Source organism: Bubalus bubalis, chromosome 14 (genome assembly GCF_019923935.1).
Source record: "Bubalus bubalis isolate 160015118507 breed Murrah chromosome 14, NDDB_SH_1, whole genome shotgun sequence".
Taxonomy (NCBI): domain Eukaryota; kingdom Metazoa; phylum Chordata; class Mammalia; order Artiodactyla; family Bovidae; genus Bubalus; species Bubalus bubalis.
Genome location: NC_059170.1, coordinates 2316611 through 2388183, shown reverse-complemented (window position 1 = coordinate 2388183; position 71573 = coordinate 2316611). Strand labels below are relative to the sequence as shown.

General features: G+C 47.8%; 1 protein-coding gene and 2 non-coding genes across 6 annotated transcripts; 2 read left to right on the top strand and 1 right to left on the bottom strand.

Annotated features, from left to right (window-relative positions):
* The first annotated feature begins 19349 nt into the window (after positions 1-19349).
* On the top strand, positions 19350-19429 carry LOC112578955. The gene has a single exon (XR_003103395.1). It is a non-coding gene; the product is annotated as a small nucleolar RNA U2-19 (small nucleolar RNA).
* Positions 19430-19571: 142 nt separating this feature from the next.
* On the top strand, positions 19572-19643 carry LOC112578953. The gene has a single exon (XR_003103393.1). It is a non-coding gene; the product is annotated as a small nucleolar RNA U2-30 (small nucleolar RNA).
* Positions 19644-30455: 10812 nt separating this feature from the next.
* ZNF217 (zinc finger protein 217) lies at positions 30456-69574 on the bottom strand. 4 transcript variants are annotated; one of them, XM_044927505.2, is made up of 6 exons: positions 69550-69574; positions 42107-43873; positions 38337-38453; positions 36101-37453; positions 34493-34624; positions 30456-32631 (listed from the first exon to the last, which is right to left on the bottom strand). In XM_044927505.2, the coding sequence occupies exons 2-5, from the start codon at positions 43500-43502 to the stop codon at positions 34515-34517; spliced, it is 2976 nt and encodes a 991-aa protein (XP_044783440.2). In that variant the 5' UTR covers positions 43503-43873; positions 69550-69574; the 3' UTR covers positions 30456-32631; positions 34493-34514. The 4 variants fall into 4 exon arrangements, with proteins under 4 accessions (XP_044783440.2, XP_044783438.2, XP_025119055.3 ...); XM_044927503.2 differs by lacking the exon at positions 69550-69574 and adding an exon at positions 57618-57748; XM_025263270.3 differs by lacking the exon at positions 69550-69574 and adding an exon at positions 54224-54441.
* Positions 69575-71573: the final 1999 nt, after the last annotated feature.

Genomic DNA, 71573 nt, shown 5'->3' with positions numbered 1-71573 from the left:
ACAGTGGGCCCGAGATTCAAACCTGAGCTGTGACATGGGAAAGCCACACGCCTGCTTCCGGCATGAGGCTTGGCAAATAGCAGGCCCTTTAGAGTGAACGGTTTATACCCTTGTTGATGGGGCTTTGTGTGAAAACGTGCCGTAACTGGCTTCCCCCCTCGCCTAAGGTCTTTCTTTCATTTTTGGCTGAAGACGGTACTTAAGGTGATGGCTTGGGCATTACTTTGACAATGAAGGTCCATCTAGACGAGGCTATGGTTTTTCCAGTAGTCATCTATGGATATGAGAGATGGACTATAAAGAAAGCTGAGCCCTGAAGAATTGATGCCTTTGAACTATGGTGTGGAGAAGACTCTTGAGAGTCCCTTGGACTGCAAGGAGATCCAACCAGTCCATCCTAAAGGAGATCAGTCCTTGGTGTTCATTGGAAGGACTGATGTTGAAGCTGAAACTCCAATACTTTGGCCACCTGATGCGAAGAGCTGACTCATTTGAAAAGACCCTGATGCCGGGAAAGATTGAGGGCAGGGGGAGAAGGGGATGCAGAGGATGAGATGGTTGGATGGCATCACTGACTCTATGGACACGAGTTTGAGTAAACTCCAGAAGTTGGTGATGGACAGGGAGGCCTGGCATGCTGCAGTCCATGGGTCGCAAAGAGTTGGACACGACTGAGCGACTGAACTGAACTGGGCCATTTCAGGGAATGACTCAGTTTTCCTGGTTAGGTCCCAGATATTCAGGAGGAATGGTAGGGGTGGTTTAGTCACTAAGTCATGTCTGAATCTTGCAACAGCCCCATGGATTGTAGCCGGCCAGGCTCCTCTGTCCATGGAATTTTCCAGGCAAGAATACTAGAGTGGGTTCATTTCCTTTTTCATCAGGCAGTAAGCATGCTATTAAACTTCTGTTTGTTAAAAAAAAAAAAGAAGCTGATGGTTTGGTCACCACAGTGGTCACTGGGCCCAGGTTCTGAGTCCGAGCAGGATGCGCCTCTGGGCTTCCTGGACCAGCCAGAGGCCTAGGCGCTGCAGGCTGAGAAACAGAAGCGACACTTTACCACCAACGCAAACGTGCCAGCAGAGATAGTTGAAAGACGAGCTGGTGCCTCACTAGCTCCCTAGGTTATCCGAGCCCCTGGGTCTGTTTCCCAGACTCCAGAACTAAGCTCCTCCCATGCTAAGGGAAGTGGGAGGAGTCTGGGAACACACAAAGAATCCGGAGCGTAAAAGCAAGCGGCGCCCCGGCCCCTCCGCCGGCCACGTCTCCTGACTGATTCTTGTCCTTGGTCCCTGCGGCCCTGTGGACCGCTCCCCGCCTCGGCCCCCGGAAACCAGGCCTGGCCCAGCCGCTAGGCCGGGGCTCCTGCGCCCTCCAGCGCTTTCCGCCCTCCGGCCAAGCCCCCCGCGTCGGCCTCTGCACGGCGGTAACCGCCTTCCCCTCCGGGCCCTCCGGGAGGGAGGAGCCCACCTGCCCTGCAGTCACCGCTGGACAGCCCTTCTGCCCTCGAGGGGACCGACGCTGCCCGCCCGGCCGCCTGACCCCGCCGCCCGCTCAGCCCCGGGCCCTCACCCTGTGAGAGCCCGGAGGCCGAATCCACACAGCCAACCACATGGTGGGCCTCTCGGTGCCCCCGCACTGATCCGTCCCTGCGTCCGGGGGGGAGAGGGTCGTGTCCAGGGAGGGATGAAGAAGCAGGGACCCAGGCGCTAAGCAGCGCCTCGGGGATCAGCAGGCCCGTGAGGGAGACCCAGGCCTGGGCTCAGGTCCCGGAAGGCTGTGATGTTTTGCAGAAACCTCAGCTCCCTTCTGCTTCTCCGCATTCTTCTACCTTGACCTTTCATTTCTACCCGATCTGCAGGTACTAGACTGAGGCATAATACACCCTGGTGGCTCCGTGGTAAAGAATCAGACTGCCAATGCAGGAGACTTTTCCTGGGTCAGGAAGATTCCCTGGAGATGGAAATGGAAACCCACTCCACTTTCTTGCCTGGGAAATGCCACGACAGAGGAGCCTGGTGGGCTACAGTCTATGGGGGTCTCAAAAGAGTTGGACACGACTGAGTAACTAAGCAACAGCAATAACATACCAGTAATATAACATAGCAACATATAGTGAACAGCTGACCCTTGAACAGCCCAGGGCTTCCGGGCACTGGCTGTCTGTGTTCGAGGTTCTAGACATTTGTGGCTTCAAGCGACCAAGGACCACGGCATCCTGTCATATTCACTGTCGAAAAAGAATCTGTGTGTAAGTGGACCCACGCAGCTCAAATCTGTGTTGTTCAAGGGTCAACAGTATATTGTATTAATGATAGTATATGATCTCTAACATAGTTTATATAATGTACACAAATACGTAACCATTATTGAGCACTTACTTTGTATAGGGGTGCTTGACAGAAATTACCTTCCCTTAGCCTTTACTATTGCCCTAAAATAAGCATTCTCAACAGGGTGACATCACTCCCAACTGGGGAAACCATCAGCTCTTGAGGGGTGAGCAATCGTAGGCTGTTACAGTGCTTTGTGGTCCTCCGCAAAGTACAAAAACAGATGTGCCCTGGGTCTGCGGCATTAAAGTTTCAACACTTTAATGGAGAGGGGATGGGGAGGGGCGCGTCTAAAAACGTTGCTCAAAGAGGCAGCTCTTTTTTCACGGTTGAGTCACACTGCCCTAAAAGGGAAGGTCCTCCTGAACGTGGTGCCGGCTCAGAGAGGTGAGTTAACCTGCCCATAGGCACATGGCTTCTGCTCTGTGCAGCAGGAATGCAAGCCCAAGTCTACTCACAGAAGCCAGGGCCTAAGTGACGTCTGAACGCTGTCTCCAAACACTAAGTTCCAGGTGGCACCAGGAAGGTGCTGCGAATCCTGCTACTCAGTGAAGTGTGGTCCTTGAACCGGCTGTAGTAGGGGGCTTGTTTAAAATGCAGGAACGCAGATTCCCAGGCCCTGCCCCAGACCTGCCTGCTGAGCTCACCCAGAGGACAGCCTGCACGTCCAAAAGCCAAGGGAGACGGGGTTCCCGCACGCCAGGTGAGCGGCCCCCACGCATCTCGAACAGCAGAGAGAGGAAGACATCCACGTGTTGTTCCCACAGGCTCGGTCCCCAGCCCCGATCGGGAGCTCCCTTGTCAGACTAATTATATTTAAGGGTGTTCTCCGACTTGCTGTATTCCCCAGAAAAGAAAGAAAAATGAAGTTCTCTTTCAGGTTTGCAGGGTGGATAATGTCAAATATTTACAGAGAAAACATCATTCTAGAGGCACACCATTCTCTTCCCTTTGATTAGGGGGCTGTCAATCACGCCCCGGGGAGAGGGCCTGTCTGCTCGTCTCGGGAGAAGCCACCTGTCATCGCGGCTGAATTCTTCGTGCCTGTTGAGTGGGGGGGCGCGGGGAGAGGGTTCTGAACACGGGTCGTGGAGGCTGGGGGCTCTAGCGCTGTAAAGACCCATCTTTGTGGGATGGGGTGGCTTGAGCCTGGCGGTCCAGTGAAGCGGCTGACGGCAGGCGGGAGACAGGCCTTCATCACACAGGAAACCGGCACGCTCACAGACCAGGCATTTTCAAACCCAAGCATACATCTGACCACCTGCAGAGCTCGATAAAACATAGACGGCTGCCTGCCTGGGCTCAGAAATCTGGGGAGGGGGCCTGAGAAGGTACATGTCTTCCAAACTCCCACGTGATGCTTCTGTCCTAAGGACCACACTTGGAGAAGCACAGCCAAAAAAAAAAAAACCATACATAAAACAAATAAAGGGCTTCCCTGGTGGCTCCGTGGTAACAAATTCACCTGCCAGCACAGGAGACACGGGTTCAATCCCTGGTCCTGGAAGACCCCACGCGCCGCAGGGCAACTAAGCCCTGAGCTGCAACCACGGAGCCCGTGCTCTGGACCCCGGGAGCCACCAGGAACGCCGCTGCCTGAGAAGCCTGCACACCGCGGCCGGAGAGCAGCCTAGGTCACCGCAATGTGGCGAAGACGCAGCACGGCCACAGGCAAATAATAATTTTTTTTAAGGCATGTTATTTTTTTTTAAACAAGTTCAAGTGTAGCAGGGTCCACTTCCAGGTAAAATCTGTGGCTGAGGCTCCTCTTGGGCAGTGGGGCTCCTCGTGGGCCCACTGCAGCTCCTCGTGGGCAGTGGGGCTGAGGACTTCAGTGCTTCGCCGGTTGTTGGCTAGAGGCCTCAGTCAGTTCATTGCCACGGGGGACTCTCTTTACCTGGTCCACATGCGGTAGCTACTCCATCACGGGAAGCAAGCAAAGAGGACATGGCAAGGAGACAGAAGCCAGACTGCTTGTGTCCTAATCACCAATGTCGTACCCCCTCATTCTTGCCTCACTCTATCCTTCAGAAGCAAGCCATCCGTTCCAGCCAAGCTCACAGGGAAGGGATCACACAAGGTCATGAACACCACGGGTGGCTATCAGTGGGGTCATCTCAGAGGCTGCCTGCCGCCCTCTCCCAGGCCGAGGGGTGGGCAGGTGTGCAGGCCTTCGGCTTTTTCTCTCATCCAGGAGAGACAACTCACTTCTGACCCCTGGGGCCCCAGGCCCCTTCAAGCCCAGTCCTTCAGCTGGAGGCTAGTCAGCTCTCCTGTACCATTTCAGAAGAGTCATTTTTGTTTCCTGCATCATCAAATTATAAAGGACAGGGCTTCCCCGGTGGCTCAGTGGCTAAGAACCTGTCTGCCGATGCAAGAGACACAGGTTCAATCCCTGGGCCAGGAAGATCCGACTTGCCTTGGAGCAACTAAGCCCGTGTGCCACTACTGAGCCGGTGAACCACGACTCCTGAACGTGAGCGCCCCAGAGCCCGCGCTCCACAGCAGGAGATGCCCCGCGATGAGAAGCCTCGCATCACACAGCACGAGCAAGACCCAGCACAAAGATAAAATACATTCATATAAATGAGTTTTTAAAAAGGCAGACCCAACCTTTACAAAGTGATCAAACATATTTTTTTTTAATTCTAATGGATAAAGAGTAGGAAATGATTTTTCCATCATTTGGAAAAAAATAATGAATTCTAAACCTAGAGCCCAACTATGTTTTAAAGATTTTTTTTGGTGTGGGCCATTTTTAAAGTCTTTACTGAATTTGTTACAATATAGCTTCTGCTTTATGTTTTGGTTGGCCATTTTGTTTTGTTTTTTTTTATTTGGCTGAGCGACATGTGAGATCTTACTCCCTGACCAGGGATGGAACCTGCGCCCCTTACATTGGAAGGCGAAGTCTTGACCACTGGACCAGCAAGGAGGTCCCTGAACCCAACTAAATCATCAACCCAACAATCGTAAAACAAATGCCTACCTTCCAAATGGATGGATGATGGATGCGTACATGGATTTGGATCTTTAAGGGACGTGCCCATCGGTCTTAACCCCCTTCATCTGCCTAACAACTTTAATAGCAAGGTCATGATAACATGAAGTTTCCTATTTCGGTTACATTTCTGGGCTTTTATCTACTTGAAGCAGGGGGCCACAGCGGATGTGTGTGTACACATCCTAGTTTGTCCACATTTATTGACTTTCTGAGGTATTCTGAAATTAACCAGGGCTGCTAAGGGACGTTAGTAAATATTTGGTCATAAAGTATCTTCAGAGAACCGTTTTCTGAGCTAACCACACCCAATAAAGTCCTCTGGCATCAAAGACAGCTCTGTCTGGCTGTCAGACAATGAGATCGTTTTATTGAAAAGACTCATGATGTAGTGAACAAAAGCTTAGGAAATAAACTCTAATCCCCAAAGGAACACTCGATACAGCTCTACTCACACTAAAATATTCAATTTATGGCTTATATTGAATCCTAGGCCTATAATTTACTGCCCTAACTACAAAGGAGTTTTTTTTTAATACAAACCAATTTCAATATATTTTACTATTTTCCTTGCCTCTGTTAAAGCAGAAATAACAAATTTTGCTGAAAGATTAGGAGACAAATGCAACAGACATTTCCAGGGATGCATCGTCCAATCACCTGGTTTTCATCGGATTCTGAGTACCCAGGATTGCGTTGGATCCCTGGAGACTCAATGGGCATTTTTATTTTTCACTGGCTTCCCAGGTAGTTCTGATAAACACACCAAGGTCAATAGTTCTTAGGAAAACAACAATGTGTTGAAATATTTTAGGAAATATTTTAGGGCACCTACTGTGTGCAAGAATCATTCCAGATGCTGGGGACACAACAGTTACCAAACTAGACAAAAAAGGACTCTTTTAGGAGCTGTCTTTTGAGATCAGAGAGAGAAAGCAAATAGACATTTAAATATAAACACTATAGAGACTGCTCAGAAGTCAGGAAATTCCTCATTAAGTAAGAAGGTGCTTTTTTGGCAAAGATCTAAATAAAGTGGTGGGAGGGAGCTATTCACAGGTCTGCTAAGTCACTTCAGTCGTATCCGACTCTGTGCGACTCCATAGACGGCAGCCCACCAGGCTCCCCCGTCCCTGGGATTGTCCAGGCAAGAACACTGGAGTGGGTTGCCATTTCCTTCTCCTTCACAGGTCTAGAGGGAGAGTAATCATGATGGGTCCGGAGCAGAGGACTTGTCCAGCTTACATTTTTTAAAGCATCCTTCTGGCTGCTGTAGACCGAACTGACTCTAGGAAAGTGAGGGATAAGGAGCATTTAGGCAGATCCAACTGCAGCCAAGCTAGTGAGAGAGGGTGGGGGACCGAGGCTCCGAGAAGACCTGGGGGTTTGGGTTACAGGTCACAGTTAGAACAACGGGAATTGCTCTCAGATTAGATTTGGGATGTGATGTGGAGACGGGTTCTGAGGGTGTTTTGAGGAGGACGTGTCTGAGGAGAGCCTTAGTAACAAGGATCATGACATGGCCATTTTCTGAACCGAGAAGACAGAGGGAAAATTATGTTTGCAGGATGAAGAGGAGGAGTTCCGCTTCTCACACGCCGCATCTGGGAGGCCGTATTGATTATCAATTGTTGCATAACGAGTTTTCCCCAAACTTAGCATCTTAAAATGACAAGTATTTATTACCCCACAGTTTCTGTGAGTCGGGAATTCAGGAGCAGCTCGGTGGGGGAGTTCTGGCTCAGGGTCTCTCACGAGGTGGCCGTCGGGATGTCAGTCAGGGCTGCTGTTGTTTGAAAGCTTGACGAGGGCTGAGTGAGCCAGTTTCAAGATGGCGCACTCAACATGGCTATTGGCAAGAGGTTCCGATTTCTTAGTGACCGTTGCAGGAGTCCTCACTTCCTCGCCACACAGGACTTTTCCTGGGACTTGTCAAGTGTTCACCCATCATGGCATCTGGCTGCCCCCAGAATGAACAACTCAAAAGACTAAGGCACAAGTCACAATGCCTTTTGTGACCTAGCCTTGAAAATCATACACTGTCATACACCGTTTGACAGTGAAGTTATCAATTCAACTCACACTCAAGGAGACAGAAATCAAACTTCATTCCTGGAGGACATTGTATCAAAGATTTCATGAGCATTTTTCTTAAACCTTCATAAATGCCTGTTAGATATTCAAGTAGAGCTATCGCACATGCAGCTGGTTATACAAATCTGGAGCTCAGTAGAGGGGTCTTAAGTGGAGATATAGTCTGGGAATTGATAGTACAGGGTTATTATAATTATTATTATATTCTTATATTATAGCAGTTGTGAGCACAAGCTTTGGTGTTAGATCTGAGTTCAAATTCCAAACCATGCACTCACTGGCTATTCGACCTTGACTGCCATATGCAAACCTCTTGCCATCTCACTCTCCTCTTTATAAAATGGGAATAAGAATACCCACCCAGTCTTCTCCCCAGGGAGCTTTGGTCCATAATGAATTTTGGTCCATAATGAATTTCACGTTCAAAAACATGAAAGTGAGGTAGGGGGGTTTCCCTACAAAATACAAATTGTGGCCGCAGGGTAAAGAGGAAGGAAACTAGGCAAAACCAAAAGATGCCCCTCCAGAGGTCTCAAATAGAGCGATGCCAACCCTTTAAAAGACGCTTACATGTTGGGATGTAAAACCCTTCTTTGTCCTAAGCAATGGCCAAGAGAGCCTTTGAAGTGATCGGTCCGAGTGGATTTTTAAAGTTTTGAACAAGGAAAGACTGAGTTTCAGGGAAGCAGGGAGGAGAAAGGCAGCGTGCTCAGGATCCAGAGAGAGAGCTGCCCTACACCCCCTACACCCCACAGGAAGCAGCAGACGTCTGTGGGGAAGCTTTGGGATGGCGCGAGCTCAGAGAATGAGGGCTTCCAGGCGTTTCTACCCAGATATCAAGGGGCAAGGAGTTCTCCAGCTGCCATCCAAGCTGCCATATTAGTACTGATCATGATTTTCACACTGTTTCCACCACCACTCCTAACAGAGATTGGGAAAATTCACGACGGTAGTCAGATCCAGTGGGTGGGAACAGGGCAAGAAAAGTCAGGATGATAACTGACTCCAAGAAAACAAAGAAACCGGGACTTCCCTTGGTGGTCCAGTGGTTAGGAATCTACTTCCAATGCAAGGGGCGCAGTTTCAATCCCTGGTTGGGGATGTAAGACCCTGCATACCTCTGCTGCTACTGCTGCTAAGTCGCTTCAGTCGTGTCCAACTCTCTGCGACCCCATAGATAGCAGCCCACCAGGCTCCCCCATCCCTGGGATTCTCCAGGCAAGAACACTGGAGTGAGTTGCCATTTCCTTCTCCAATGCATGAAAGTGAAAAGTGAAAGTGAAGTCGCTCAGTCATGTCCATGGACTGCAGCCTACCAGGCCCCTCTGTCCATGGGATTTTCCAGGCAAGAGTACTGGAGTGGGTTGCCATTGCCTTCTCCAGGTGCATACCTCTAGGCATAGCCAAAAAGAAAACCAAGAAACTAGTGGGATAAGAGAAGCATGAATCCCAGTTTTAGAAAAGTTTAGTAAGATCACTAAATTTGTATGCAGAGGTATTCTGAATCATTTTTATAATGATTTTATGAATGCCTTGGTACATTTTAATGACATGTTTCAGATTTATAAAAAGGTGTTGGAAAGTAATAATGCAAACACCTTTGTTTCTACCATCCAGCTTTTAAAAAAAAAAAAAAAAGCTTTCTATAATTAACAAACCATATAGCATGACAGGAGTCTTTAAACTCTGGCCATGATAAACATAAAAAATGAAAACAAGTTCTTAAAAAATGAAACAAACAGTAGACAGAGTAATAGAAGAAAATTTAAGAATAAAATTACAGTGGCAGCATCCTACGTGCTGACAGTGGACTGTGTCTTTTTAAGTAGCTGTTTTTCTTTAATGAATAAATAATTACATCCATTTTTTTATAATAGACCCCTGTGAATGTCTTGTCTCTCTGATCATATTTCCCTCCTTCTCCCCTAAGAAAACCACGATCCTGAGTTTCATGTCTTCCTTTGATGTTTTATATTTTTATATGTTTTACATATAAACATCCTGTGTTACATACAGCTTTCCGCACTTTTTTAAACTTCATACCGAAGGTGTCAATCTGTACTTATCCTGCACCTTGCTTCCCCACCCTCCGTCACTCTGACATGCAGTCTCCGGTTCGCACAGCCCTTGCTCCTTCCTTCCAGGGACGCATGGCTCCCCATCTCAGAGCACAGTCCACTCATTCCGTCTCAGTGTTGACCCTTGCGCTGTCTCCAATGTTTGGAAACACAGACGTTTTTGCAGTCAATGCCTCATCCACACGTGTGCTTTCCTAGGTATCCACCCCGGAGTGAAATCACTGAGTCTGGGAGTGTGTCCGTGAAAATTCCCTTTGTTCCCATCCCAACTAATTCTTGCTAATAAAAATTAAAATTTTTGACAGTTTTTTTTTCAGACCTGGAACCAAAATCTCATCAAATTGCTTAGCAGGAAGTCTTCACCCCCGCCTGCCCCAGCCTCACTCACTCCTCTCCTGCGTCGTGAGCATGTGGCTCTTTCTAGAAAACCCCAGCGCCCGCGTCTATGCTCAGTCTTCCTCCTCCGTGGTTCCTCTGCCCTGTCGGACCTTCTTGGCCTGTGGTCTGGTGGGAGAAAAACCTCAGCAATTGAAGACATATTTTCTTGTCCACAGGGAGCCCACACTTGAGACCAGTTTTGTCCAAGAAAATGTGTGAAACACACACATACTGTAAAACCTCTAGATGCCCTGGGACTTCGCTGGCGGCCCAGTTGTTAAGGCTCTGCCTTCCTGTGCATGGGAAACAGTTTGATCCCTGGTGGGAGAACTAAGACCCTGCACGCTAGGAGGCCAAAAATAAACAGGTTTTTTTTTTTTAATAAAATAAAAAATTTCCAGTAGCCCTATTTCAAACAACAAGAAGAACCAGGTGAAAATGAGTTTTAATAACATATTTATTGTAGGATTATTACTTAATAATACAGTGTAAATGCATATGTGCTAAATCACTTCAGTCATGTCCAATTCTTTGTGACCCCATGGACTATAGCCTGCCAGGCTCCTCTGTCTGTGAGATTCTCCAGGCAACAATACTGGAGTGGGTTGCCATGCCCTCCTCCAGGGGATCTTCCCAACCCAGGGATCGAAACTGCATCTCTTAAATCTCCTACATTGGCCGGCAGATTCCTTACCATGAGCTCCAACTAGGAAACCCCATACAGTACATGTAACTTTATTATTAAAGTAATAATATAAAAATAATGTATTATTGTCATTTCAACCCATAATACATTTAAAAAATGTCAAATATGTTTTTCAGATTTTTTAAAAATAAATCTTCAAAATCTGGTGCACATTTTACACTTCCAGCGTGTCTCAATTGAGCAGAGTCACATTTCAGATGCTCAATGGCCACACGTGACTGGTGACCACAGGAGGACACAGAGCCACCCAGACTCTGTCTTTCAAAGTGCGGGCCTGGGATCCTGTGCTGCTGCTGCTGCTGAGTCACGTCAGTCATGTCCGACTCTGTGCGACCCTATGGACAGCAGCCCACCAGGCTCTTCTGTCCATTGGAGTCTCTAGGCAAGAATACTGGAGTGGGTTGCCATTTCCTTCTCCATGGAATCCTATAGGAAAGTCTGACTCTCAGGCCACCCCCTGGAGCTGCTGAATTTTCATCTGTGTTTTCACAAGATTCAATTCAGTTCAGTTCAGTTCAGTCGCTCAGTCGTGTCTGACTCTTTGCAACCCCATAAACCACAGCACACCAGGCCTCCCTGTCCATCACCAACTCCCGGAGTCCAAACTCATGTCCACTAATGCCATCCAACCATCTCATCCTCTGTTGTCCCCTTCTCCCCCTGCCCTCAATCTTTCCCAGCATCAGGGTCTTTTCAAATGAGTCAGCTCTTCGCATCAGGTGGCCAAAAGTATTGGAGTTTCAGCTTCAACATCAGTCCTTCCAATGAATACCCAGGACTGATCTCATTTAGGATGGACTGGTTGGATCTCTTTGCAGTCCAAGGGACTCTTAAGAGTCTTCTCCAACACCACAGTTCAAAAGCATCAATTCTTCGATGCTCAGCTTTCTTTATAGTCCAACTCTCACATCCATACATGACTACTGGAAAAACCATAGCCTTGACTAGATGGACCTTTGTTGACTCTGCTTTTTAATATGCTGTCTAAGTTGATCATAACTTTCCTTCCAAGGAGTAAGTGTCTTTTAATTTCATGGCTGCAGTCACCATCTGCAGTGATTTTGGAGCCCAGAAAAATAAAGTCAGCCACTGTTTCCACTGTTTCCCCATCTATTTGCCATGAAGTGATGGGACCAGTTGCCATGATCTTAGTTTCCTGAATGTTGAGCTTTAAGCCACTTTTTCACTCTCCTCTTTCACTTTCATCAGAGCCTCTTTAGTTCTTCTTTGCTTTCTGCCATAAGGGTAGTGTCATCTGCATATCTGAGGTTGTTGATATTTCTCCTGGCAATCTTGATTCCAGCTTGTGCTTCCTCCGGCCGAGCATTTCTCATGATGTACTCTGCATAGAAGTTGGACATGACTGAGAGACTTGCACAAGATTAGCGGGTAGTTTGTGTGCACGCCAAGTCTGAGAAGCCGCTCTGGGATTCCTCAGGGACCTAAAGATCACTAGGATCTTCATGGCGTTCTCGGTTCACTCTCTCATGCACTCATCAAACATTTGTTTTGTCAGGCTCTGTGCCAAGCCCCGGCTGGGTCATGAGGATGAACTGAAGAGCGATCCCCCACAGTTCATGCCTTTATGGAGACTCCTCTTTGTTGAAAATGATAGAAAAACCCAACTCAAACAGGAGGTGGAGGGGATGACAGAGGATGAGACGGTTGGATGGCATCACCAACTCAATGCGCATGGGTTTGAGCAAGCTCAGAGAATTGGCGAAGGACAGGGAGGCCTGGCGTGCTGTGGTCCATGGGGTCGCAAAGAGTCGGACACGACTGAGCGACTGAACAACAACAAATTGGTTCCAGCAAAAATGCAAATGACTGGGTTCTGATCACAAACACGGGCTCCGGCATCAGCTGGCTGCTCTCGGGCGAGTCTCCACCTCTCCCTGCTCCTCAGACCTCAAGCTCTGAAAGCGAGCAGAGCGTTGTGCTGGACACCGCTCGTGATCAGCCCAGCACCCGTCGCCATGTATTTTTCAGCCACAGAACCCTGATTCTGTTGCAGGGTTCATTCACCTCCCATAGGGTGCAGGTGACTTGGGGAAATCTGAGATTAACCCCAGGTGTTCAGGGCACAGCACTCCCGGACCATTGTTCCCATGATGTCACACGCTTGTCCCCAAACCAGCGACGGTGGCCAGCGGGACACAAGGTTCCGATTGCCAAACCCTGCGTCCCAGACTCTTGCCTGGATCAGAGGTGGAGTGGATCCTGTCCAATGGAGGGAGCACCTACTGAGCGCCAGGCAGCACGAATCACACACCTTCACCATCAGGTAAAACCATTCACATGCTGCCAACGACAGACCAAGCCCAGGCTACTGACAGGAACAACCTCCGCTCCGTAATCTTAAGAGTGAAAAATAAGCAAATTACCGAAAACATACAAGGAGAACGAGGCTGTCTGCATTTTTAAAAACCTTCCACGTCCACGTTACGCACGGGAAACCCCATGAAGAATGCTCATCAAAGTGCTGGTGGGGATTATCTCTGAGGAGGGGAGTGAGGTGGGGAGGGCAGAGAACTTAGCAGTGACTGGGATTTTTCTGCATTATTCGAATAGCTTACAAGACTATGCATGTTTGCTTGGGAAATTTTTGCAGAGCACTGGGATTAGATAAACCTTGGTAAAAAGGAAGACCACCATGCAGTGATTCATAATCTGCCTGACAGCTCATCTCACTGGGAAAAAAAAATGTACATTTTGCACACCCGTAAAAAATTGCATTCAGGGGGTTTCAGTGGACAGTGTCCATGAGGCCAGGTGACACCTGGTTTAACAGGCCTGTGATGGAGGGACAGTTTATGGTGGATGAACCTGCCAATAGGTCCTTGCTGCATCCCACTGGAGATGTGGGGTCTGATTCTACCTGCCTGGAATCTGAGAAGCCTCAGTGATTTCCGTAACCAATAGGAGGCAACGGAAGCGGTGCCTGGGACTTCCGAGGCTGCTCTTATGAAGCCTGGCTTGCAGCTCGGCCCGTGGACCCTGGTTTTGGGGGAATCCAGCCTCCAGTAAGGCCTCCGGCTCCGACGTCGCCTGGAGGCAGAGGCTGCGTGGAGCAGACAGTGTCAGGGCAGGACACCAGACGCGGAGGGAAGCCATTTCACCTCCAGACCACCCACCCTTCAAGGGACCGCGTTCAGCCCCACAAGGAAGACTGCCGGTGAGCCTGGCCCAAATCCTAGCCCTCAAAATCAAGAAGCATCGCGCTGCTTGTGGTGTTATGCCACCACGTTTGGGGGCGTTTGTTACTTGGCAAAAACAGAAAGGAGATGCTCTGCTATGATCTGGGGTGCAAGTGGAGACCCCACCTATCCAGGGGCCCCGGGAAGGGAGCCGTTTTCAGACCTGATATCTTAAGGTACGTCCTAACTTTCCACTGAGAAAAATCTTCCCTCCCTCCCTTCTTTCCTTCCTTCTGCCCCTCCTGTTTCCTTCCCAAACATTAACTGATCACCTACTAAATAAGCATAAAGCCAGACTCTGGGGAAACGAGAGTTTGGTTTAGATCAGATCCCCATTCTTAAGGGACCATTTCAGTCTGAAATGGATAAACATGCAAATAAATAGTGAGAATACATTTCAAAACCATAGTAACCACAATGCTTCTGCTTAGCATTAATTGGCTTTATATGGATAAACCTATTTAATCCCCTAAGATGGTTCTGGGTCCCATTATTATTTCCATCCATCCCATGAGGAGACAGACACACAGACATGAAGAGCCGTGTCCAAAATCACGTGATGAGAAGTCGCAGAGTCCAGAAGTGAACCCAGGCTGCCTGGCTCCAAACCAGCTTTGCTGGGGGGAAGGACAGGCTGCAGGGCCCCCGGGGGGCAGGGAGACCCTGCAGGAGGTGACAGGGACGCTGCTGGTCCAGGTGTTGTTCACTGATTAGGACTGAAGGGGCAGAGGAGGTAGGAACCAGCAGGTGGAGATGCTGGTGGAAGGTTGCTTTGAGGGGTCAGCTGCTGGCTGCATTCCTGCGAGACCCTTCCACATGCCTCATGGAAGCACCTGAGGTTTGGGGTGAGAGAGAGAGGTCAAAGATGGAGTGAGAATTGGTGGGGAAATTGAGAGTTCACTTGGTGAAATACATTGGCAATCCACACATGTCTTCCAGTGATGGTGGCGGTTTAGTCACTCAGTCGTGTCTGACCCTTTGCAGCCCCGTGGACTGTAGCCCACCAGGCTCCTCTGTCCATGGGATTCTCCAGGCAAGAAGACTGGAGTGGGTAGCCTATCCCTTCTCCAAGGGATCTTCCCGACCCAGGAATCGAACTGGAGTCTCCTGAATTGCAGGCGAGCCACCAGGGAAGCCTGCCCCTGCCCCTAACCACGCCTCCACTCACGGGTGCCAGGCCCACTCACGCCTGAGTCACTGGACGGGATAAGATGGCCTCAGTGCTTGTCACGCTGCTCTAACCCCACCCCTCCATTTCCCCAGGGACGTTCAGAGAAGCTGGGAAGCCCACCCAAGTTACATGGCGAATTGCCATGTAGCTGGGACCGGACCCCAGGCCTCTGGGCTTCCAGCTTGCTTGTTGTCACTAATATACTTATAAATGTGGGACTTCCAGCCTCCAGGACTGTGGGAAAATAATGTTTGTTGTCTAAGCCCCTTGATCTATGGTGTTTTTGTTATAGCAGCCTGAACAAGCTAAGACAGTCCCTGCCTTGGCATCCTGGAGAAATAAGCCTCCTCTCTACCTTCAGAATTTCTTGCCAAAAATGAAACAAAATTTTAAAAAATGTTCCTCCTTAAACAGACTCCAGAAATGACTAAATATTCTTTCTCTTCCTTCATAACAAAATTTATAGATGATATTTCTATGTATATTAGATTAAATCATATGGCCTTTTATTGTGACATTTAAAAATTTCTGTTCTGCCTCATTTCACAAAGGAGTTAAGACAGAAACTTGGACATATTTTATGGAAATAATTATTTAACTCAGACTCTGGTTTGTTAACAGTCAGAGTTTCCATGAGAATTATACTTTTAGGGGAACTCACAGGCTATCTAAAGAGATGCTAGATATATCTGAAGAAAAGAAAAAGAGTAATTTGGAAATCTGCACACACCCCAATGTTCATAGCAGGGTTATTTACAACTGCCAAGATTGGGAAGCAACCCACATGTCCATCAGCAGATGAATGGATAAAGATATATGTGTACATACAATGGAATACTACTCAGCCATAAAAAAGAGGGAGATTTTTGCCATTTGCAACAATGTAGATGGACCTGGAGGGTATTATACTTAGTAAAATAAGTCCAATGACAAATACTTTATGTGTGCTATCATGTACAAAACATATGGAATCTAAAAAATAAAACAAATGCATGACTATAACAAAACAGAAACAGGCTCACAGATATGGGAACCAACTAGTGGGCGCCAGTGGGAAGAGAGACGGGGTCGGGGAGAGGCGAGGCAGAAGCCAGTGGGAAGAGAGAAGGGGATGGGGAGAGGCGAGGCAGAGGTCGGGGATTAAGAGAGGTGAACAGTACGTATAATAAGCTATGAGAATATATTGTACACCACAGGGAATATGGCTGGTATTTTATAATAACTATAGAGTATAATTTATAAAAATGTCAAATCACTATGCTGTACACCTGAACTAATATAATATTATAAACAAACTGTACATCAATAAAAATTAATTAATACTAATTAAAGAGCTGTGAGACGAGCCAGATAGTAAATGTTTTGCTGGGGGCAGGGGAGGGGGCCTGGGGGTGGAGTTGATGGAGTTAATGCAGGTCCGTGTTGCTGCTGCTCAGCTCTGCTGTTATAACAAAAAGCCACAGACAGCATGTAAACAAAGGAGAATACTGTGTTCTCAGGAAACTTTATTGCATCTACATGAGAAGATGGATGTTAGTGGAACCTACTGTGTAATCATCTTACAATATATGCAAATCAAACCATCACACTGTAGCCCTTAAACGTATACAGTGACATGTCAATTATTTCTCAACAAAACTAGGGAAAAAATTTAATAAACAGTCTAACCTTTGAGCCAATAATCTCATTCTGAAAAATCTAACCAGAAGTAAATCTGAAATATGAAAAAAAAACTTTAATGGACAAAGACATCCAGAGCAATCTTTTCCGGAAACGATGAACACTCAGAGCAACTGAGAGTGCTGTCTGTGCTCTCCCAGAACTCATGTGTGGCAATCCTGACGCCCAGCGATGATCTGAGAAGGTGGGGTCCTTGGGAGGTGGTCTGTCCCGTGGGTATAGCCTTCCTGAGTGGGAGGGTACATTATCAAGGAAATCCTAGGCCCTTCCACTGTATGGGAACACAGTGGAGAGTGCCCTCACCCCGCCACGCTGATTCTAGATCCCAGGCCTCCGACTCCAGAACCACAGGAAATAAAGTTCTGTTGTTTAACCCAGGCTGCAGTGTTTTATTACATCAGCACACAGGAGAGGGCAGGACAAACCGAGAGACTAGCGCTGACATACGCACACCGCCGTGAGGAAACCAGGCTGCTATTGCTGTTCAGTCGCTAAGTCGTGTCCAACTCTTTTCAACCCCGTGGACTGGAGCCCACCAGGCTCCTCTGTCCATGGGATTCTCCAGGCAAGAACACTGGAGTGGGTGGCCATTTCCTCCTCCAGGCGATCTTCCCAGCCCAGGGATCAAACCCGAATCTCCTGCCTGGCAGGCGGATTCTTGACCACCTTGGGAGCCGTACAACAGGTAACTGGAGGGAAGCTGCTCTGTAACACAGGGAGCTCAGCTCGGTGCTCCGTGATGACCTAGAGCGCTGGGTTGTGGGAGTGGGGAGGAGGTTCAAGAGGCAGGGGACATATGCACACGTATGGCTGATTCACATTGTTGTACAGCAGAAAGCAACACAACACTGTAAAGCAATTATCCTCCAATTAAAAATAAATTTAAAAAAACATAGCCCTTTAAAAAAAAATAATGAAGACAGCCATGGTCACATGTTAGCTGCCTCGAAAATGGGAACGTATGGATGATCTTCCTTTCTGATGGTCTACCGGGGTGGTAGTTGTTTTTAATTTAATTAGGAAACCCTCATCTTTTCTTTGCAGAGCCACCTGGAACAAGCCGAGAACAGCAAAGCCGTGTGGCCCAGTGGTTGGGTGGGGTGGGGGGAGGGGACGCTGGCCTCAGTGCTGTCTGGTGAGACCTCATCAAGGTCTGGTTTCCTTTCCCTTAAAACAGGAACGATATCAAGTTCCTCTCTCAAAGGGGAGGCCTGAGAATTACATGAGTCAGGGCGTAGAAAAAAATGAAAATATGGAATGACCGTGTTGTACACCTGAAACTGATATTATACTGTAAGTCAGCCATACTGCAATTTAAAAAAAAAAAAAGAAGGAAAATTAACATGCTATTACAAGTGCTCAGGAAAGGCGAACTCGCCTCCTGTCTGGTGGAAACGGGAAGCGCACTTCGGGAAATATAGGTGAGTTACTTGCTCTGCGAATCTTGATTTCCTTAACAAGTTCCTTCCAAACTAAAAGAATCACACCTTTAGAATAATGCCTCCTGGAATCTTAATGAAGTTCGCACGTGCTGCGTGCTCAGTCGCCTCAGTCGTGTCAGACTCTTGCGACACCATGGACTGTATAGCCCCCCAGGCTCCTCTGTCCAGGGGGTTCTCCAGGCAGGAATGCTGGAGTGGGGTGCCATGCCCTCCTCCAGGGAGTCTTCCCCACCCAGGGATCGAACCCAGGTCTCCTGGGGCGCCTGCATTGCAGGCCGGGTCTTTACCGCGGAGCTACTGAGGAAGCCAATGAAGTTTTCATAAATATGTCTTTTAGGAAAGCTTTTTTTTTTTTGTCAGTTTAAGCAATTACCCTTTAGTTTTCAATTATATTTTTCTATCTTTCCCTGTCTTTTATGGTGATAGTAAAGGCCAAATGTATTTTTTTTTAATTCCTTTAACTGGCAAGATCAAAATTTGATATCCACCCCTATGATGACACCAGCTTTTTTCAATCTTATTGATTACTGAGATTCCAAAAATCTGAGCACCCTGCCCCGACCCGACGGGTCTCCTGGGATGGCTGCCGTCAGCTGCTTTTGAGCTGCTAGTCCCGCACCCGGCTGCCTCCTGGTAGAAGGTTCTTCTCCGCAACGGCGGCCTGTCTTTGGGTCCCGTAGGTCCGTCTGCGGCCATCAGCGCGGGGCCGCATTTGGGCGGACGTTTGGGAGCGGGTGCTGTGCGCCCTTCCCCTTCCGTGGCCGAGGTGAGGGTCCTCGCTGTGCTTTTCCGAGCGGCTGGCTGGCCTGCCGTACTTGATGCCCCAGCGCTCTCCAGTTGCTAATTAATTCCCTGAAGTTGGCCTAGAAACCCGGCCGCCAGCGCCGCAGCAGGGGACTGCGGCCTTTGTTCCCGGCCAGTTGTTATTCTGGGAGAAGCCTGCCGCCCTGTGGACCGAAGCTGCATTACCCGCGCCTGGAAGCAATTTCCTGGAGCCACCGCTTAAGGAAGAACGGGCTTTCCTGAACGAAACTCAAGTTCTCTCTACGCGGTCCGGGTTCCGAGGGCCCCAGAGCGCTGCAGAGAAAGCAGTCCAGTGGCGCAGAGCCTGCTCTACGGTGTGGGTGCCGTAGGCTCCACTGCTGAGAGGACACCCCTCCCAGGCTCAGTGTTCTCTTCAATACAATAGACCCGCAGGCCCCACACCTGGGCGACTGAGATACAAAACCAAATACAGCCTGCGCTCCTTGGCGTGAATAAGAGGTCAACAATCAGTGATGAAAGTAGCCAAATCTGAGCATCAGAAGACCACCCAGTGTACCTGATGCATGATCTCTGTAGTTCTGAGAAGCAAAAGAATAATTTAAAATAAGGGGTGTGAAGGAGTATGTGTGTGTGTGTGTGTGTGTAGGTGACGATAATTATGGGGCTTATTGGTGGGTAAGTGAGAGTTGGTGGTGGGTGTGCTTGTATGAAAGGCTGATCAGTTCTGAGCAATGATGAAAAGATTTTACTGCGGAACTTTATATAACTATGAAGGTTTCTACACTTGATCTGAGCTCAGAATTAAAAAAAAAAAAAAAAGAGGTCAACAAACATTCACTGCAGTCAGTTCTTGTAGAGAATGATGTACCCAGAATATATATTACATATAAACAATTTTTCAAATCTTATAACTAATAAAGTACTAGTTCACAACTAGCATGACAGAAGTCTTGGTGCACTGTACCATGAAGAGTTGCTTCAGGGACTATTACTCATTCATTCTCTCTCTCTCTCTCTCTCTCTCTCTCTCTCTATATATATATATATATAAATATATAAACTAAGATCCCGCATGCCACAAGGTGCAGCCAAAAAGTTAAAAAAAAAAATTTGACTTGCGGGATCTTAGTTCCCCCTGGAGGGGTTGAACCCCTGGGCCATCGCAATGAAAGTGTCAAGTCCTAACCACTGGTCCACCAGGGAATTCCCATCAAAATATATTTATCGCCTCCTATTTATCACTGTTCCAAGCATTTGTGACTGAATCATAAAATTCAATTACTATAATTTAGACCTAAAGTCTGGGGGAAAGTAGCACAGTAAAAATGGGTTTCCCTTCTGAAAAATAAAAGAAAAAATAAGTGTGAGAGCTAGTGACTCACATGACTAAACAATTCCACTTGCTATTACATACACACTCAAAAGAACTGGAAACAGATATTCAAACAGAAACATGTACACAGAAGTTCCTGGCAACACCATTCACAGCAGCCGAAAGGCGGAAACACCCCAGACACCTATCAAAGGATGGAAGATAAGCAGGTGTGCTCTATCCTTTCAATGGGATATTATTCAGCTGTAAACAGGAAGGAAGCACTGATTCCTTCAAAACGTGATGCTGAGACTTCCCTGGTGGTCCAGCGCTCCCAATGCAGGGGGCCCAGGTTCAATCCCTGATCAGGGCACTTGATCCCACATGCTGCCACTAAGACCCTGTGCAGTCAAATAAATAAAATAATTACTTTTTTATAATAAAACTTTTTTTTTAAAGGTAATGCTGAGTGAAAGAAGCCAGACAAGAAGGTCTCATATCGTATGATTCCACTTATATGAAGTATCCAGAAGAGGAAAATGCATAGACACATTTGTATAGTTATTACTACTGATTTTCAGCATTTGGGATCACGCTAAATAAGGATGGGGGACTTCCAGGTGGCTCAGTGGTGAAACTCTGCCTGCCAACACAGAAGACACAGGTTCGACCCCTGGGTCAGGAAAATTCCCTGAAGTAGGAAATGGCAACCCACTCCAGTATTCTTGCCTGAAGAATCCCATGGACAGAGGAGCCTGGTGGGCTACAGTCCATGGGGTCACAAAGAGACACGACTGAGTGAACAACAAATAAGGATGGACAATGTGCTTACGGTTCCAAAGCCAAGATCAAGTGTCTCCAGTTTTGAACACGGAACAGAAACCATACAAATGGCATTAACTGAGAAGCGGAAGTGAGAGATGGGATGAGACAGACGGGGGAGCAGCATCTCATTATCGTCATGTTACAAAGAAGGGAGGCAACAAAAACTACGTGTGAGGAAATAAAAACGAGGCATCATCACTACTCAGGGTTCTGAAGGTCCAAGGAGAGCCGCTGTTCTCAGCGGAAGCAGGTGCCGCCCCCGCCCATGGCCACAAGGCGGCCATGTCCGAAGTGGAGAACCCGCTATGACATACGGCATGCTATCAGCTACTATCTTTCACTTGAATTTTTACCATTTTCTAATGCCACATGGCCTTCGGTTTCAAAGGCAAATTCAGCTTGGAACGACAGAGCAGCTGCCTGCTTTTCATGGGAAGAAAACGCATCATCTGAAGCCACATAATTCATGTCTCATCCCAACAAAGGAGCGCCCACGTTTCCGTTTACCTGAGGACGGGCGCCCCCTGGTGGCAATGTTTCCCTGGCTGTCCATCCGTGCCGCCCTAAGTGAGATTCTAGAATTTCTGCTTTTGCAGGATTCACACTACTGGAAATTTGGTGTGTACAAGTACACACCCAAATCATGTACCCAAATCACAATGTTGGATTTGCATGATTCAAATTTGCATAAAATAAGACCTAGCCGTGTCTGCTGGGGTCCAGCTAGGAGGATGCTACTCCAGAAAATCTGTAAACTTCTCAAGCCCTGGCGTGGTTTATATTGCAGATGGAAGGAGGCCAATGAGCTGGCTGTGATTTATGATTATTTGTTTTATATTAAGGATCAGCAAAAAGCAATAAAAAGAGTCATTAAAGGATTCCATTTTCCAAATCGCTACACTCGCCTGCTCACCTTCAAAATCTAACGGATGATAGTGAGAGAGAGTTAACACTAGTTCAGCCAAAAGTTCAAGTCTTGCTGTCAATTTCTGACATCGCCTTTCAGCTTCTGGTTGATAAAACCATGGATCTTGTCGTTTTGCAGCTTTGTGCCCCGCGTCTGTCGGTCACATGATGATGGAAACTCCTTAACTAGCTAAGCAGCACCTCTGCAGCCTCTTCAGTCCCTGCCCTGGCAGAAAATTCTCCTAGTCAAGCGGATCCCACCTACTGATGGTGCCTGAAATGAGTCCTGCTGCCTTCAACCTCCAGAAGGTAGCTGGAAGGTAACAGCAGGTGCAAACCCTCTGAGCTCCATGTACAAGTCTCAGATTGGATGACCCTTCTTCCAGGAAGCCCCCCCCCCCCGCCCCGCACCCTCCTCATGGGGCTCAGATGCGCCAAAAAGTCAGGTCTTCCAGGAATTGGGACTCAAGTTAAACACAGTGGCTTGAGCCGCCCCACAGAGTCTTAACTCATGCGGAGGCACATAGGTGCGTGCTCAGTCGTATCTGACCCTTTGTGACCCTCTTCAGGACTGTAGCCCGCCAGGCTCCTCTGTCCATGGGAATTTCCAGGCAAGAATCCTGGAGTGGGTCATTTCCTCCTCCAGAAGATCTTCCCTACCCTGGGATTGAACCCGAGTCTCTGCATGGGCAGGAGGATTCTTTACCACTGAGCCACCCGGGAAGACACACTAGGAGGTCGCATCAGTGACTCAGTGACCAAGCGCCGGGATGGCCAGACATCGAGTTCGGAGCTGAGGGTGTGGCGTGAACATCAGTCCAAGCAGGCCAATCCTCTGCTCAGAGCCCCCAGTGACTCCCCATCTCGCTCAGAGCAGAAGCCAGATCCTTCCAGAGCCCAGCTGCCGGGTGGGCCCGCCCGCCGCCCGCGCCTCCTCCCTGTCCTGGGGGAACCCAGGGCCTTTGCACAGGCCACACTAGGCCAGATCTACCTCCGGAGGTTGCTGGCGGAGTCACCTGAGAAGGTGGGGTTCGGTGAGAGAGTCATTTCCTAGGCAGGTTGATAGGGAGTCTAGGGGTCCCCAAGGAGAGAGGGGTCTGGAATTCTCAAAGAGGAAGAAAGGACAAGCTTTTTTGTCTTTCTCTACATTCCTTAGGATTATATAACAATAATGTATCCTGCCTAAGGACAGTCTTTGGATTCAACCTTTTGTTATCTTAAAATGTTGATTATGGGAGTAGACCTGGTCTTTACAAGGATGCATCTTGCCTGAGGACAGTGTTACCTTAAGATGTAAATTATGGGAGTGGGTCTGATGAGGTCTTTGCAACCTCCAGACATTCTTTGGATTATATAACCTCATTGTTAACACTAGCAAGCGGGTACTCTTTCTGCCCCCTTCTGATGCGTATGTCAGAAGCTTTCTCTATCTTCTTTATACTTTAATAAAACTTTATTACACAAAAGCTCTGAGCGATCAAGCCTCGTCTCTGGCCCCGGATTGAATTCTTCTCCTCCGGGGGCCAAGAATCCCAGTGTATTCGCGTGATTCAACAACAACCTTTCACGGGGAGGAGGAGTGGGGAGACAGGAGGGCAGGAGACGGAGGCTCCCTGCGTGGAGGACTGACCCCCCACCCCCTTGCCAAGATGACCGACAACCCTGGACCCTCCTGCCCACACCCTCGCGTAACCCGGGAGACAGAGGCGCTCCTGTGCCCGTTCTCAGAAGCCAGCTCTGAGGCAAAGTGAGGAGACGATGCGGACCCGTCTCTTTCTTACTTTTTTAAAAATTAAACTGAGTTTGGCATTCCTGGAAAAAACAAACGAACATTAAAACAGAAGCATTGTCATTCTGCTCCCGGGTTACAGTCAGTAACTAATGAACGTAAAGCCCAGCTCATGGGGTGTTGGACTACAGAAATGTTAAGTATTTCAATTAAATCCCATTAATAGAGTCTCAGAGTTGCTACAGCATTTGCAATAACACAGATCATTATTGTTCTTAGAAATTTTGTTCCAAATAGTTGAATAGCAAAGCTGGTTAGATGAGTAAATGAAGTTTGTTTACAAACAGCGCCACCTGATGGCATAGCTTATTTAACACTTTCCAGTGTCCTCTGGTGGGCTTCCCTGGTGGCTCCGTGGGTAAAGCGTCTGCCTACAATGCGGGAGACCGGGGTTCGATCCCTGGGTCAGAAAGATCCCCTGGAGAAGGAAATGGTCAACCCACTCCAGTAGGCTTGCCTGGAAAATCCCATGCACGGAGAAGCCTGGTATGGGGTCACAAAGACTCGGACACGACTGAGCGACTTTCCCTTCACTTCAGTGTTAACATATCTGGGGGCTGGCCAGTTCCTCTGGGAGAACAATCTGTAATTATTCAAAGTGTTCAGTCATTGACTGTCTTTAAGATTGCACCTGTCATATACAATTTGGCAAGAATGTGCTCATCACCTTCCTCATGACTAGAGGCTGGTTTGGCTGCAAATATACTCAAATTCCAGGAATGGCATTAGCTTAATTCACAGAAACATTGACATTTCACAAAACTCATGTATAAACTGTAGCCAGCTACCTAGTTGTCTGTTAAAAGCACAGACCTGGCTCAGTCCCTTTACCAGCCAAGAGCAACTTACTGACTTCTCTGCACTTCAGCCTCCCCATCCACACCACTGTTAAGATAATGCATGTAAAGTCCCTTAATTTTTTTTCTTTTCAAATGGTTTTTGACTCAGCGATCCCACTCCTAGATATACACTCAAGGAATCCTCTTATGTATTAATATATGTATTTTTTAATATTTATTTGATTGTTTGGGGTCTTAGCTTTCGGCATGTGGGATCTTCCTTGCGGCACATGGCTTTCACTTTCTACACTATATGTAGATGGAGCGGTGCTGCGCTCAGTCACCCCGTCATGTCTGACTCTGTGGCCCCATGGACTGCAGCCCGCCAGGCTCCTCTGTTCCTAGAATTTCCCAGGCAAGAATACTGGAGTGGGTGGCCATTCCCTACTCCAGGGAATCTTGCATTGGCAGGTGGGTTCTTTACGATGTGAAAGTGAAAGCCACTCAGTCATGTCCAATTCTTTGCGACCCCAAGGACTGTCCATGGAATTCTCCAGGCCAGAATACTGGAGTGGGTTGCCTTTCCCTCCTGTGGGGGATCTTCCCAACCCAAGGATAGAAGCCAGGTCTCTCGCATTGCAGGCGGATTCTTTACCACAGAAATGACCATATGATGTCAACCTTTCCTACAACAAAGGATGCTTGGACTGGCAGCTTTTTCTGCACATGTTATCAGTGACTTGTGAATCGCTAAGCCTCTGTGAATATCCTTTTCCAAGCATATTCTTTTCTCTATAATCTCCTACAATCTGTTTATCAAATTCTTGCCCTCCAGCTATCTTCACGCCCTCCACCCCCAGCCACATGCACACCCAGTAAAAGAAATAATCATTTAAGTTCAGTTCAGTTCAGTCGCTCAGTTGTGTCCGACTCTTTGCGACCCCATGAATCGCAGCACGCCAGGCCTCCCTATCCATCACCAACTCCCGGAGTTCAGTCAAACTCATGTCCATCGAGTCGGTGATGCCATCCAGCCATCTCATCCTCTGTCCTCCCCTCTTCCTTCTGCCCCCAATCCCTCCCAGCTTCAGAGTCTTTTCCAATGAGTCAACTCTTCGCATGAGGTGGCCAAAGTACTGGAGTTTCAGCTTTAGCATCATTCCTTCCAAAGAACACCCAGGGCTGATCTCCTTTAGAATGGACTAGTTGGATCTCCTTGCAATCCAAGGGACTCTGAAGAGTCTTCTCCAACACCACAGTTCAAAAGCATCAATTCTTTGGCACTCAGCTTTCTTCACAGTCCAACTCTCACATCCATACATGACCACTGGAAAAACCATAGCCTTGACTAGATGGACCTTTGTTGGCAAAGTAATGTCTCTGCTTTTTACCTGTGAGTGAAGTCAAGTCACTCAGTCGTGTCTGACTCTTTGCGACCCCATGACTGTAGCCTAACCAGGTTCCTCCGTCCATGGGATTTTCCAGGCAAGAATACTGGAGTGGGTTGCCATTTCCTTCTCCAAAAGTACCTGTACCACCCACAATTATCCTCTATGTAAAACTCCTCTCACTCAATATATTGCTATATAAGGAAAATAAGGGGGGCGGGGAGCTTCCCTGGTGCTCAGCAGTAAAGAATCCCCCTGCAATGCGGGAGACTCAGGTTCAAATCCTGGGTCAGGAAAATCCCCTGGAGAAGGAAAAGGCAACCCACTCCAGGATTCTGGCCTGGAGAATCCCATGGACAGAGGAGCCTCGTGGGCTACAGCCCACAGGGTCACAAAGAGTCGGACACGACTGAGCGACTAAGCGCACACATAAGGAAAAGAAAACTAGCCAGCAGTGAGTGCACATCACATTTGTCGCCACGGAAATGCTTATGTTGAGAAACTCCAAATAATTTCAAAGGCATAAGGTTATTGAGATAATTCCAAACACCCACCTGTCTTTCATGACTTGCTGGGTTAGAATAAACCACATATATTATTCATCCATCCATCCACCATCCATCCTACCAACAAATATCCCAAGTTCTGCAGAAGCCCAGGGGATACACCGATAACAAATCTCTGCCCTCTGGGGGTTCACCTTCAGATGGGGAAGACCTATCAAACATGCACCTTGAGATGGGAAGCAGTGCTGAGTGCTGCGAAGGAAACCACCACCAGATCCAGAGACGGAGGGGGCTCGAGACCTGAGGGTCAGGGACGTATGAGCACGTGAGTGTGGACTACCCGGACCACTGCGGAGTCTGGGAGGCTCCAGAAGGGAACCCGAGTCCCCTGTGGCGCCGTAACCAACGGGAAGGGCTGGGGAAGCCGCTCAGGAAGAGAGCAGAGCGGCGGGCAGGCTTGGGTTTCATTCTGAGTCATGTGAGGTCACTGCCGGTTCGAGCAAGGACAGAGGCAGCACTGTCTCTCTTGGGAAAAGATGGGTGTAGCGGCACATGGAGGCGAGGCTGAAGGGGAAGAAGTTAAAGCGGGGAGGGGGCGGCTGGAAGGATGGCTTCGTCCGGGTGCGGCGGTGATGGGGGTGCCTGGAGACGGCCCCGCGTGCGGTGTGTTCTGAAGGGAACAGAAGGAGCAGGTTTGCTCTTCGATTGGACGGGGAATGAAAGAGGGGCACAGGGAGACTGGGGGGACATCCCTGGGGGCGGGGGGCCCCAGGCCGCGACGGGCCACAATCATGGGGTGCGTGCTGCGCTCAGATGCCAGCTGGGGGCTCGGGGGCAGACGTGGAGAGGCATGGGGAGGGACACACCTGGCCCGGGGCGTGGCCAGGGCGTGGACTGGGGCGGGGCCAGTGTGGACACAGGCCTCAACCCTGGGATCCTGCTGCTTCCTACCGGTCGGAGGCATGGAACTAAAAGATCCACCTGCTCTTGCTGGGGGTTCAAGTAAAAAGCCCTGGGATGCTGAGAATGTAATCAGTCCACTGGGCATGCCGCCTGTGAAGCAGGAAGCTCAGAGGCGTTCTAACAATCGTCATGATGGGATCATGTCGTTGTCTCAGTTAGCGACAAGGTCAAGCGTTCGATCCCCATGTGGGCCACTCTTCGGTCACCTATGCAAGGAGGCTGCCCACTGTTTTAGGGCTTCCCAGGTGGCTCTGCGGTTAAGAATCCGCCTGCCAATACAGGAGACATGGGTTCCATCCCCGGGTCCTAAGATCCCCTGGAGTAGGAAACAGCAACCCACTCCAGTGTTCCTGCCTGGAAAATTCCACGGACAGAGGAGCCTGGTGGGCTACGGTCCACGGGGTCACAGATTCGGACACGACTGAGCGAGCGTGTGATGGGATCCCTGCTGCCCTTTTGAGGCTCTTTTTGGTCCCTCAGAATTCCAAATAGAGTGTCTAGGAGCCTTAGCTGACTTCTCGCTCTTTCAAGAATCACCTGGTGTACTCAGGAGGCACTCACCTTTCTCCCTCCTTCTCCAGACTGCCCACCGAGCCTGCGGGACAGGGGGCTGGGGCCGTCAGACGATTCTGCCTGCTACAGCCTGTGGGGGCCACAGTCTTTCGGGAGTTTGATGTGTGTACAAAGGTCATGATGGCATTTCAGTGACAAATAAGGCTAAACGGCAGAAAAGAGATGTGACTTTTTTTTTCCTTCTTTGGTATGACTTTTCACAAACTCAAGAGGTTGGAAATCTTTTGTCACGTGAGTATGTCCCATTCATACTAAGAAGTAGGGACCTTCCCTGGAGGTCCAGTGGTTAAGACTTTGCCTTTCAATGTCATCACTTCATGGCAAATAGATGGGGAAACAGTGGAAACAGTGGCTGACTTTATTTTGGGGGGCTCCAGAATCACTGCAGATGGTGACTGCAGCCATGAAATTAAGACTCTTGCTCCTTGGAAGAAAAGCTATGACCAACCTAGACAGCATATTAAAAAGCAGACATTACTTTGCCAACAAAGGTCTGTCTAGTCAAAGCTATGGTTTTTCCAGTAGTCATGTATGGATGTGAGTTGGACTGTGAAGAAGGCTGAGCGCCGAAGATTTGACGCTTTTGAATTGTGGTGTTGGAGAAGACTCTTGCGAGTCCCTTGGACTGCAAGATCCAACCAGTCCATCCAAAAGGAAATCAGTCCTGAATATTCATTGTAAGGACTGATGCTGAAGCTGAAACTCCAATCCTTTGGACACCTGATGCGAAGAACTGACTCACTGGAGAAGACCCTGATGCTGGGAAAGATTGAGAGGAGGAGGAGAAGGGGACGACAGAGGATGAGATGGTTGGATGGCATCACTGATGCTCAATGGACATTAAGTTTGAGTAAACTCCAGGAGTTGGTGAAGGACAGGGAGGCCTGGTGTGCTGCAGTCCATGGAGTCGAAGTCAGACACGACTGAGTGACTGAACTGAACTTCAATGCAGGGAGTGTGGATTCAAACCCTGGTCAGGGAGCCAAGATCCCACATGCCTCAAGGCCAAAAAACCAAAACATAAAACTGAAACAGTATTGCAACAAATTCAAAAAACAAAAACAAATCCAACAAGCCCACATCCAATTAAAAACAAAAATCTAAGCATGCATATATATATATATATATATATATATATATATATATATATATATATAAAACTGATAAGCAGAGTCTCACTGAATGGCCATACAATTGGATCGCCACCAGGGGCCCCAATCCCAGACCCTGGCAACACTGCAACACTGGCACAGACGTCAACCCCTTGGGCACCACAGCCTGCCCAGTGCTCAGCAAGGAGCAGACTCAGGTCTCGCCAAGTCTGAAAATGCACCCGAGATGCTGCGCTTCTCTCTGACCCTGAGAAGGAGCGCAGACTGGGACAGGAGACCCAGCCGCTCCCTCTAACGCCCAGCAGAGCTGTCTGGCCTTGGGGACGCACGTGGCCTTCTGGGGACCTCGGGCTCCTCTTCTGTCCAAGGAGAGGGTGCAGTCACTGGGAAGTTCGGCTCTCTCACCCTCTTGACATTTCACAGCCATGGGGTTGGGAGGGCCCTTGCCTTATTTCTTTTTCAGCACTTGTCTGAGCTGGGCTAAAATATGGTCACTCTACCCACACAAAAAATTCTCAACTCTAGCCCACTGAGAAACTGTACAGAAAAAAAGGCTTGACTACACGGAAGTAGCTACAGTCACACACTGTACGTGTCCAGGGGTGATGGGGGAGGAGGAAGCCCCCATCTCCCCAAAACTGAGCTCAAAACCAGACCTCCGACTATTTACCCACTTATAGGACCACATACAAAGGATGGAGAAACAGGTTAGATGAAACCGCAAGATCCAATAAACCCAAACACGGAAGTGAGAATTTCTACAGGACAAATGACCCAGTTTCTTCAATAAATAAAATGTATGGCACCCCACTCCATTATTCTTGCCTGGAGAATCCCAGGGATGGGGGAGCCTGGTGCGCTGCAGTCCATGGGGTCGCTGAGAGTCAGACACGACTGAGCGACTTCACTTTCACTTTTCACTTTCATGCACTGGAGAAGGAAATGGCAACCCACTCCAGTGTTCTTGCCTGGAGAATCCCAGGGGCGGGGGAGCCTGGTGGGCTGCCGTCTGTGGGGTCACACAGAGTCGGACACGACTGAAGCGACTTAGCAGCAGCAGCAGCAAGACTGCATGTGGGTGTCAAGGGGGAGGTTAGGGTTGAAGTGGATCTGAGTGAGTGGACCTTGTTTGGATCCCGACTGCAACTTCCCAGTCTTCAGAAGGCATTTCTGACACCGGAAATGCAGCAATGGAGACCGGTTATGAGAAATCCTTGTCCATTTAGTTAGATGTGATCGGAAAAAGCCCCTATCTGTTCCAGATACTCGCTGAAGCATTTGAGGAACGAAATTAAAACATGTTGAAGATGTGCTTTAAAAAGGAAGGAGGGCTGGGGAGTCACAGAGAGCCTGACAAAGTGCTGCTGGCGAGCCCACAGGGATCTCTCTGTCACTGCGTTTGTTTACAAAAAGTTAATGTCAGAAACGAGGGACACAATAAAGACCAAAGCCCGAGATTGCAAAACACCAAATCTATATTTACATCCACATATAATAACATAACTTTAAGCTGAAATACATCATAAATAAAACAAGTAATGTCTACTGTTTGACAAGTATATCAACAATTAAAATAAATCAAACTGGAATGAAATAAATACATAAACAAAAATCCAACAGATTGTACCTCTAGTATATGTACTGTTGTCTCAAAGGGAAAAAAACATACAAAACCAGTAGTATCCCAATAATTAATACTGATGGACAAAAAGGAAAGGAACACAGCGTTCTGGAGCACAAGGGCTGTGGGAGGGAAGCAGAACCGTGTTTCTAAGGGTTCAGAAACGTGGTTAAAAAGGAGAAATCTCAAAGGCCCCCAGATTTCAGCATAACATGAATTGTTTTCAAATAGATTTGGTGATTTTTTTTTTTTAATACAGATTTAAATTTCAGCCCTCTATCATCGTGTATATCCGCTTTTAAGATTTATATTTATCGTCACAGCAAGCTTTCTGTAACACTCATTGGATTAGGTAAGGATCAGGTCAATCATCTTTGTCAATGTGTTAATCTTCAAAAATAGGCTATAAAAGTGCAAAACTAGGAAAACAAAACTCTAGATTATGTACATATGGCTCAGCTTGTGAACAGAAAGAAAGATCAATAGTGTCCACTTTCCTGATACAAAGCACTTCATCACGATGCCAGCAGAGTCAGCTCAGAGGTCTCCCTTTTCACCTGGGAGTTAAGACTTTTCTATCAAGTCAGCGTCGTGTTGCATAATGAGAACAAACAAACAAAAAAATCAGGATTCTTTGAGAACGCTACCCTTGTTCTAATGGAGAAGGGCAAGGCAAGAAAAATTAACAGTGCAAATTTATTTCTGAAACAGTTTTCTTAATAAAGTGTGTTGTGGTCACTAAACCTAGGTACTGCTGAAAACAATCAGCCATGGACAGTGGATTAAGGGAACAGAAGTGTAATAAAACATTTAGTAAGCCAGCTGGTGGCTAGTCTCTCTTTAAAACCCAACTTGTCATGTACACTGAGAAAATGGCACTGCCTCCAGACCACCCAGAAGGAAGACAACCGAGGTCTCAAGGCCAGGGACGTCCCCAGGGCGCCAGGAGTCTCAGTCAGCACTCCTGCACAATTCGTGTGTCTGCAAGTAACCTGAGTGTGTCCACAGTTAACCCAAGCGAAGCGCCAGACACACCAGACTACCAGATGCAAACCTAAAATTTACCCCTCAACTTTCATTTCCTTTAAAAACTGCTTCCAATATATGTAATTCACATGTATAATTTAGCCTTTATATTTTTATAGAAATAATTCAGGCAAACGCCAGAATTTTCCAACAAAAATGATTCACTGGATAGAAAACTAAGTAACTCCACAATTTGGTATGTTTACTGAGTGTGTGGCTGGCCTAGAGGAAATGCTTCTCTATAGATACACACACTTAAAAATCCCCCTGCCAATCCCGAGAAGAGGATTATATGGGTCTGGGTCTTCCTCAGACGACCTACCAAAATTTGCAATAAAAGGGTACCAACTACAGAAAGGCTGATCTTGGTACACGCAGCACATACTCATAGAGGGTCAATGTTTCCGTTAACAACTCCATTAAGACAATGGACTGTGGAAGATTTAACATAATACATATCATTGAAATTAAAAAAAAAACCGTACATTTTAGATGAAAGAGGACAAGTAGCAGAAAAGAGCTCAAAGTGATGAGCAACATGAGAGGAAAAGAATACACACAGTATTTAAACAAGCAGGTTTACAACATATATTTACAAACTTTTTACCTGAGGTGCAAGCGTTATATACTTTCTCCCCACCCCACCCCCCAACCCAAATGATTTCTTTTCAGCAGCGCTCAAGTATGCAAAAAAAAAAAAAACAAAAAAACCTCCATTTGTTATTTGGTCAATTCCAAAAATCGTATTATTCGGGGCAAAATAGAGATGATGTCCAGTCTCCATTTGTGTACAACCCAAATCTTGCAACTGTAGTTTTTATTGCTATTTGGTACAAAAGTTAACAACTTTACAAAACCGTAGTGTTCCTCTATGCGCTATATACACAGTACAATCACAGCTTATTTCAGTAGCTTTCAACATTTGCTTTTTCAAAGGATGAACTAATTTAATTTCATGGAGAGTACACATTTATATCCATCAAGACCTAAGGGGGGAAAAAAAGGTTTAAAACATGATTAGGATAAAACTAAATAGTTTACAAAATTTTTTTAAAAGTGTAATAAATACACAGAACTAAAAGGGTCTAGACATGCAATGGATTCCATTTAAGCTTAAATTTTTAACCAAGTCTCGGGAGTCTGAATAAATAAGCTGCACCATTTAGGAGATGCTCATGTACAATGAACAGTGATTTAATGAAGATGATTTAACCAACAACCAGAATTTACATCAGATACAGGTGTCAAGTCAACTGCCACCTATAGTAAACTCTGGAAATTTATACCTAATGAAAGGAAAATATATGGCACAAGACCATGGGTATTTAAGGTAAGACTCAGAATAGAATAACCTCCTCCACGAGAAGGACAGGGCATAAAACACAGGTAACACTGTTTGGCCAACGTCTATGGAGTTTTACAGCTGAAATTCCCAGCCCTGGGCCAGGCACCACCTCAGCACCGCTCAGGGTGGAAGTCGGGGGCAGAGGTCAGGTGGGCATAAAGGTATGAACCACAGCGCAGCAGGAACACAAACAGCGAAGGCCCAGCTCCCCACAAACATGCTGCAGAATACATGAGCTTAAGCACCAGAACAAGGCCGTTTGGCCAGGAGGGTGTGGAAAGGATGTTCCAGAGTAGAGAGAAAGGAAGCAGAGAAGCCCAGAGGCTGCAGCAAGAGGCGGGAGCAGGACACATACACAACAGTCTCCACTTGCCACTACACAGTGCAAATACACCCATAAATCGTGTTTATGTTTCAAGGCAGAGTGGATCTAATCCCATTTCTGCGATGATGCCAGCCTCCTACCACTGGCATCACCTGAGCGGGAGAGAAGGATGCAGACGGACAGGCCCATGTGCCCCAGGGAAAACCAGAAGGAGAGACTCTGCCCTGGTCCATGGGTCTCTATCTCTGAATCCAGATCTAGCAGGCACTGAGTCAAGAGTCTGCTCCGCAAGGATATGGTAGTGTTTAGCAGAACAAGAGCTGTCTGGGAGGGGATGAAATCTGCCCATGAGCCCCGGTCTTTCCAGTCACTTTATTCTGAACTCTCACATAGATGCCATGCCCTCTGCCCAAACTTGGAAGTAACTAAATCAACATGTGCACAACTCCAAGAGCACCACCTGAAGCTTTTAGGTAGCCACCACTAGATACATCTGCCGTGTGAACCAGAAAGTCAAAATAAATCTCCTTGCTCTGTCCCACTCCTGTTCCTACTCTGATAAGCATTTATAAAGGTTCTGAACAAGCACTTAAACTGGAGGGTTGCGGCACAGGCCTTGGATTTTGCAGACCTAGGACCAAAAAGCAGGCAGAGGAAGGTGCTAGGCAAGTTACATAAGCCAAGTCTCAGTCTCCACATCTGTAAAGTGGGCACAGAGTCTCCTAACTCAGGGATCGGCAAACTTTTCCTATAACTGGCTAGACAGCTCTCGGCTTTGCAGACCATGAAGTCCCTGTCACAACTACCCACTTCTGCTTTTGTGGCCCCAGGCAGCCACAGACCATCTGTAAAGGAAAGGAAGTGGCTGTGTGCCAATAAAACTTTATTAACAAAAACTGATGGCAGGCAGTTGGCCTACGGCTCTAAGAAAGATTAAACTAGCTCATGATGATAAACAATTCATTCAACCCCTAGCATGAAATAAACCCCCAGTTAACTTTCAGTTGCTTTTGCTGCTTTACCATGATCATCACCACTGATATCCAGAGACCCTGAGGGCTGTTTTAAAAACACTTCAAAATTCAAGTTAAAAGCAATTTTACTTTGTAATATTATACTGGATACGTTAGATGGTTTGTTTTCAATTAGGTAAAATCAATACAGTGTATGTGCTCACCTTTCATCCCCAAAATAGGAAATCAAGTTTTTTTGTCATTTGGTCGATAATGTGCGTTCCCAATAAAATTCTCATAGTTCCTCTTTTGCAGCATGCTGCTAGATAAGTGTTGATAGGATACAGGCCTTTTTCCTGATTGGGGAAAAAAAAATAAATGGGCATTTAGAATTAAGCTCAACAATTAGCTAAGATGTGTGTGGGTTGTCAGAAGTCAATTTTCAAAATCCTGATAATGTGACCAGAACACATAAGATGCATATGTATTATAAAATTAGTTACAAGGTTAAATATTTTTAATTGCCAGGAAGACATTTCTTAGCCTAGAATTTTAAGTCACTAAATGGTAAAATTATCTAAGTGCTGCTGCTGCTGCTTAAGTCAGTTCAGTCGTGTCCAACTCTGTGCAACCCCATAGACAGCAGCCCATCAGGCTCGCCCGTCTCTGGGATTCTCCAGGCAAGAACACTGGAGTGGCTTGCCATTTCCTTCTGCAATGCATGAAAGTGAAAAGGGAAAGGGAAGTCGAGCAGTCGTGTCTAACTCTTCGCCACCCCATGGACTGCAGCCCACCAGGCTCCTCCATCCATGGGATTTTCCAGGCAAGAGTACTGGAGTGGGGTGCCATCGCCTTCTCCGTATCTAAGTGCTAGTAAAAATTAAAAGCCAAAATAGCAACATAAAGATTTTAAGCCTTTGTGTATCATGAACCAAAACTGTGTGGAGGAGGGGGAAAAAAGACCAATTGACTCGCAACACAGAGTCTTTTCTCTTCAAGTAAAAGACACAGTTATGACTCATGTCCATTTTAAGTGCCGGGGAGGGGGGGGGGGGGGGTACTTCCAATCATAAGGCTGCAGAAATTCTTTTTTCATCAAAATTTTTATAAAAGTCACTGGACTGTGTGAAAGCGACTGTTTTTTAATTAGCTATCCCCGATCAACTGGCATCAAGCCGTCTTTGCTACAGAACTGTCACCACCCAGAACCTTTCATTTCAAATTAATACAAACGGGATGTTTAAAATGGATGTGTCGCTTTGGGCGCAGAAACCTGCAGAGCTTATAACCAGGGAAGGCACTGCGGTTTCACCAAGTGGGACAGGTCCCCACCCATGCCTGTCTCACCTACTCTCACAGGCTCGGGTGTGTGCTAGACACGTCCGAGGCAGCAGGGGCTTTAAAGCCGCCTCCGCGAGGACAAGGGCCTTCAAGGTACCTGTGGGCATCCGGGGGAGGCAACACGGGGGAGACTGTGCATTAAGATTCACTGAAGGCTGAGCCCCGGGCGAAGGCGGCAGCGCAGTTCCCTAGGTCTGGAGACCGAAGGAACCCAGCAGCCTGGGAGGGGCCCGGCGCGTCCGCAGAGCGCTTCCGAGGGCCCCCGAGCCCCTGTGCGGGCGCCCGACCCGCACTGATGACGGGGGCGGGCAGGATGAGCGCCCCGCAATGCGCACGGACTAGCCGTCAAGGACACCTGACTCAGCACTGCGAGGGAGTGCAGCCCCTGGGCCCCGCTGCCCTCAGCCCAGCCCGGGAGAAGCTGGAAAAGGGGCCGCTGAGCCAGGGCCACCACCCCCCCCACCCCCTTAGGGCCCCCCGACGACGCCCACCTTCCAGCGCAGCGGCGGGCGCGCAGGGTAGCAGCGCGGCGAAGGCGGGCCCGGGCGCGGGGCGCGGGCGCGCGGGGGGCGCAGGCGGCGCGCAGGCGCACTCGGGCGGCAGCAGGGACGCCAGCCCGCGCACCACGCGGTACTGCGGCAGCTCAGGCGGCCGGCGGCACGGCGCGCAGGGCGGCTCAGGCGCGACCCGCGGCCGCTTGGGCAGCGGCTCTCCCGGCTCAGCGCCGCCGCGGCCGCATGCGTAGTCCCTGTTGGGCGCCCAGGGGCCGTCGCCCCTGGCGGCATCGGCAGGGGCCTGCGGGTCGGGCCGCCGCACCTTCTCCGGGCCCGCCTTGCAGGGCGGTGCTTCGGGTGGCGTGCGGGCGGGACCGGGCCCCGGAACCCCGAGGCCGGCCGGTGGCAGCGGGCGCAGCGCCTTGAGGTTGCTGGGGGATAAAGTGCTGTCGGCGCCCGCGGGCGGCGGGGGCAGCGGGGCTCTGCTGGGCCCCGGGGCGCCGGGCGCGGGCCGCTCGGCCGGCGCGGGCTTGGGCTGCGCCGCGGCGGCCGGCCGCGGCTTGGGCCTGAAGGCGCCGGGCAGCGGGGGCACGTCCTTGCCCAGCAGGGCCGGCGGGCAGCCCGTCCGCCGGCTGCGCAGCGCAGCCCTGCCCCGGCAGCTCTTGTGCGCGTCAGGGTGGTACTTGTGCTCCAGCCGCTGGTGCATCGTCAGCACCTCCGGGTAGAAGGTCTTGAAGGTGCAGAACGGGCAGGTGCTGCTGGCGGCCACGCTCCTGCCCAGAGGCGCCCCCGCGCCCCCGTGCGGGGCCAGGGACAGGTTCAGGGGCTTCTCCTGGCAGCCTGCGTCCGCCGCCCGCTTCTCCCGGGGCCCGAGCTGTGCGTGGCGGGCTGCCGTGGCCGCCTCTGTCCTGCACACCACGGGGCTGGCCTGAGGGTCCGCGGGCGGCCTCTTCTTCAAGGCGTCCAAGTAAGCGGGGCCGGGGGCCTTGCTCAGCTTCTCGGCACCGTCGTCCGCTGCATCCTTGCTGAAATCCTGAGTTTCCCTGTGCACTGGCGCGAGCGCAGCGCCGCCCAGGACGCTCTGAGAGGCGGGGGCCATCCCCTTCAGTTGCTTTGCGGGTGGGCTGCCTTTAACATCTTTGGCACCGTCGAAACATCTTTTCAAATTTTTGGTTTGCGCACTGTCGGCGGTTAGGAGTGCATCTTCGGCCTCCTGGGGCCTCCCGTCGCTCTTGGCGTCTGCAGCAGCCTCCATCTGCTTGTCCTTGTGATGTCTCTCCAGGTGATACCGCAAGGAGGTCTTCTGCGCTGCAGCATAGTCACAGAATTCACATTTGTATGGTTTTTCACCTAAAACGAGAAGTGTCACTTTACTACACACGCTTATGAAAAGCATCAACACACGCCAGAGAACAGTTCTTCCCTCTTCCCTTCTTGTCTGTGAATCTTCTCATCCACAAGCTCTCCTGAGTTGTGGCTTTATCACTCTTTCTACCCCAAATATTTGAAAATGTGAACATGTGTCTTCCATTTAAAAATGTAAAAGCACACCTTAAAATGATCTGATTTAATCTTCATAACAGCCCTACACAAGTGAATATTATCCCATCTTTACAGCTAAGAACATGAGAGCGCAGAAACGTTAATCTGCCTATGGTCATACAGCCAGTGAGTGGAAGAGACGCGAGTCCACGTCCACAGGGCCTCCCAGACCACCGTCACAGCTGCTCCACAGCCTGAAGAAAAGGTGACAGAATTCCCCGGTGGTCCAGTGGTGAGGGCTTCAAGCTCTCAGTGCCAAGATCATGCTTTTAATCACCTGCTGCGGGAACCAAGATCCCCCAAGCCAGGCAGAGTGGCCAAAAAGTAATAGTCATAAACATAGGTGTAATAATAGTAATAAACAAAGATGATTAAATATTAATTTCATTCTAAATCATAAAAATTAATAAAGCTGTGACATTTAAAAATATTAGAGATTTTAATAAGATGAGAGTAAGGATAAAGGAATCAGACATTAAACAAGAGACCAACTTCACAAAAAAACAGTTGAAGTTACAATAACACTAAAGGAAGCAAAACAACAGCTACAAATCAACAGGCTACACGTATATTCTTAAGATGTCCCATGGATCTAGAAGAGTATCTGGACAACAACAAAAATCAGACACAGAACTACATCACAATCCTCAGAGCTAATACATGCAGTAAACAAATGTAAGGAGTTCCTTACCTGTATGCGTTCTGAGATGAATATTGAGGTAATAATTTGAACGGAAAAACTTTCCACAATAACTACATTCTCTTGAGGATGTAAGATGCTTCATTTTCCCTCCATCATCATTTTTATCTTAGAACAGAAAGAAAAATATTCACTTAAGACAGTTCAAGGATGTGAACAGGACAAGCTGACTTAAAGATTCTTGGTAGAACATTTTTGGAGAATCTAAAATATTGTTTATATTAGGTATTGGCTAAAAACAGCCAACTGAGGCTGTGTGCAGCATTAACGCCTGTGTCAACAGTTTTGTTTTCTGAGCACAACAGAGCTCACTGTTGATGACTGCTTCTTCATGGCCTTGGTCACAAGACCATTTAATAGACTGAAATGAACACAGAGCTTTCTGCGCTCCCAGGCCTGAGACACACAGAATCTGGCAAACTTGAGCTGGACCTGCACACGGGCTGGAATAACCAGCTTCTTCAGAATAAGTAATTGAGAAAACCCAGCCAACACAAATGCCAACTTTCCCAACCACCAGAGGAAAAGATTAACTTGCTTAAGATTAAGCCAGTTACCACTAGAGGGCAGCAGGCACAACTTAATCTTTTGAAGTTTGGCCCTGGGCAAACACCTAGGAAAGTTTGTCAAAATTTAGCAAAGCAGATTTTGGAAAGCAGATCATATTATTTGCAAGTGCTCACGTGGGCAACCTCGACGAATCACAATCTGTCCCCAAGGAACAGCGGGTTAGACTTTAAGCCCCTCTGTCCACAATCAGGACAATGGAGCAGACACAGGCCCCCCGAGGCGGGCCCAGGCTCTGGTCACGCCCCGGCTTGTCCAGCAGGACCCCGAGCTCCGCGTGAACCTCCTGTCACCGCTGGTCACGTCACACCCACCAGTGTGACTGAAGCAGAAGACGGGGCGTCTGTAAATTCAGCATAACTCATCCTTTTGCCTGGAAACCCTGGAATTTCCAACGGAAGGGCCTCTGCCTGGCTCTGTCCACATTCTGAAATCTAGATTTATAGACTTCACTGATTTTAAAAAGCAGCTTGTAAGAAACCTTGGTGAGCCGCCAGGTACCATAAAGACGGGAGTAAAGAGAGAATTCCCCAATGGTCCAGTGGTCAGGACTCCACACTATCATGGCCCAGGGACCAGGTTCAATCCCTGATGGGGGAACTAAAATCCCACAAGCCTTGGGGCATGACTTAAAAACAAAAGAGGACCATATAACTTCTGTCACCCCTGAACTTCCGTGAAGACAGCCTGACACTGCTGCTGCTGCTGCTAAGTCACTCTAGTCGTGTCCGACTCTGTGCGGCCCCACGGACCACGGCCCACCAGGCGCCTCCGTCCATGGGATTTTCCAAGCCAGAGTACTGGAGTGGGGTGCCACTGCCTTCTCCAGAAGACAGTATAGCCACCTCCAAATACTGGAAGACAGGAGAGACAACCTTTGGTCTAAAAAGGTGTCACAAGGACTTAAAAAATCAACTTACATGAATCACTATTATTAATCCAGTTTATAAAAGTTGAAAACAATAAATCATTTACTTTGCTTTTTGATCGTGAAAGTAAATCTAAAGAAAGCCAGGCTGGCAGTAGATGACAGTGAAGTAAGTCTAGACCAGAAGGCCCATCACAGTGTGGGTTCAGGGGATCCAACCCCTCACAGAGCGCCCCGCTCTTCCGCTGACACTCACACCCAGCTCGCCAAGACTTCAGCTGAGCTTGCATGTTAGAGCAGTTTACTGCTTCAGCTGCGTGTCGGCATTTATGGTGTGTTGCGTCACATCCAGAGTTACGAAATGCCTTTACTCCGACACAAAGGACGTGAAATGTCCAGTCTACCAGGTTCCTGCTCCTCCAGCTTCACCCATGATTCTGTTGTGCTGTCCTTCATAAAGGATTTTTTTTTAATAAATAGGCAGCTAAAATCATCCTTGGGAGGTGGAAGATAAGGGTCGATGAACCAATTGTGTAAACAGGGAAATCAGGGCAAAGAAAGGTTAAGCAAGACGTAACCAGACCCATCGCAAGTCTTGGTGCTCCCAGCTATTATGGGCCATCCTAGCCGTCTGCTGACAGGGCCCAGGTTTTCCACTCGGTCCTGCCCACGCCGCCTACAGGCAAATGCGACTGTCCGCTCACAGCTCTTGGGCATCGGGGCATCTCTCTCACCACAAACGGCACAGCACTGCCACTGTTTCTAAGAAATCACTTAGAAGACTAGAAGGCTATGTTTAAAGTCATTTTTATGATGTCATTAAGACATCTAATGCATTTTCTAGATTTCTAAAACCTGAAGATTATAAGCATGCCAAGTGCTACGTTTCCTGTCTCCAAGGAAACTCAAAACACACTAAATATTTGTCATGAAAATTACCACCCTCACCCCCATCATGTGATCAGGACAGAAACTGGGCACCGGCTTGAGAGAAGACGTATCATCCGGTCACATTCCCCCTGGGTCTCATACACGGGGCTCTTAAGAGACATCCACACACAGCCAACTCACAACACAAGACACCAGTGTATGTTTAAACCAAGACCATCTCTGTAAAGGATACTGTTTTCCTAAGACTAGCTCATGTTCTCATCATTCCCCAGCTGATTTGGCAGGGGTTTATCAGCTGAGCTCCAACAGCAGAATCCTCTAGTCAATAAAAGATTACTAAACGGAGAGAAAAGCTGTGTGAAGAGGGGCACGAGCTGAAGCACAGGTGGGATGCTCTGCCCTGGACGGTGCCCCCCTGGACCAGAGAGACCCACCAACAGGCCCTCCGTTTCCTCTGCTGCTGCTGCTAAGTCACTTCAGTCGTGTCCGACTCTGTGCAACCCCATAGACAGCAGCCCACCAGGCTCCCCCATCCCTGGAATTCTCCAGGCAAGAACACTGGAGTGGGTTGCCATTTCCTTCTCCAATGCATGACAGTGAAAAGTGAAAGTGAAGTCACCCAGTCATGTCCGACTCCTAGCGACCCCATGGACTGCAGCCCACCAGGCCCCTCTGTCCATGGGATTTTCCAGGCAAGAGTACTGGAGTGGGGTGCCATCGCCCTCTCCGCCGTTTCCTCTAAGTGCCATCAGAACACTAGAATTGTGACTGAGCAGATTGGATCTTTCAATTAGCTTTGATGTGTTCATTCTCTATACTTTACCAGGTGCTGGAGTGACTGAGTTAACAAGTACCTGCCCCCAGACACACAGATCGGGGGCCAGGCAGCACCCAGTGGCCTCCCGGTCACACCCTTTCTCCATGGACGGTCACTCCCGTCCTGATCTCTGCCCGCAGATACACACGTGGAGTACGTGTGTGAGAGCTGGCTCCTGACAGAAAGGCAAGTGTACTGCCTTTCAGGGAACCCTGCTTTTACAGACTAGGCCTGGGATGCTGGGATGTAAGTGGACGCCCCGTCTCTCCCCTTGCGGACATCGGGGGCCGGGGTACCCTCTGCTGGGGGCCGCCCTGGGCCCGGGGGCATGCAGCCGCACCCCAGGCCTCTGCTCCCCTGTGACACAGCACACGAGCCAGGTGAGCTAACGTGGGGCCTCTGTTAGCAAAATATGACATCACGTCACTCTCAGAGCAGGAAGAAACTGCGACAGGCCTTTTAAGGCCACCCTACCGGTACAGAAAGGCGACGAAGGCCCTGAGAGCTTAGGGACTTTTACAAGAGGGTGAGACCGGGAGCCAGCACCCAGACCCGCCCTCAGTGGGCCATGTCCTCCCTGCAGGACCAGGCGGGGGTCGGGGTGGGGGGGCAGCTCACCCAGGTGCAGCCCGTCCGGGAGCCCATCCTCGGAACCGTCTTCGGAGCCAGCCTCCCGGTCCAGGGCCCCGCTGTCATCCAGGGCGGGCGGCAGCTCCGGGGAGCACGTCCTGGGCTGCCTGCCGTCCGCGGCAGCGGGGGGCGAGCCGGTGTCGGCCCTGCGGTCCTTCTTGTGCACACGCGAGTGCAACACCAGCTGGTGGTAGGTCCGGAAGGCTTTGCCACACTCGGCGCAGTGCGTCGGCTTCTCCTTGCTACTGGCCAACTTGGGGTCCGCGTCCACAGAAGGCACTTCGCCATGGGGGTGTCTGGACTTCTCCTTGTCTTGGGAGAGGCCGGGGCAACCGCTTTTACTCGTCCTGGGCTTTCCGGAACCTTCGGGCTGGCTCTTGCTGCCGTTCCAGATCTCCCCCGGCTCCTCCTTGTCGGAGCACGACTCATCGTTGTCGGTGCTGCCCTCCTGGCCCGGCTGCTGCTCCTTCACCTCTCGGCACACAGCCACCTTGCCCTTGGTGGCCAGCTGCCAGGCCTGGTAGGTGGTGAACGGGTCCAGCTGAGGTATCCACTTGGCCGGCTTCTTGGCGATCTCGGCGGGGGACGTGGGTCTCAGGTTCAGGAACTGCAGCAGCTCCGCCCCCGGCGACGGCATGCCTTCCTGCGGGGCTTCGATCTGCGGGCCACAGGGCCCGGAAGCAGCTTCTTTGGTGTGCATCTTCCGGTGATCGATGAGACTTTCTTTATTTGGAAACAGAAAGCCGCAGACCATGCAGATCTTGTACGGCGAGGAGACGCCCTCAGCCGCGGGCTCCTGCACCACCTCGTTGATGGTCGCCGGGCTCTCCAGGCCAGGCTGCAGCCTGCTCTTCGCCCCCGACTTGCCCGTGTGCGTCCGCATGTGATTCTTCAGAAACCAGGGCTCCTTGAACCGCCGGCCGCACATGTGACACCCGTAGGTGAACGAGTCCTTGTGTTTCTTCATGTGGATCTCGACATCGAAAGCCACGCGGAACGTCTGCCCGCACACTTCACAGCTCAGCTCTTCGTTCTCCTTGCAGCTCTTGTCCTTCGGAGGCTCACTGCGCACCTGGACCTTATCCAGAGGGCTGAGATACTCTGCCTCGACGCGCAGGACGGCGGGCTCGCAGAGGGTGGGCCGGTGCTGCAGGAGGACGTGCTTGCTGAGGTCCTCGGAGCGCGTGAAGCTCTGACTGCAGAACATGCAGTCCAGGGGCATGCACCCCTCCATCTGGGTGATGCTCTTCTCCTGCGCCGCTCGGAAGGGGACCGCGGCGGCCCCTTTGATCGTCATGGCGTCATCAAGCTCCATTTGGGTGCCAAGGGAATTGCCGATCACTTCCGGTCCATCCATATACACCAAGAGGGATTGGGTTGGCATGTTTCCTGTCTCCTGAGGATTGTATATAAAATTAGAATCTGCTTGAGGAATCTCTGGAGTTGGAATAAGGCCACTTGTAAAAGACTTGTCACTCACACACCCAGCAGCCCGAGGCTTCAAAACTAGAGCAAATATTTGTTGTAAAAATTCAAAAGAAAGTGTGTATTCCTCTACCGTCGTCTCTTCACAAGTCCAGGAAGCTCAGTCACAACGCCGATCGCTGGGTCTCTCTAGGACCAGGCACAGAGACTGCCCGGCGGTGGATGCAGAGCTGAGCCAGCACAAAGCATGAGTTCTGTCTTCACCGAGTGGCTGATCCAGCTGAGCAAGAAGTCACTTCCAGCAACCTGGAGACAAGGGACTTCCAAAACCTAGAGTAGAAAAAAAAAGGTGAGCTCCAGTCAGAAAGGAGAGAAGGCGGGCGATGACTCAGTGGTCTTCCCCACGAAGGAGAGAAGGTCCCCGATTCAGTGGCTTTCCTTTTACCTAGTATCACTGTGTACAGAGCATCCTGCTACGCATGCTCATTAATTAGACCATTAGCGTTTTATCCAATAAACCTTATCAAACCACAAGAAGTGCACAGTTAAACTGAAAACCTGGTGCTTCGATGATTTAAATCAAAAATGTCAAGTTTCAGAACAGAAATGATCAAATTCAGCTTAGTATGTTTTAACTGCCACTAAAGTGCATGATGTGTATCCTTACAAACAATCTCTACGAGTCTACAGACCTGTAAAAGAAAAAGAACAACTATGAAAGCATCTGAGGCAAAATTTTAAAAGCCAGAGTTTCACATTTTCTTATAGACAAATACACAAGAAACACAAATGCTTAAAAGCACACTGGGATTACACATACCCTAATCACCAACATCACTGAAAAACAGGAACCTCTCCTAAAATCCCCACTCAAGAAACCCATTTTGGAACAGTTTCTCATCCTAGCTACACAGAACCTTAATATATTTTGAACCACTGGACACTGTGCCCCTCATTCCACTGCCCAAACCCGTTTGCTTTTAACAACCTTCTGCCTTCAGTGGGCACCAGGGTAGGACTTCCTTGCCCAGACTACAAATAAGGAAATACAGACACAAAGCTACTTTGTGAATGCACACATTTTAAGTAAGATCCTCAACACGGCTGGTTCAACATGGCTTAGGCTTCCATCAGAAAACAGACCTTCTCATTTCTAATTCACACGTGTGTTGGCCAGGTGCAAAATGGATGACCTGATTGAACTGCAGGCTCTGAGCTGGAAGCGAATTTTCACACTTGCAGAAGGATTAACCTGTGAAGCCAACACCCTCCACCTTCAAGGTGAGCACAGGAACTGTTTTTACCTAGTCCCAGCTACTTTAACTGAAGTCAGTCAAGTCCACCCAAGAAAACAGAAAGACATGCAAACTACTCCCACCAGAGTCAACAGTTAACACACACACACACAACTTTCCTTTCCTTCTCTCCACTTCCTCAAAGAGCAGGAACCAGTGGGCTCAGAACAGGAGGAAACATTTCTTCCCCTTCTTCACACCCAGAAAAAGAAAATCCTCCTACTCCCTGTTATCTTTTAGTTAGGAGTAAACTAGATCTTTAACGTTAAGCTTTTCTACCCAAGCCTGCAGATCAAAGTTTAGGGTAAAGAAAGAATGGACTAAGGTGTTTTATCTTTAGTTTCTTAGCCTTTTGTTGCAGTCACAATGGAGGAGAAACACGCAGACTGGGCTGCCAGCTGCTGGGCAGCACAGAACACTCCAGAGGCCCGAGTTCCAGTCCTGGCCAAGTTACAGCCTTGAAGCTCTCACCACCGCAAACCCCATCTTCCTCCGTGTACTCAACGCAGGTGGTTAAATTACAGGACCACTTGCAGAGTTCAAAATATCCATGGTCCTGGGGTTAGACACACTTCATGGGTAGACGTTAACTCTGTGATCATGCTGATCAAGATGTGAGATGATATTTGGATTTGTTGAGTGATTCTTTAGGTTTCCGTGTAGTCATTTACTCATTCAGCAAATATTTACTGAATGTGAGTGTCCCAAGTAATACTGTAACTGAAGAAAGTCACAGCACACGCTCTGGAAAAGCAGCTCTCAAACCCTGACGACACTTTTCACCGGCCTACAGCTGAGTGAGAAATGCGAGCGGCGACTCCGTGAGCAGCACACACAGCTACAGGAATTCATCTCAATTTGAATCAAGCCTGCCCTTTATTTAAGACCCTTTCTACTTTTGGGGTGCCAAAATACCCCTCTTATAAAATGAAAAGAGTGGCAATAGGAAAGGGTTTTTGGGTTTTTTTTTAATGTCCCAATTTGACAAAAATCAAAGTCCTGCATGTCAGACCTCAACTTTTTTTTTTTAATCTGACAATAATCTGACATTTGTCAGCTTTGGGGAACTCCACTTTTCTGTAAATAACCTCTCCCCAAAGACACCAATCCTGAACTCCCAACAACTCTGGATGGAAAACAGCAATGTGGTGCACTTCCCTCACAGGGTAGCGGCGTACACTGGAAATTCCTGGCTTCTGACAATTTAGTTTCAACTTTTATCTTTGAAATGTTCAAATACCTGGGTTAAGTAAGTCCTCATCAGCTTCCAACACAAGACCCAAAGGAGTGGCACAGGAGGATGCTGGAAAAAAGTCTTCAGAGAAAGAAGAGCTTCAGTTTTGCCCGAGAGGGTGAACAGGATGGGGCGGGAAGCTGGGGGATGGACGTCCCAGGCCAGGGGGTCTTCTGGTGGCAAAACCCCCAGCCAAGGGACAGAGCCTGACAGTCATCAGCTGTGCCCAACTGCCCGCGGCCCAGGGTCACAGCAATCCTTCGTGTCCTCTCAAAAGGCACCCAAGACAGGCCATGCCTCCAGCCCCCAGGGGCAGACCTCCTGCCTGCTGGCTCACTGCTGCCCCCCAGTGCCCAGAAAGGGCCACAGGGTCAGCCTCTCAGGAAACACAGGCTCAGCAGGACAGGTATGCAGGACTGTGCCGGTCTCTGGCCACTCACCAACCGTAACTGACTTGACACTAAAATTAACTTGAATGTTCATCAAGCCTTCTACATGGCTGTCTGTGGCTGCCACCTAATGACCATTTTCTACATTGTTAAGAGGATAATAAAAAGTGAATCGTATATAATCGTACCATAAAGTTGACTAGTAGAAGCAAAACTGCATCATTTGGATTTATAACCACTTTTCCTACTGACCTGCCAAACCTAAAATGCAAGGCCTCCTGGGGTCATCTCTCACAGCAAATGCCTTCAACTCGTTTCCATTTTATTTATTTATTTACTTTTGGCTAAGTTGTGCGGAGGCAGCACGTGGGACCTCAGCTCCCTGACCAGGGATGGAACCTGGGCCCCCCGCCTCAGGAGTGTGGGGTCTTAACCCCTGGACCCCCAGGAAGTCCCTGCCCTCAACTCTTGACACAGACACTCAATGCAGACAAAACACTTCCTTAAACTATAAATCAGTAACTACTAAGACTAGACTGCTCACCAAAAATCAAAAATCTTTATATAGAGTGCCCGTACTACCAAAGACTTGAATAATAACTTATGAAAACAGACATTCTAACCTCCCTCCTGCTCATGGTGACAGAGCCCCACCCCACCTGAGGGAAGTGTGAGCGCACAGGCCCCCAGAATCCGACAGTAACCGATGGGGCTGAAGAGACCTGTCTGTCTCGACCAAGAACGGGAGATGGGGTGCAGGGGGAGACGTCATGAACCAACAGGCTCGCTCTAAACGCTAGTTTGCAGAAGTGGTAGCCTTCTGAACACACTAAGCTGAGCGAAAAGTGCTCAGCAAAAAAGTTTTCCAGTATCTAAATTTTTTTTAACTTTTCCTCAGGTTCAACGACAGCACTCAACCGTCAGCCATTTACTCCTCAGGCACCTGAAGCAACAGGTTATTCAGTGTAACTTTCTACTTGGAGAGAAAACTAACCAAGTTATATTGTGATCACTTCAGTAGATACTTTTTTTTTTAATTTACCACAACATAAGCTTTGAAAAGAAAGAACCATACTGCTGTAACCACCTAAAATAAAATAAAAAAGTCTGGTGTTCTTTAAGCCATTTATTTTTTTAAAAAGCAGATACTCATCTGTGAGTAAAGTTACTATGAATTCTGCCAATGCCTACAGACCTGGAAATTAGCGACTACTACCCACTCTCTAACGCTCGATGAAAAGCGCATAGTTTGTGCTTACGCACACACGCACAGAAATTACAGGTGAATGCCATCCTGCCGACCAAGTGACTTGGAAATACCGTTCTTTATGCACAGTTGTTCTCAAACCAGTGACCTCAAAGACAGCACACCCCAACTGAACAGGTTATCTGACGTGGAAAATCTACCATGGTGTGCAGCAGTAAGGTATTCAAAGTCCTCAAACCTGTTAAAAACACATAAAAATTCTATTTATAGCCAAGTAATTTGCAGTATTACAGCAAGTCATCCAAGCTACCAAGGTATCTAAATAGATGTTGAAACATTCAGTCTAAACAAACTGCTAGTCTCTGGCCCATTCATTTGTATCCTTTAAACTTCAAAATTATCTCCAAGATCTGGTTAGGAAACTGACAATTTTTCTACAGGTTTTCCTTGTCTATTTGACACACACTATTTTTTTCCTTAGTCTGACAAGTGAAGAGAACTCTGCATAGCAACCTACAGTGGTGATCAAAACCCACTGACTAAATCCTTCAATACTATTTCAAGGAAATCACCAAGGTCACACCCATTGAGCAGATGGTCAACCTGACTTTCCTAATATAGCTGTGGAAGGATGTTTCAAAGTTAAAGAGAAAGATTAAAATATTCAGCTTATATTCAACACCACAACCTATTCGAAAGTGAATGATTATTCAAAGGCAGAGCCTGAGAAGCTGTAACAAGACAGTCTCACTGTTGAAATTCAGTGTAGGTGCTCAGTTCTACATGGGAGACCAAGATAGGATAGAAATATAATCCTGCTAGCACATTTGCAGGTTATGATGACGAACTTAGCCTGATTCCTCCTAAATCAATTAAGGTCAATAAAGGATCTTACTATAAACTTAAAGCACCACGTATTAGCTTTAGTTTCAGTACTATCAACATTAACAGATACTGTGGCCTGTAAACTGGCTTTTAAAAATTCCATCTTGATGTGAAAGAGAACTGTAAGGGAAATTAATTTTTTTTATTTTTAATTAAGCAAGAAGCACTGCTATCAGTTTCTATTATTCCCACTTAACCAGTACTACCTTAAGTATTTAGAAAAGATTTTGAACAGGACTAACTAAAGATAATTTCAACGAACTAAAAAAAAAAAAAACAAAAAACAAACACATGTATTTTTTAACTATACAGAGAAAATGCTGCACACACAGATAACTGAGTGTATATAAATATATATATTTGTATTTCTGTATGTACATGTATACACACATAGATATACAAATCACCATAACCATTATGTTACCCATTACCCCACACACACACACCTCTTTTTCCACAGAGCCAAATGAGGAGTGTTCTTAATTATACCCAATTTAACCCAACTTCAGATTATATATAAACAAGGGTAATGCCTTTTAAGGCCCAAGATCTTTCTTTAGCCACATTTAAATATTCCCCTCCCTAACTGTTGAGTAGATACTAAAGCTGTATGTCTGGCTCTTTCAAACACCTATTCGCTTTCAGAAAGAAGAAAAAAAGTCTACCTTCAGTTAATACAATCACTGCTCAGTAGACTTACACACTGAACTGAACTTATCCGCCAACCTAAAAAACACACAAAAATACTTCTTCTGGTGTAACTGAACAGTTCTGAGGTTATCCTGATTTGTTACAGGCAGGAAATACAGCAAGAAACAAGCGTTTCTCCTAAATGCTGACTGGGGAACAAAACATACCTGGACTCTCCCTTTCCAGCCCATAGACCCGTATGCTAAACTGAGGCTCCCTGACCCCGGCAACGCGAGACAGCACGGACGGCTCTCCGGGAGCCCCCGAGACTCGGGCAGCTGACTGCAGGCCTGCTCTCCTGCAGAAGCAGGGGACCCTGCAGGCCAAAGGCCACAGGATTAAACTCCTTCTCTCGTACACAACTTATTCAGCTGTCTTTTCGGGTTTGGTAATTTTATTTCTCAACTTTATCATAAAATTACCAAACTGGCCCCAGATTTCCAGTAACTCAGTTATGCTGTGACCCTGGGCAGGAAGTAATGAGGCTGTTCGGAACAGCCCGCCAACAGCGCTCTACCTTTCTAAGGGGCTCTGATGGGCGTTCCGGTGTAAAGGAGGGGTGGGTGGTGGCACCCGGCCGGCAGGGGGCCGCTCCGTGTGTTGGAAGATTTCTCTAAGAATTGAGCTTACTCACCATGAGCTGCAGATTTTAGGAAAGGATGGTTCTCTACCCACCCCTCCACAGCCCTCCCACTTCCTCAAAGTCAGATTTCTATCTGCCCTCACGGCCTCCATTCCAAATCCTCCGCCCTACATACCACTGCAAATTTGCCTAACTATAGTAAAAAGCTGGAGCAAAGAATCCACATCACCTTCCTCCCCAAAGTCGCCATTTCACCAGCATGCTGGAAGGGTTAACACTGCCCCCTCAAAGTCAGGCTATTCAGCTGTAAGGCTTAAGCTTCCCTCCCCCAAATTTAAGAAATTTCCTGCTGTCTTTGTGCAACTCATCCTTTCTTCCACGTGCATTTAAGCCAGTCAGCACCCCTCCCCCAAAGACCTGGAGAGGAGGGGACGAATCAGGACCCTTCCACGGTCACCACCTCCATTCACATGCTGCAACCAAACCCTTCACTAGTTAGAATATTTAATATGATTGGGATTCCTTCAATTCCACTTCAGTGGCTGTTCTGTAAATATCTTCCAGGCTGTTTTTTTTTTCATTTTGTAACACATCTCAGTAATTTGAAAACTACTCAGTGTATTCCACATGAAGTCATTTAACTTAAAATCTCCTTACATTTATTTTATTCTAGTGGAACAAATACTCATCAGTTGATAACACTGTCTCATGTGTTTCATTCTTACTGTATAATTCTTAAGCCTGAAAATATATAGCCATTGTTCAGTTCTTTGACAGCACCTTTCCAATTCATCTATTAAACACACTACTACACAATTAAGCTAAAATAAGAAATTAGAAATGAACAATTTAAAACACAGGCAGTAGTGGCATCTGTGAGCTGAAACAATCTGAATTTTTTTTTAACCAAATGGAAACAAAGCTTCATGTAGAACATTAAAAAAAAAAAAAAAGGTCCAATCCTTTATAGTCCTAAGAAAAGGCCTTTTTTTTTTTTTTTAAGTAGTAGATTTTAAGCAGTCAAGAATCATTACAACTACTCCAAAGTTCTTTCCAACCAATATCATGTCTGGAACAACTGTGAGAAGAGAATATAATTTTACAAAGTGGGAAAACAGCACATCTTTTGGGACCCCCGAGGCTCTAATCAAGCATTTCAGAATTGAGAGTGCTCCAGGGTTGGGCAGGCAACCCTGCTGTGGCAAAAACAGGCCATTTCATCATAAATGTTGTTAAAAGACAGAGAAGTGATTAGCATTTATCTGGAATGAGGAGACAGAGGGACCCTGGCCTTGCCAGGCCATTATATTCCTTAATTATTTCATCACTTTGTAAGTGACTTGATGACTGAGTTCTATTTTCAGATTTCCTCTGAAAAGGACCACTGGAAGGGGCTTTTATTAAAATAGGCCAAAAATGGAGGATTAGGAAGAGAACTCAGACCAGCCTCTGCTTAAACCTTTACTGGCAAAAGCTAACCCTAACCCTCCATCTTCCTCCTTTACCTGGGAGGCGGGGGATCAAGCTGTTATCTAAATCAATTCTTCAGGGTGACCGGGGCAATATTTTCTGCAAGCTTTATCTGAATGGTGTTATCAGTTCCTTTTTTTGATTAAGAAGTGAAAGGGAATAATATGAACCCAAGTACTAAACCTAGGTCTCACAAATTAAAAAAAAAAAAACCAGCAAAGGTCAAACAGCAGTGTTTGATGGTGTTGTGAAGAGAAAAGCACTGAGGTTGGACATGAAAGAAAAAAGTATGTGTCCTTTACCTAGAAAAGCCATGCTCTTCCCCCACTTCCTCCTGCAGCATGCAAATCAACGTGTAGTTCTGAAGGAGCAGCCTCCCCCTTCTCACCAAATAATTAAAATTCCAGACAATGAGATTATAAACCCTATTCTACCAAACAAGCCAAATAAATGGTCAATCTGGCTTGTAACTAACAACGACTGCATTTTTAAATAAGTCACTGCCTCTTGATTTCAATACTTATATAACTGATTCAAAATGGCAGCAATTTGAGGTGGGGGTCCACTTCCACTAAAACACCGGGATTAAACACAAACACACACACACATCACTACAGTCTTTAGAATATGAAACAAAACAGTATCTAAAATAAATAGGACTTCTCAGAAAAAGTCATCTACCATTAAGGACATGCCTTAAAAAGTCCTTAGCACACATTAACTAAGCAAGCACAAACTAGTGGTTTGACTGTTATATTTTTCAGACAAAAAGCAATTAGGTTACCACTCTGCACTTGTCACTAGGGCTCTAAAGGCTTTATGGAAAATCTAGGTCTATTACTCATTCTCAAAGTATTACCAAATTCATTATTTTAAATCTTATTTGATATCAAGCAATCAAGGCAGTCTATCAGTCCCAGGAGGCGGGAAAAGTACAGTACGGACCATTTAAAACATACTTCTTGACACATACAAAAGAGAAGGTGAAAGGCTTCCTTCCAGACCCCTACCTAGTGGCCAGGCCCGGCGGGCAGCTGCTGTCCCCCTGCCTTTTCTTTTGTTGAGCTTAATCTCATGTCAACTCATTCAACCAACTCAAAAGCGATGAAGACATAATTGAATCAACCTGAACTAAATCAGACCTAGGGTTCTTAAAACATACAGCTTAATGTTTCCTAACGATCTAGAAAACTAGGAAACCAGCTAGCTTGCACAGGGCTCAGTAACACAGGCCCCCAGACCTGCCAAAGGATCACTGGACCCGCCATGTCTTCAATACACGTTAAGGAATGTTCAAGCTCAACACTCCAAGGCCTATAGGCTGATCCAGAAAGATAAATTGAGGCTCAAGGAATTTCAAAGGGGAACCAGCGCACCAAAGCCTCACACTCTGAAGTGACTATTCTTTTCTTGGAAAACACAACAAAAAGAGAAGAAAAGTTTACACTGCTCCAAGTGTGAACAGACTACTTGGGGGCCCAGAAGTGGCCAGTGATGGCCTTTTCCTGCTCCTGTTACTAAGCCTTGCTCGAAAACTTCCCCTCCCCAGCCCCTGCCCACCCCACCCCCACCCACCCGCCCAAGAATGCGGCTTCCCGTCCTCGGTGGCCCTACCCTGAATCCTAAAACGTGGGTTTCAACCCCGGACCTGGACATCTATCCCGACCCCGGGGCGCCGGTCCCGGCCTGTGCACCCCGCAGGCCAGGTCTGCCCCCTCCGAGCAAGACCGCCCGGGCCGCCCCAAATCCAGCCTCCCAGAGACCCCAGCAGCGCCCTCCCCTCTCGCCCCCTGCCCACCCCCTGGGGCTCGCCTTTTGGGGCCAAATCAAGAGCGAAGAGGGCTCTACATCTGAAACTGAGCGGTTTCGCCACTCAGCGCCTCCTGGCAGAAACTTCCCTTTTAAAAAAAAGAAACACTTTTAGGCTAACATTTCAATCCCTCCTGCCCTTTAGAGTTCCTACTTCTGCTTCCAGCTGGCTTTTCGCGTCCCACTAGAATTGAGCGATACAGTCTTAAAACGTTCAAGGGTTACTTTTTTAAACTTGCCTTTTTTTTTAAATCTTTTAAAATTAAAGGAAAAAATAAAATAAAAATAAAAACCGTATCACACACATCCAGGAAACGCGGCCCGGTGCACCGCCTGCTCTGGGATGGGCAAAAGCCCGGGACTCCCGGGGACGGGTCTGGGGGCGCCCAGGGGGCTGGCCGGGGTGCGCACCCGGGTCTGCGGTGCGGCCAAGCCCCTCCCTCGGCCCGGTAGACGCGCCCTCCGCCGGCCCGTGCGCCCGGTCCCGGCCATTGTCTGCGGGGGACGCCTGTTAGGACGCACTGTTTTGCCCGTTCCCAACTTGCGCCGGCCCCTCCCGGGCCATCGCCGGGGACCCCGCGCCAGCCCGCCCCCCACGGCCGGGCCAGCCACCGTGGGGACCCGCCGGGCGGAGCCACCCAACTTTTCAAAGAAGCCCCCGGCCCAGCCCCGCGCAGGGCCCCGGGCTCGCCCGCGCCCCCGGCCGTGCTGAGGTCCCCCGGAGTGAGCGCGACGGCCACACCGCCGGTGCACACCCGGGGCTCCCCGGCACCGCGCCGGTGGGATCGCGCGCAGCCGGGTGGGGAGGGGGCGCCCGAGAGGGGCGGGGTGGAAGGCAGGGGCGGGGGGCGGGCTCGGGGGCGCGGCGCCCCTCTACCTGCGGCGGCCGGGGTCCGCGGGAGCAGGGGCGGGGAGGCCGGGGCGGGGGCCACGGCGAGCCCCCCTCGGCCTTTTGTGCCGGCACCTCCGGGCCCCGCGCCCGCACGGGGCCCCTCGCCGGGCCAGAGCCCGCGGGCGAGACCGCCTGGGGACCCCGCACCGGGGAGCCCCCCCCCACCGAAGGCGGCGGCCCCCACCCCAGCCCACCCCCGCCCGGAGAATTTGGGGGCCGGGCTCACCTCGGGCGCGGGGCTAAGGTGAGCGGGGCGGGGGTGCTCACGGGGGGCCGAGGCACGGGCGCCCCCTACTCGTCCGCGCGGGGACAGTGCAGGCGCGGGGGTCCCCAGGGCCGCAGGGCCGCGGCGCGTCCGGCGCACGGGGACTGTTGGGTCAGAAAGTGCTCGCGGAGCAGCTGTTGCGCCCGCCCTCGGCCCCGCGGCTCCGCGACGCCCCGCCCCGCCCCGCCGGCCGCCGGTCCCTCCCACAGGCCCGCCCCCGGGCCACGTGACGCGCGCGGCGCGCCCCCGCCCCGCCCCCCGGACGTGGGCGCGGGCGCGCTCCCGCGGACCCCGCGCCGCCGGCGCACGCGCGCGCCCTTGCCCGCCCCGCCCCCCTCCGCTCCCGCCATCCGGCCTCACGCGGCCCGCGCGCCGGCGGTTCAGTGACAGGTACGCGGGGCGGGGGCCGCTAGGGCCGCGCGCAGGCGCAGTGCCGCCGCCCCGCCCCCGCAAGGTGTGCCCGGACGCCGGGTCAGCGGCCCTGCCCCCGGCCAGGACGGGCCTTGACGCCCATCGGGGGGGTCAGGAGGCAGCTGTGCACGTTTTGTTCAGGTTTTCCTCAGGCATGAGAAGGGTCCATGAGATGAGATGATTAAATGTCTCTCAAATGTGCATCTGCACAGAACTATCTTTTAACTGTCACTGTTTTTCTCAAAGGGCTGAGCTTGCGCTGGTCCAACTTGAAATTTCTAAACTTGGCCTAGGTTCCAAGAATCATCTTGGCTTTGATAGAAATCCACATGGGTGAAATCAGACTTAAAGCTGGGGACCAAAAAGCAAAATAAGCCTTCTCCCTCCCCTTAACTGAAAGCGTTTCCCAACTATTCTTTTTATTTGTTCACACATACGCACAAAGGTTATGATTCCGAAGGCCAGGGATATTCCCCCCCAGTTTACGTAAATCCCAAGGAGGAACCACAGAAGCAGTAATCACATCCACCAAGTTCTCTGCCTCAAGATGCAAACGAATGCAAAAGTAAAAGCTATGCAAGTCGCCACAAACGAATAGCTAAGTGTTTTTTTTTATTGGCCTTCAATGTATCCAAAATGGAAAAACTTAAAACGTATCAAGAAAGGCCCTTCAAGTATATATTTAATAAGTCAGTACCCCCAAAAAGCCCTACCTAAATGCTCCGCTGGTGAGCAGTGCAATCCTTAATAAAATAGGAAATGGAATTTGAGAGACAGTTTCTTAGCAAAGGGGAAGAATTTGCCCAAGTGTGATGTTTTGCTGTCATTTTATATATAACTACTAACCCCACATATAGTCTGGTTAGTCTTTTTTTTAAAAGGAAATGAACCAATTACTTACTCATACTTAGTTAATTAGCAGTGCCAGAAGGAGTCTTAAGCCAGAACTTTTTTTCGCTCAAGTACACTGATATTGATCACTTCATCACTTCCAGTACTAAAGTTCCTTTTCTCAGGAAAGATGAATATCATTCTTAAAAAAATTTTTAAGTCTTGATAGTCACGTCCCAAAACACAGTCCAAAGACACACACTCTTCCTAAACAAGAACCTTCATTTAACTTATCAAAACAAATGACTCTGGGCAGAACTACAAAACAAAGAAACAATGAACAAGTGAAACCAAATTGAGTCTTCACCGAAGTGTAGCCTCACTCTACATGTTAATGGATAACCTTTGAACTCTGAAACCTTGAATGCTGTAAACACAATAGCACTGAGAGTTAAAACGCCTAGTGTCAAAATGGAGCAAAAAGACAAGTCCCAACTTTTCAGTAGGAATAGGGAAACAATCAAAATGTTTGACAAATAATCGTTTCACTAAGAACAATGAGGATCCCGGCTCTCAGACCTTGTTGCTACTGAATTATTTTCTGAGCAAAAAAAAAAAAAAAAAAAAAAATGGTGCTTTTCCCTATTCCCTCACAGAGCTGCTACTTTGTGAGCCTAAGAGCATCATATGGTTTGTTAGTTACATCATATGGTTGTTCCTCTCCCCTCCCCACACTCAGGCCTGGCCAAAACAACAACAAAAAAACCTTATTATGCTGTGGCTTTTAAATTGAAAGATAATTGTATTAACTAAACTGTCCGCTAAGAGTTTTATAGGCGATCCTTATGTTTGAGCAAAGAATTACAAAGAACCTTGTTCCTGGAGGCGTGCCAACAAAACTGGGAAGTCGTTGCAAAATTCTGCCAGTGTCCAAGAGCTGGGTTGCAAACACGTACTGTGTTTTTAAATGGACAACAGAGTGAGCTGAATGCGTCGTAAGGGCGTCTCGTGAGCCACATTCGTCCCTTATAGAAGGCGGAGACCCACACTTCAGATTTCCTTGGAAAGCATGTATGGTTAAAACAATTAAGAATGAAAACTCCAGAAGCAACAGGAGGACACTGGGAACACTCGGTTTTGTGGTAAAGCTAAGAACTATTATCTTAAGAAATGAAAATCGAAAACCGAGCGTTGGGCTCCATATACTTAGCTCCGCCCACGCGTAATCCTGTTTTGCCATCGCCACCCCCCAGCTCGACTCTCTCTAAACGAGTCAGGTGCTGCAGAGACGCAGGCGACACAAACAATGGAGCCAGAAATGTCCCTTCCAATGTGAGCTGATGCTCCTGCTCACACGTTATTCGGGGAGAGAGGGAAGACCCCACTTCACCCCTTCTTAATGCCACACACATCAGCTACACCTCATTTCTCACAATTATCCAAACAGACCAGCCCTCCTTAAGATCTATTTCCCAATGTATGCTTATAAAATCGCACCATTATCTCTGATCTAATCCTCGTGATAGGAGCCCTCTGCCTTTAGCTAACTTCTGATTTTCTCTCCAGCTCCTCCTGCCTGCCACCGCATTCTCAGCTTTCTAACAAAACAAAACCAAACCCCTTCTGATTTGCTATGTTTAACATCCATTGGAATCACCATTTGAGTTAGCCTTAATGAGAAGAAGAGAATGCCAGTACTATCTTACTTTCGCAAGTATTTGTTTTACTGTGGAACTATTATAGAGAAGCGATTTGGAAACTGTATGTAAATCCAGGGGCTGAAACGGTGCCAAGACAGACTTAAAAGAATTCAGTGTTCAGAGCAGGAAAACCTGAAAAACTGCAGTGAGGAGTTAGCAGGAAAAGAAAATGAAAAAGTTAGGCAAACCCTTGCCAGCTCTGCAAACTACAAGGGACATTTGAGAAGGAAACCGGGGCAGCTCTTTTAACAAGACTGAAGCTCTAAAGGAAGCAGGGATCACCAACCACTCCAGGGAACACGAAACTTCTCTTTTCTATGAAGTTTCTTGATCCCCTGCAGTCATCTCACAATTCTAAATGCCCTGTAAAACCACACAGCAGTACATGATAGAAAACAAATAGCAGACATTACCTTTGAGAAGGGTAGACAGGGTCTGGAACCAGGGGGGCCTCTTTCTCCCTGAGTTGGCCCCGTCCACCTGACTCGGAACAATACTGGAAGAGATGTGATTGCTGGTTTTTATAAGCAAACCAAAAAAGGGAGGAGCCAAGAATAAGGCTCAATATAAATAGAGGTTTAGATGCAATCCCGACTTGACTAACCAATCATGACTGGTAACTTGACTGAGGACCCTCCCCCACCCTACAAGCACAACTTATCCACAGCCCCCCTCCACTATCCTGCAGGATTGGTCCAAGGAGGTCTCCACTCAAAGTGCCAATTAAACTTTCTTGACAAATTACACGGGTCACAAATAAAACAAACTAGAGGATATAGCAAAAAAAAAAGAAACACTCAGATACAGACAACGAGCTGGTGGTTATCAGTGCGGGACGGGGAGGGGCAGGGGAGAGGGGGAGGGGCAAGACGGGGGAGGAAGATGAGGGCTGCAAACTACTCCACAGGGAAGTAAACAAGCTACAAGCATGTAGTGTACAAGTCAGAGGACAGAGCCGGTATTCTCTAACCACCATAAACGGGCCTTTAAAAGCTTTGAGTCACTTTGTATACCTGAAACATATAATACTGTACATCAGCTATACCTCAAATATAGGTATTAACATATATATATAAACAAGTACAAGGGATGTAGTATGCACCACGATTGATGTAATTAACACGACTGATACAATTAACATGATTGATGTAGTTAATGTTATCTATGAAAGCAAAACAGTAAATCCTGAGTACTGGTCATAAGAGAAAATCTGCGTGTGTGTGTGTGTGTGTGTGTGTGTGTGGGTATGAGATGATGGGGGGTTCACTAAACTATGATCACTTCATGATTGTTTTTTAAGTCAACCATTACACTATACACCTTAACCTTACACAATGCTGTGCGTTGAATATATCACAATAAAACTAGAAGAAAAATAAATTACATGGGTCACATAACATTTGGAGCACCTCTTTAAAGCTTTTGTCCTCATCGAATATTCTAGATGGGGACCCGTGGGGTGAGAAGGGGGTGCCAATAGGAGAGGAAGGTAACTGGCATGTCCTGAAATCCAGTTTTCATCATCATCTCACAACAGGGAACCATCTTCTATCTGTCCACTTATGCCAAAATCTAGAAATCAAACGGCGGTATTTCATCTCCATCCCCCCTACACACACACCCCGCCTTTCTTTATCCATCAGCAGGGCCTGTAGCCTCCACCTTAATATATCTCAAACCTGCCCACGGACCTTCATCTCCAACACGAGGCTGCCCCACAGCACCGAGAGCGCTCACTCCTGCCAGCACACCACGGCGTCTGCAAACTTCTTCCTTTCTAGGTTTGCCTTAATATGTTCTCCACCCATAGCCCAAGAGATCTTTTTACAGTGTAAATCAGATGGTGTCACCACCCTGCTTAACAGCTTCCTACTGCCTCAGGAAAAAAGAACAAGCTCCAGGGCCTGCCTGCCAGCCCTGCCGATCTGGGCCCTGCCTGACTCTCCAGCCTCAAGTCTTGGCAAGCCCGTCACTCAGAGCTCTAAGCTTCAGCCTTCTCTCTGACCCAGAGTCTCCAGCCCTGTGGTTCCCTTCGCCTAGTTCTCTCTCCCGAGCTTTTCAAAAAATCAGCTTCTGTTCCTCCTGAGAGGTTTAAACTCTCTCTGGGCAGGGAGCTGTGGCAAGATGTTGGAATGTCTTCTCTCCAGTAATCCAATCTTGGGCTCAAATATTCCTGTTTCAACCTCTAGACAGTTGGATTAATCCTAGAATACTATTTCATCGCCATGGGTTTCCATTCCTGATCCATAAAATGGTGTGATGGAGGGAGAGAGGGGGAAGTAAATCTTAAAAAAAATTTTTTTTTAATTGAAGTATAGTTAAGGAATTCCCTGGCAGTCCAGTGCTTAGGAGCCAGAGCGTTCACTACAGTGGCCCAGGGTTCAATCCCTGGTTGGGGAACTAAGACCCTCCCCCCAAAACGTATAATTGATTTACAATACTATGTTAGTTTCAGGTATAGAGCATAGTGATTCAACATTTTTATAGGTTATGTGTGTCTGTCTGTGTCTGTTCAGTCCCTCAGTCACGTCCACTCCATTTAAAGTTTTGTGATTTTGGCTAGATTCTTGTAGAAGTAGACCTTTCTCATCACAAGGAAAAAATATTTGTAACTATGTGAAATGGTACGTGTTAATTAAACTTATTGTGGTCATCATTTCTGAAACATGTACATATATCAAATTACTATATTGTACACTTTAGGCTTATACAATGCTATAATGGTAATCATTTGGGCTTCCCTGGTGGTTCAGTGGTTAAAAAAAAACCTTCCTGCCAATACAAGAGGCGCAGGCTCGACCCCTGGGTCAGGAGGATCCTCTGGAGAAGGAAAGGCGTCCCACTCCAGTATTCTTGCCTGGAGAATCCCATGGACAGAGGAGCCTGGAGAGCTAAGGTCCATGGGGTCGCAAAGCGTCAGACACAGCTGTGTGCCTGAGCACAAAATAAAACTGGAAGAACTATGTAATAATATCATTATTTCTATAAATATTTCTGTTCATATGAGACCTGAGAGGGTTGAGAGTCTGCATGAAGCTTGTAAGCCCAAAGTCTGGCGGGCCTGGCACTATCGCAGGCTCCGGAGCCCGAGCTTACAGTGAGCAAAGCAGACGGAGCTCTTGCCCCCTTTGGAGCTTGTTTTCTAGAGGGAGGCAGACAACACAGGCTCTGTGGAGACAGAAAGAGCTTGCTGTTTTTTGGACTGGGGCTCCTTAAGGAGCAGACCCCGCCAGGAAAGCTTTCTAAGATGAGGCGCAGAAGGTGAAAAGGCTCAGGGCAGAGGACAGGCTCCCTGGGGAGGCCCCTGCAAGGGGCCCAGCGAGTGAGAACAGGGAAGCAAGGAAATAATGAGACAGAGGCAAGGACTGGCTTCTTTGGGGTTTTTTGGTGGCACTGGGTAGCATGGAGGACCTTAGTTCCTGGACCAGGGATCGAACTTGTGCCCCCTGCAGTGGAAAGGCAGAGCCCTAACCACTGGACCACCAGGGAAGCTGCAAGGCCTGGTTTTTGGACCTGGTAGCAAGAGATCAAAGATGGTCAATTCTCTGGTCTTGCTTTACTGTATCTCATCTGCAGTCCTTGACAAAGTCAACCCCTTCCTCCAAACACCTTCTCCTCTGATTCAGGACACCGCCTGTCCACCTCATTTCCACCAGTCCTCACTGGCGGCTCCTTCTCCATGCCCTCACTAGCTCTGTTCCCCTGACTCCAGATTCTGAAGTGTTCCAGGGTCCAACACAGGAGCCTGGTCTTTTTCCTACTCATTCTCCAAGTATTTCATCCTGTCCAATGGCTCAAAATACCATCTACAAGGCGCCTAAATTTGTATATTTCCCACCCAGACTTCTCCCCTCAAACCCCAAAATATATTTCCAGCTGTCTACTCCAGCTCCATTTAGACGTCCAGGAATTATTTCTGGATTTCAACTCTCAGACCTTCTCCCACAATCCCCCACCACTAACGGATCCATAAGACCATAGAATCGTATGAGGCTCTCCGGGAAGGGAATGCAGATGGAGAAGAAAGGTCCCGTAGTGAGATGGGTCAGCCGCTGACACGGACACTGGATCACGAATCCCTGTTGGGTACCCCCCAGCTCAAACCGATGCCCTCACACTCACCATTATAGCAATTGTGCCTTCCTCGCCCCTTCCTACTAGAGCTTAAACTCCATAAAAATACATGACACTGTGATTTGTTCTGGGCTGACATCTAAGTCTCAGTATGATGTCTGTCTACAGCAGCAATCAATAAATGCATTCCAGACAAATGAATACAGAAATAAAATTAATGTACAGAACTCACATGATTCAAAGAGATGACTCACTGGAAAAGACCCTGATGATGGGAAAGATTCAGGGCAGGAGGAGAAGGGGACGACAGAGGATGAAATGGTTGGATGGCATCACCTACTCAATGGACATGAGTTTGAACAAACTCCAGGAGACAGTGAAAAACAGGAGAGCCTGGTGTGCTGCAGTGCATGGGGTCGCAAAGAGTGAGACAGGACACAGCAACCGAACAGCAGAACTCAGCTGCAGTGAGATCCAGCCAAAAGGGACCTGAAGTTTGAGTGTTTAGGCCACTCACAGGGGTCTGGGCTGTTTCCTCATATGTACAAGGGGGCTTCTAATCTCTATTCATCCTGCCTAGCTGGATGGTTGGGTTGCCCTCCATCATACCAGAGGGAATCTATAACAGCAAAGGACTGCTACCATAACTCTTATCTTGACTGCTCAGTATCAGCTCGGCAGGGGGCTCCGCTTTTGTCTGGACTCGACTCTCAATATTCTTGGAACTCAGCCCCCTTGATGACCTTATGTTGTTCAGTCGCTAAGTCCTGTCCTACTCTTTGCGACCCCATGGACTATGGCACCAGGCTCCTCTGGCCTCCACTATCTCCCGGAGTTTGCTTAAACTCATGTCCATTTGACCTGAAACCCAACAGGTCCTGTACTTTGCTAGAAGAGCATTCGGAGGCTCTGAACTCACTTTTCTCTGGTTTGGATGAGATGATCGGTGTAGTAAATGGTTTATATAGTTGGTTGGTTATGAATTTTATTTCCTTTTATGTTTTTGGTCTGAATCAGACTGTTAACTCCATCAAAATGGGGACTTGTCCAAACTCACTGCCAGCAGAGCCTCCTGCATGTCTCTGCCATGGGATGGGCTGTGTGGACTAAACCACCAAGACTTAAAAAGCTTCCATGCCAGAAACGGGCCAACCTGCCGAGAAGCGCTAACATTAACAGGGTTCACATGTGCTTTTCACTTTGTAACTCATTTAATCCACCTAACAATCCTGCAAGGCAGGGCCTGTGTTTTCCCATTTGTATAGACAAAGAACCTGGGCACCCAGCGATTAAATAGCTGGTAATAAGCAGCAGAGCCAGGTGCCTACATTCAGCACCCACCACCCCTAGGGCCTCTGTCCTCATCCACAGACACGGGGCCTCCCTCATCGTGGGGTCCCCTGCCTGGGCCTCCCCCTCAGCGCCTCTCTCCCCTGCCCCTCACCCCAGTGTCCTTCATCACAATGGCCTCCTTTTCCTGTGCAGACGCCAGCGAGGCCTCACCCAGCACCTCATGGTATCTCCCCAGGACCCTGCGGATGTCCTACGAGAACAGAGTAGATGTCCACTAAACGCCAGATGCCAACTGAGGACGAGTGCTGTGTGCCAGGCACTTGCCATCTACTATCTCACTACGCTCTCCCAGTAACACAGTGAAACGTTGACTTCACTGATTTCAGTACAGACGTTTAACAGTATTCAGCCAACGGCACACACACCTACTGTGAGCCGCGCGTTCTCCCCGCGTGCTGGGGAAACAACTGCAAGGGAAGTGGACACCAACGAGTACATCTCTGCCACACCCCAAGCTCCTTACGGCTCAGAAGTCCAATCTGGGGACTTCCCTGGTGGTCCAGTGGCTACGATGCCAGGCTCCCAGGGCAGGGGGCCCAGGGTCAATCCCTGGTCTGGGAACTAAATCCCGCAAAGTGCAACAAAGAGTTGGCACACCGTAACGAGACCCAGCACAGCCAAAAAAATAAATAAATATTGTTTTTAAAAAGTCAGATCTGATCATATCTGGGCCCTGCCCCGAAATCCCAATGTCTCTGAGAAGACAGACAGAATTTCTGGTAAGGCCTAGTGGGCCCTCTGAAGACTTTGGACTTTGTTCTAAGAGCACTAGTTTGCCACCAAAAAAAAAAGTGAGACCGAAAGAACTATCAAACTTCAAGTGTTTCTTCCTCGAGAGATTATCTCCCAAAGGATCTCATCCCACTTAAAAAAAGAAGCGTGGCAAAAAGCAAAGAAGTTACAGTCCTCTTACTTCAAGACCACATTCTCCTCCCCTTGAGGGTAGGAGCTCAGACTCAGCCCTGCCGCCCTGATCACCACACCTGGCACCGGCTGTAATCTGATCAGTCTTCACCCCTTGAGTTATTACTGCCTTTCCCTTTTTCTTCCCCATTGCCTTTTTTTTTAATTATCAGATAGATGCTCTATTTATAAAAATAAAATTTTATTTTTACTTAACACTGAGCAGAGTTCCTGTATGATACAGTAAGTCCTTATTACTTAACCATCTTATGCCTTTCTTTTAAAAAAGAGGAAACCAAGGCTCAGGAGCCTTGAGCAGGCTGTCTGAGGTCACACAGCTAACAGCCTGATTCCCCATCTTCCAGATGAAGGTCAGTGGACCATTTGAACCCAATGTCAAACCTCAGCTCTGTCACCAACCTAAAGCTCCTAAAAATGAACCCTGATGCACACTGTTGACACTTATTTCCTGAACGTTCAGCCCTGAGCAGCTCTGGGGCAAGGTTGAAGCCTCCTCGCCCAGCCAGCTTCCCCGCCCCCGTCCTGGGCTGCTCCCCTCCCACCGCTGTCACTCCCTGGCCTTCCCTTGTCCCCGGCGTAGCTCCCCTAACAGTCTGCAAGTCTCCTGTGAAGGTACTGAAGGTAAGGAGGAAAGGTCATGCAAATCACGTCCCAGCAGCAATTAGCAGAGTGCTTTTCGCAGAGCTGGGAGGCAGTATATGTTTGTAAGATGAAGTCTCAAACTTCCATGCCTCCTTTTTACACTGCCTGTCAGAGCTGATCAGTTCGGAAGTCTTACAACTCCTACCATCTCAGAATCTCTCAAATGCACCCTTTTCCTTTTTTATTTCCACAGTCCTTGGTTCTTGTCTCATTCTGATCTGTGTAGCAGTCTCATAACCGATCCTCTTGTCCCTGTCTTCTTAACCCAGATTACCTGTTCCTGAGCCCCACCAATAACCCCTGCCACTGCCCTGTGCAATGGAAATGCGGTAAAATCTCCAGTTTTACCAAAATAAACCATAGTTCCCTCTCTCAGGGAACAAAACTACACGCGGCCCCAGCCGATCTTTTGGCCAGATGCATTCCAGAAGTATTTATTTGGGAGCACTCCTCGGTCCCAGGCACTTAGCTAGATAGTACTTAAGCAGTGAGATACAAAACGGACTGGATTCCTACCCTTGTGGATCTTATATTTTAACAGGAGAAATCGTAAACAGATGAATACATAAGCAGAAAAGCATGTAATTAGAATACCTGCTCTAGAGAAATAATCCCTCAGTTACATAAAGAAGCGTGTACAAGGATGTTCACTGCAGTATTATTTATGAGTGAAACCCTGGAAGCAACCCCGTGTTCATCAAAAGGAAAACGCTGCGTGCACTGTGCTCTATCCGAACTGAAGAATGCGGATAGCAGCTGGGAAGAATGAAGCAGTATGGCCAGGTCGCCAAGACGTGGTGGAATCAAAGGACAAAGCTGCTCCCTGTGGCTGAGTTATGTTGATGTTTGACAGAAAACAACAACATTCTGTACAGCAACTATTCTTCAATTAAAAAATAAAATTTTTTTTAAAGTTGCAAAAAGTAATGCCATACTTTCTTAAAAAACATATACACAGTAATGTATTTTCCAAAGGAAATACATGTATATTGTATATTTATGTGTATTACATAAATACGTATGTTTATGTTTATATATATATTTACATATACATAAATACACACATCTACATATACAGTATATATTTAATGATGTACATTTATAGGTATTACATTATGTATATGTACACATGTGTATACATATACACACGCATATTTGTGTGTGTGTGATGTAAATATATTTATGAACACACACATCATAAGACATATTCATGCTGATCATTTCTCAATATACATAAATAACCAAATCATTATCTTGTACAACCTGAAACTAATACAATGTTACACATCATTATATCTCAATAAACAAATATATATATATGCAAATACACCAAATTTGGCTAATTCTCAAAAATGGGCAAGGATCCAGGGCACTTTGGTGAGAGCTAAAATTTTAATCTCTTTTCATGTAAAGCATACACATGCCTACTAACAAGAAATTCCAAACTGTGTGGAATAACCTCAGAAATTAAAAAAAAAAACCAGGAGATAAAATGTTTAGTACCCCCACCTACAGCCCTTTCAGGAACAGGAGAGGCAGCGCTCTCTGCTTACCCGTCTCCCTACTCCGGCCGCTGGCCTGTCAGCCTGAATGTCTCCAAACGCATGTGCCATCCGTGTGCACAAGGCCCCACAGCCCCCTGCCCACCCCCCAGGGCCGCTCCAGAGGCCTCCACCCTCTTGGTTCAGTCACCCTTCCGCCCCTCCTTTGTGATACCTGCTGGACCAGGCTGAGCCCACCTGTGTAAACTGCAGGCCCCTTGAAGGGAAGGCCAGTTTCCTCCATGTCGCAGTTGCTGGCCCACAGGAAGTGGCTCAATATTTAGCTGTTCTATTTAATTAAACACTGGAAAAGGAAATGGCAACCCACCCCAGTATTCTTGCCTGGAAAACCCCATGGAGAGAGGAGCCTGACTCCATAGGGTGGCAAAGAGTCAGACATGACTGAAGCGACTTAGCACATCGCACATTTAATTAAAAGAACGTGTTCTTAGCTGTACTATTTAACTAAATAAACATGCTCCCTAGGCTCCTTCATTCACGCGTGCATTTTCTCTCCTGCTCAACAAACATTTATTAAGCACCTACTGTGTACCAGGCACTGTTCCAGGTGCTAGGAATGCAGCTGGAAAGCAAACCAGTCAAAACGCCTATCGTCACAGAGTTAGCATTTAATGTTCTACCATGTTCCATTAAGTGCCGGGACTCCCCTGGCGGGCTGGTGGTTAAGGCTCTTCGCTCCCAATGCAGGGATGCGGATTTGATTCCCGGGCAGGGAATTAAGCCCCCACGTGCCTTGTGGCGTGGACAAAAATAAGGGGAGAAGCGGTCAGGAGATAAAGGGGGGAGGGGGTGTTAAATAAAGAGTCCGGGATGAGTTCATGGGGGCAGGCATCTGGGTAAGGATCTGAACAGGGTGGCAGTGAGAGCCATGGGCACCCCTGGGGAAAGAGTCTAAAAGGCCGGCCCTGCAACGACCTTCAAGGGTATGCCCAGTGATTCAAGGAGTAGAAAGAGACAAATCAGAAAATGAGAGCGGTGGCGATGATATCAGTTGCCTGGGGCCTTTGGGGTTTTAAGAAGATAGGATTTTATCTGAATGTACCTGAGAGCCATTGAATGGTTTGAGCAGAGGAATGATGACTGGGTACTAAGAAGCTTATTAAAGAGATGGTAAAAATGAAGAATACTCCTAAAATAGTCAAGCAGATAATCTCCTTTGCCAAAAACACTCAGATATTTGTGTGTTCATATTTTCAGGCGACTTTGATAACAACAACAATAGTAATAGAAGACATAAGAAGGATAAGGAGACAGGAAAAATCAAACAATTTATTGAGCCCCTGCTATGGGCCAGTCTTAACACCACACGTAATGTGCCCCATCAGGCTGTTACTGAGTTCTCCTGATAACCCATCTATATTTATGTAATTATACATGAGTTTATATTATAAATTAAGTATATTTAAATTCATTTGCCAGATGAGGAAACTGGAGCCAGCAGAGGTTTGCTTTCTGACTTACTAGCTTAACTTCCTTGAGGTTCAAAAAGAATAAAATGAAATTATACAAATGTTAAAAAAAAAAAAATGAAATTATAGCCCGATTTGATTCCAAAGCCCAGGCTGCCACATGCCATTCTTTCTTATCCTAAATTGTTGACCTTGGCCTTAGGAGAACAGAGGATAATAATAAGGCTCTCTGATGGAGCACTTACTATGGTCCCAGTACATTGTATGCACCACGTTTGGACACCCAGGCCGACTTAGTGCCCCCTTCACCCAGATTAGAGACCTGCCACTGAGCCGTCACGTGGACGGTGGTTAAAGGGCTGAGCTCATGAAGCTGGGTTCACACCGAGACTCTGCACTACCCAGCTGTGCATCCTGTCACCTCATTTGAACTTTCTTTGCCTCTTCTCCCCATTTTACAGATGGAGGTAAGAATACCCACTGACAAGTGTATTTAAGAGAAATGAACAAATCCTCCCCTGTAAAAAGCTTTGGAGCCAATTTGTCACACAGCAAGCTTCCCAGGTGGCTCAGCAGTAACGAACCCGCTGGCCAATGCAGGAGACGGGGGTTGGATCCCTGGGTGAGGAAGACCCCCAGGAGGAGGTAATGGTTACCCACTACAGTATCCTTGCCTGGGGAATCCCATGGACAGAGCAACCTGGCAGGCTACAGTCCATGCGGTCTCAAAGAGTCGGACACGACTGAGCCACTGAACTGGACTGAGCTGAATATTATAAAGATTATCGCCTACGGCCACAGAAGCTCAGCCACTGCAGAACCCTGCTAAGGAGCTTCTCCATGGGTTAGAGAAGCGAGTGTATTTATAGTAGGTGAGAGAGAGAAAAGGCTTTGGACCCGGACTGCTCTCTCCAGAACTGAGTCGCTTTCAATCATCTTTAGTCCACCCAACATGGACTAAGCAAGTGAAATCCTTTGAAAAATCAGAAGGATACCTTAATCTGGGCAATCTCTCCGGGGTTCAGAGACAACCCGTCTTTCGGTATCCCCTGGGCATCTTCTCCCAGTGGAAGGTCAAGGAGGCCCAGTGAAGGACGAGGTGGGAGGTGAGGGGCAGCGGGGAGGGACGCAAACAGCAGCCTCCAGACTGTAGGTGCGCTCTCTCAGGCCACGCCGCCAGCAGGGCAGTGGGAAATGCTGGAGAGGAGATCAGGGCCAGGGCCACACCCTAGAGAGGCACAGAGTGGCCAAAAAATCCCTGAGTCTAGACGAGGGATCACACAGCTGCCCTAAACCTCTGGAGCTGGTTAATCCCGCCCCAAAGCCTTCACCACTTCACTTTCAGCAGCTCTCAGCACCAACACAGCACGTTTCCCCCAGAAACCGGAACTGAATCAAATGCCGTCCCAGAGCCTTCCTGGATCCACATCCTGACTCCACTGCCCAGAGACCTCAGCCCAATGACTTAGCCTCCCTGTCTCATCTGTAAAATGGGAATAATGAGTCCCCAGTGCACCGGATACCTTTAAGGCTTAAAGGAGCTGATGGCAATGGGCCCTTAAAAACCTTAAAGGTAACTCAGTAAACGTCAGCCAGAATGACAGGAGCCATCCTTCTCCCTGTCCTAATCAGCCCTTCAGCTGAACTAATCCCCTTGGCCTCTTTGACAACTTTTTTTTTTTTCAAATGTGGTTAGCACATTTTGTTGACATATTTTTACAAATACCAAGCCTGCGTGTCCTCTTAAAAATATTTTAGGAGATTATGTTTTGTTCCCACTTGTGGCTTCGGCGAGTGGGATGAAAACAGTGTAAAAGTAAATGAGGAAAAAAGGACCATCTTTCCTGAATTTTTACAAAAAGAAAGAAAAGAAAAGAATGAAAGATTCGGATGCTCTTAAAGACTATCTTGCTATTTTCTTATCAAGTTCCTTTTCTCTTTTTTTTTCCTCCCCCATAAACACAACAGTAATGACATAGGCTTTCTTTCTTCCCTGTTTAAAGTTAAAAATCTGACACATAAATTTCTCCAAACTAATTGAATTTTCTATAATGATTTGTAACTACTATGCTATGTCCTTTAAATAATGCTACAAACAGAAATAAACAAGTTTCTCAAGCACTTGTGCCTGAAGTCAAGGAATAAGAACAACGTGTCCCCAAGGAAACAAAGTAGAATTTGGACTCCAGGCTAAAATGGCTCTGCCTTAATCCTCTGTTACCCGGTACCACGGGGCTGCGTTTACAGGAAGCGCCTGCCACCAGAAGTTTTCTGCTAGTTTCCAACCCGATTTCAACCGTATTTTTGCATCATCCCCTCAGCCATATGGAAACAAAAACACTCAGCTTAAAAAAAAAAAAAAAAACGTAAAGATCGCTGACCTGTTCCTTTCTGCCTTCTCCAGGATGGGTAGAGGCAGGAAGAAACGCAGGACGCCCCTCCCCCTCCACGGCCGGCTTCCCGGCCGGTAGAGACTATCTCATTACCACATTTTCAACAAGCAGCCCGGTTTCCTCGTTTAATCAAAGTTAGTTTGTGCTTGTTTGGCAGTCTGCGCATGCCAGCTTTTTATGGCCATAGAAAATGTGTATTTATTTATTTTGAGATGGCTCTGACCATATGACACACGAGTCAGCCCCAGCCTATGATTTATAAGAGCTCTGAAAAGCATTGCCTTTAAACATGTTAATAGAGGCTCTCTCATCCTTTGTAAGTGGAAGTGTAAATTGGTACAGTCCTTTTGTGAACAACTCGGTGGCACAAGTCAAGGGTCTTACAAACGTTCATACACGTGGATGCAGCAACAACACTCCCGAAATCAACCCAAAGGAAACAGCCCCATCAAGGGAAAGGTGTCATGAACAAAGACATGCATGGCAACAAGATTTACTATAAGGAGAGGAGCAATACACACACACTCTCTCTCTCCATGCCCATGTGGAAACACACAGGAATAGCTAATCATCCAAATTATGCCCCACTTTTGCACATAGCCATTTTGAAACCCAAAAGTTTTGAAAAATAATGCCATTGGGAAATAGTTAAAATACCAAATGGAAAAAATCAAGATGCAAAATCATATTTTTCATAAACTATGTCTTTTTCTTAGTAAGCAAATAGCACATAAGCATACATAAAACTGTTAAAATTGGTTTTCTTATCAGGGAAATTTGAGCATGGACTGTACATTATGTGATAGCGAGGACTTATTGTTCATTCATTCGCTGTGATAATGGCATCTTGAGTTACTAGGAAAAAAATGTACACTTTTTTTAGAGACATATATTGAAGAGTATAGGAGGAGAATGGCAATGATATATTGGAATTTATAATGCTTTAGCAAATTTCGAATAGGAGAGAACTGAAGCAAATGTGGTTCACATCTTGAAACTGCAGAACTGATTCTATTATGTTCATTTCAAAATTTCTTGGTATTTCCCTGGCAGTCCAGAGGTTGAGACTTTGCCTTTCAGTGTGGGGGGTACGCGTTCAATCCCTAGTCAGGGAACTAAGATCCCACATGCCTTGTGGCCAAAAAAACAAAACAGAAAACAGAAGCACTATTGCAATAAATTAAAGACTTTCAAAATGGCCCACATCAAAAAAATTTTTGGAAAATTTTTCTATTACACATTTTTTAATGGTTATTTTTTTATCACGGGCTGTGCATGAACTTTTCCTACCTCCTCTTTTTCTCAAATTATTTTTTTCTTACATGCCTGTATTACCTTTGGAAAAAAAACAAATTAACATTTACTTTACCAAAAAGAAATTACAAAGAGTTGACAGTCCCACAGAGATGTTTTTATTGCTGTGCAGTAGTCGTGAATCGTCAGAATACTCCGATAAGCCTAGGCACCTTAAAAATGCGACCCCATAAATGGTCCAATTCCTCTCTGTGGGTTGCACCGTCTGAGACGATGCTGTAAATATGATCAGCTGATAACAAGGCCAGCTGCAGCGAACCATTTTTAAGATTAGGAACCATTTACACACACACACACCACCTCCTGCCTCTTAAGCGTTAAGTGGCAAGACATTCTGGTTTTATTTCCAAAGTTTCATGCAAGAGTCATGTAAGCAGCAAGCAGCCCAGGGTTCCACATGCCGCCAAGCTGACTCAGAAGGAAGGGTTCCACATTCCTTAATTAGCAGCATCAGAAAAGCACCACTTCCTGCAGTGGAGTTTCCCGTTTCACCAAGCTACTCACGGCTCCACACACCCGCCAGTTCACAGGCAGGATTTCCATCAAGTCTGGAAACACAGTGTTATTTCTTTTACTTTAATGTACTTACTCTTTATTGTTTTGTTATTTGATTGTACCATTCTATCAGTCTATTCTGTTGTATTCTTATTTTTTTGCAGATTGAAGAGGGTTCAAGATGGTATTATGCGTTTCCTTCT

Coding starts and splice junctions, on each gene's coding strand:
- ZNF217 (XM_044927505.2), bottom strand. CDS start 43,502: ATGCCAACCCAATCCCTCTTGGTGTATATGGATGGACCGGAAGTGATC. Junction 38,454..42,106: donor CCCGGACGGGCTGCACCTGG/GTGAGCTGCCCC, acceptor TTCTGTTCTAAG/ATAAAAATGATGATGGAGGG. Junction 34,625..36,100: donor GCCCGCCGCTGCGCTGGAAG/GTGGGCGTCGTC, acceptor TTCCCCAATCAG/GAAAAAGGCCTGTATCCTAT.